At 31.8% G+C, this 72,089-nt stretch overlaps 4 protein-coding genes across 5 annotated transcripts; 3 read left to right on the top strand and 1 right to left on the bottom strand.

The window, feature by feature from the left end:
* The first annotated feature begins 3,060 nt into the window (after nucleotides 1–3,060).
* Nucleotides 3,061–5,996, top strand: LOC11433151 (uncharacterized). The gene is made up of 2 exons (XM_024783807.2): nucleotides 3,061–4,461; nucleotides 5,558–5,996. Exons 1-2 carry the CDS (start codon nucleotides 4,392–4,394, stop codon nucleotides 5,827–5,829), a joined length of 342 nt encoding a protein of 113 aa, XP_024639575.1. The 5' UTR covers nucleotides 3,061–4,391; the 3' UTR covers nucleotides 5,830–5,996.
* Nucleotides 5,997–25,708: 19,712 nt separating this feature from the next.
* LOC11442101 (receptor protein kinase TMK1) lies at nucleotides 25,709–29,514 on the bottom strand. Its single transcript, XM_003616166.4, has 2 exons — nucleotides 26,970–29,514; nucleotides 25,709–26,501 (listed from the first exon to the last, which is right to left on the bottom strand). The coding sequence occupies exons 1-2, from the start codon at nucleotides 29,275–29,277 to the stop codon at nucleotides 25,972–25,974; spliced, it is 2,838 nt and encodes a 945-aa protein (XP_003616214.1). The 5' UTR covers nucleotides 29,278–29,514; the 3' UTR covers nucleotides 25,709–25,971.
* A 19,582-nt stretch (nucleotides 29,515–49,096) lies between these two features.
* LOC11425958 (zinc finger protein 4) lies at nucleotides 49,097–51,726 on the top strand. Of its 2 annotated transcripts, none has more exons than XM_039834062.1 (2): nucleotides 49,097–49,448; nucleotides 50,834–51,726. In XM_039834062.1, the coding sequence occupies exon 2, from the start codon at nucleotides 50,862–50,864 to the stop codon at nucleotides 51,573–51,575; it is 714 nt and encodes a 237-aa protein (XP_039689996.1). In that variant the 5' UTR covers nucleotides 49,097–49,448; nucleotides 50,834–50,861; the 3' UTR covers nucleotides 51,576–51,726. The 2 variants fall into 2 exon arrangements, with proteins under 2 accessions (XP_039689996.1, XP_003616209.1); XM_003616161.4 differs by having other exon boundaries at nucleotides 49,098–49,584.
* Nucleotides 51,727–55,629: 3,903 nt separating this feature from the next.
* On the top strand, nucleotides 55,630–56,827 carry LOC120580604 (cuticle collagen 34). The gene is made up of 2 exons (XM_039834600.1): nucleotides 55,630–55,770; nucleotides 56,228–56,827. Exons 1-2 carry the CDS (start codon nucleotides 55,686–55,688, stop codon nucleotides 56,584–56,586), a joined length of 444 nt encoding a protein of 147 aa, XP_039690534.1. The 5' UTR covers nucleotides 55,630–55,685; the 3' UTR covers nucleotides 56,587–56,827.
* Nucleotides 56,828–72,089: the final 15,262 nt, after the last annotated feature.

Raw genomic sequence — 72,089 nt, 5'->3', positions numbered from 1 at the left:
GATCGAGTTATATGTTAAATCAACTTTTATTTTCATTTATTTTATTACAATTGAGTGGACTTTTATATTGTCCCATTCTTCAAGCAATCTCTAGTATCTTTATGACAACTAGGCTAAGCAATCTCTCGTGTTTGTTACTTTGTTGTTTTGCTGTTTTTTGGGTCCTTAACTCAATTAGGCTAAGTGGTCATGAACATTTTGGATACTGTTTTGGAAAGTGACCATTTAGATGTGTGGAGTCGTAATTGATTAAAGGTTGTTCTTAAATACATGTTTTTGTAAAACATATGGGTTGAGTGTGCACTTTCAAACAATTTATGTGGTTTGAGTGTGCACTTCTAAAAACATATGGGTTTTTCAATAATGAGGGTGGAGATAAACAATGCCCTAACCTTTTATACGTGAGCTCATCTTTTAGACTAAGTTGATACAATAAAAAAAATTGAACATTTTGGCTCTACCAATTAAGCCTACCGAATCAGACTAGGCTCATATTTAATGCAAACAGTTGAAAAAGTCAAAATACTTTATTTGAAAGAAATATAGGCCTAACACACCAAAAAAATACATGTTTTAGCCAGGATTGTGCCATAAAATGTATGGGTAATAGAAGGTGAGTTTCCCTTCTAATTGTCGTCCATTGCGGTGGTGGAATGGTCATTGTAACAAAGAAAGAGACATTTGATTTAGTGCTTGTTTGTTTCAGCTTTTTTATAGTTTAGAATCACTTCTACAACCTCAGAATTAAAAAAAGCAATCTGTCACATGCTTAGTTCAGCTTTACAGAATCAATTCTCTTTTCCAAAATTAATTCTGGTTAAAGCTACCATTCCAAACTTTTGAGTTAACTAGAATCAATTCTCCATCTAATTTTATATTTTAATTATTACAACCAATTATTTTTCTTTATTGTCTTTCATCAATTATTCTTTTTGGTTTGTATTTAATTTAATGAACCAAATTTAATCGAAAAAATTAACGAACTAAACTAGCCTCATAAAATATTTAATTATTCTTTTGAGTTACCAAGTTTTAGATTTTTCTTTACAATTTTCCGTTCAAATTTTTGGCAACCATCTCTATTATTATTTAACTTAAATATATTTTATCAAAAAATATAAAATACATAGAACAAATATTTTGTCAAAAAAATTGGTTTAATGATCATATTTATTATTTTTTAAATTATGATATAAAAAAATTATTTATTTAAATTAAATAATATATCAATATTTAGTATTGATCTACATATACATTCAACTATGTCTATTTATTTGTATTTAACTATGTCCATTTTAGTAATTATACATTCAAAAGCAATTTTGATCAAAACTATCCAAACAACATCCATTCTATTTAATCAATTCTACATTATTGTATTCAAACATAAATCAATTCTCTCAAAATCAATTCTATCAGAATCAATTCTATCTAAAGTTGAACCAATCACACCCTTAAGCTTTACTAATAAAATCATGATGGGTTTAACATGTAAACCAAGCATTGCTTTCATACAACTATGATTCTCTAGCCAGATTGAAGAGAAAAGGGTAAACGAAATTTTCTTTTCTTTTTTCATATAAGAAATAGTTTAAGTATGTTAGGTCTTGGAGACTTGCTTGAATTAGACAAAACATCAATGTTGGCAGAACGCTAGCAAATATATTTATCCACCAATGAGATTGTCAAATCAACAATGGAATTTAAATTTATATCATAGTAAGATCTAACCTGAATATTTTATCAATTGGTTTGATCTACGAATAACGGTAAACGAGATATTTTTAAGCATGGGTAATTAATTTCCCTATACTTTATAAATCTAAAATCACCATTAAGTATATGAGGTGTGAAGAATAATCAAAGTCTTAGATGTAATGATGTCACTGATCTTATTAATTTTTCTTGATATGAAATACTATTGTTTATGAAATACCATTTACTCTGACTTTCTGACTCCGATTCTCTTCCTCTTGCATTATTATCTATTTACATGGTTTTGATGCTGATATATTTTAATTTTATATTCTTGCTTAGTTGTTTGTTGTTCCTACATGTTGGATTTGGACTTCTACTATACTATTATCATAGTCTCGTTATGTCAGCACTTTAGGTGAACAATTAACAACTTCAAAGTCATCATCTTACCCGTTCATTATCGTACGTATCTGCCCAATTGTCCTTATACACCAAATTAATAATATTAGTCTTAAGTCCTCATTTTAGTATACCAAATTTAGAACAAAAATCCTTTAGTCACAAGCTTAAATAAAATAGTTTAGACACACACAATAAAATACATATTATTTGATTATTTGAAAAATACGTATTATTTAATTGACTTATATGTGTCGGTCTAAATTTATTTTATTTAGACTTATGACCAAACAAGTATCTATCACAAATCTATTGTGTTTTGATTCTTGTAAATCAAATATACAAAACATGCATAACGCGTTGGTTGAACTTCAATTGTGATGAGTTTGTTTCTCACAAATCTATTATTAGCATGATCCACTGTTTCTGATAGGAGCTAAATTTTTTCATCACGATTGCAAAACTTTGTGAGCTAAATTAGGCACCAGGTAGTTATTTTCAACTACAATTGCCAAAATAAAATGGATGGAAAAATATTGATGTGGTAAATAGAACCTTTGCACCATGCTTAGAACATTTTTGCATGAAATTTGGTTAGAATTTAAGCCAATAATGGGTGTCAAGGAAAAATTATCATTTTATTTTCTCACACAAAAGATGTTGTTCCCTCTATATCCTCCACTTGTTGTTAATGTTAATTTAGCTTTCAATTAATCAGTTATTTTGTAAAAACAAAATAAATTACCTAAAGTAGTTTGAATTTAGTTTGATTGTATTTTATATTATCAATTCAAATAAATCAACAATGACTTAATTAATCCTTCAAAAAAAAAAACGATGACTTAATTAACGGAAATATATACTGTACAGTAGCTCTTTTCTATTTTTGTTGTTTTTCTCTTTTCTGAAACCATTTATAGTTTATACTTTGAATCTTGCTTCTTACCTAGAATATTATTATTATTTTACACTCCATGTTTCCTAAAATGATTTTCAACCAAGATGCTCTCACTTGGTGAAGTAGCAAAACCAGCAAGGGCATTAGCGAAAAGGGGACCTAATTGTTGTAGCTCTGATGTGAAAATCACTACTGTCATAAGTGTTGTTGAAAAGGAAGTCAGGAAGGTATGGTTCAGATTCTAAAAAACACTCTGCTGAGAAAATATAATAAATAAACAAGAGTGGTAGTCATGGTTAAATGGTTTCTGTGTCAAAGTCAGCGATGAATTCAACCAAAGATGAACATTCAGATGAGACTCCTATTAGAAATTGGAAGAGAAAACAGTCAAACACCTTCAACGAAAAGAAAATGAGTTTAATACAAAGAAATATAGTGAAAATCTTGTTGGATTATGGGTTGAAGTTTAGTAGGCCATGGATAAAATGTGGAAGATGGGAATGAACTTGATATGCTAAGAAAAAAGAATGGTGTATTGGACAATGAAGTTTTGGAGTTGAAAGAAAAAAGTGTGGAAGATGGCAATGCACTTGATGTGCTAAAAACAAAGAACTGTGAGCTAGATTCTAATGTTTTGGAGTTGCAGAAGTTGATTGAAAAGTTGGTGGAAGATAGGAATACACTTGAAATACACTTGACGTGCTAAAAACAAAGAACTGTGAGTTGGAATCTAAAGTTTTGGAGTTGACAAAGTTGAAGGAAAAGTGGCTAGATGATAGTAATGGTTTTGATGACCTTCGAAACAAGGTATTGGAGGATAAAATGGTGGAAGATGGAAAGGTAGTTGAAGAGTTGGAGGAGTTGAAGGAAAAAAGGGTGGAAGATGGAAATGCACTTGATGTGGTAAGGAGAAAGAATGCTAAGTTAGAGCATGAAGTTTTGGAGCTGAAGGGAAAAAGAGTGGATGATGAGAATGCAATTGATGTGGTAAAGAGAAAGAACAGTGAGTTGGAATCTGAAGTTGTGGAGTTGAGGAAGTTGAAAGAAAAGTGGGAGGAAGATAGGAATGAATTAAATGTTATAGTTTTGAAGTTGGAGAAGTTTGAAGCAAGCATGGTTAGATAATAGAAATGCTTTTGACCAGCTTCAAATCTAGGTTGGTAAATTGGAGGAAACAGTGACTGAGAAATTGGAAACTATAAGTGATTTGGAGAACAAAAATAGAAAATTGGCGGATGAAAAGCGCAAAGTTGAGACCTCACTTGAGTTTTTGAACACGAAGTTCAAAGTATTGCATGAAAGTGTTGCACGGTTGGAGGATGATTCCAAACTTTTGGTGAACTTAGCTGCCTCTGGTCGAGGAAACAATGACGGGGAGCCTCCTGCTGCTGAACCTATGGTCACTGATTTTGAAGATGAAGACGAAGAGGCTTCATCAGAGTCTGAAGTTAAAGGTTCATCACCAGGTATTAAAATTATGCATACATATCTTAATTCCTATAAAGATATGCATGTTCTTAATGCTAGTTTACAAACATTGAATTCAATATGTGTGATATGAATATGTTTGGTTAGATAGCAGGGTCTAGTCGAAGTAAGTTATTCAATGGCATCCAAAAGGCACAGTAGAATTAGCATAGTTATTTAGGGGAGGTTAGTCAGAGAAGAGAGGGCGTGGTGTGAACGATTATTCTCTTTTTTTTACCAATGAATGATTATTCTCTTGTTCAGCAGTTATTTATGGAGCTTTTATATTCATGTTCTTTTTTGTTCTTCTGAAACCATTTATAGCTCTATGCTTTGAACCTTACCTATAATTTAATAGAATGCTATTGTTTTATACTCCATGTTTTTTTTCCTTAAACAATTTTCATCTTGGATGCTCTCACTTGGTGAAGAAGCAAAACCAAACAAGTTTATTAGCAAAATTGGGACTTAGTTGCAGCTCTAATGTCAAAATCACTACCTGTCATGGTGCAAAAATGCACGGGGCTGATTCATCTTTGTATTCAGCGTTGAACAGGACACTCTTCTTACTGTTTTCCTTAGATGTTCAGCTGAGCTCATATTTTGATTTGCAGAGTCTTGGTTGTGTTGTGGATATTTTATTCAGATTTGTCGAGCCTATTTTTTACTTGTAACTTTTGAGATTTTCTTTTGATTTCTCTTCTATATTTTGTTCTTTTTGAAAAATATGAAAAATCTTTTGTTATTTCCTCCTCATCTCTTGACAAAGTTTTCTTTCCAGAAAACAAAAATGAAAAACTGAACTAAAGCAGGTAAGAAAACTCATTTTGTTTTGACTAGGTAAACATGATTGCAGAATACAGAATGCCTGCTGTATGTATGTATTATCTGAAATTCTGATTTCCATGAAATCATATATAGCCAATTACTTGAAGAGCCAGTAGCTGGATTTTCCTTAAAATCTTGAGGAAACTAGCAATATTTACATTGGAATAAAGAATCTACTATTCCTAATTTTCCAGGTTTTTGCTTGAGTATTATTATGTTCGCAAATGTTATGTTATGTGAGCTTAAACATATCTCTTTTTGTACCAGTTGGTGGAAGATTGAAATTGAAAAAGGATATGGAGGTCATAAACCTTGACAACGATCAGTGCATATCTCGAGGAGTACATGAAAAGAAGTCTTTTTCTGGAATTGCCGTGAAGAATGAGCTTCCAAATTCAAGTTCATCAATTGCAGTTCAACAAAAACCAAGTTTGCAAATGTTGTTGACACAGTCAAAAGAAAATATTCTTTCACCGACAGTGAAACCTCCACTTCTACGTCCTCCGATGATTTATTGTATCTCGATATTCTTACTATAAAGTCTGTTGTATCACAAGAAAAAAATAAAAAAATGTAGTCCGGCATTCCAAGATTGAATTATTAGCCAATGTAAAACATGCTGCGACATTATATATAGTATATCCCAGTTAGCCATGACCTTTTGTTAGGTTTTATTGAGAAATTAACTCACCCTTATGTCAGTTCTTAGTTTTTAAAATATACAAATGTTAGCTTATATATTACTGATATGGGAGCCATGGTACTAGGCGTACTTTATTTAGCTAAAAAAGTTCACTGTTATGTGTTATGTTTGTCGATTGTACATATATCTATGTTTGTTGATTATGCGTATAGTGTAAATATCACTAATGCCTGAGTTATTATTATATGCATATATAGAAACTTGTATACTGTTGTATGTAATTATAGTATAATTCTACAGGGATTCAATAAATACGAGTGATTAGGGTTAAAACTTGAAACTGGTTAATCAAAGGTGTGAAACTTAGCAAAATACCGGAACAGCAGAGCCGCAAAAACAGTCGGGTATGAACAGAACACGCAAATGCTTCCTAACCATAAGAAAACCGGTCTAGAAACAGTTTCTACTTATGAGCATTAGAGTCGTTTTTGCTGCAGTTATTTGGATTGACTTTTTGCTGGTTTTTTGGGCTGGTTCTGTTTTATGTTTCATTTGGTCCCGGGTTTGAGCTTTTGTGGAGGTCTAGGGAGTTAGAGTTTTCTGTTTTGAAGGTGGTGTATTTGCTTTTGTGGTTGTAATTTTAGTGGAATTTTACACCCTACTAGTGCAGTGGCTCTGCACCTTTTTGGTTAAGTTTGGCTAACCTGTAACCACCATGATATCCTTATTTACAGTAATTCAAAATTTATGGTCTTATTAAAATGGTATAAGATTGTAAGAATTGGGAACTAAATCAATATCTGTGTTGATTTCTACTGTGATTCCAAAAGGTTCAATCATCCAGGACAGATTCTCCTTCCTGTTATTATAGTCTTTTAATGAATTACAGTTTGTACAAGATCCCTTTAATCTCACAAGATTAAAGATTAAAGGGAATTTTGAAGAAAACATTATCATTTCAAAGATTTGAGAATGAAGTTGAAAGTGATTTTTCATTGTATAACACCTTCACATCGTAATTGTGCCTATACGGACTTTTTTTTTTTAAAGTTAGTGACTCAAAGATCATTAACAGAGATGTGTGACATCTTATTAATCAAATGTATTTAACAATTGAGTTGTAACAGTTTGATGATGTTCAACCTTAAAATAATTTGCAATATGATATGATTGACTGATATGTCATAGTTTATCAATCCTAATTGAAAACACATAGTTGTGACAAAGTTGTGATCTTGAACTCTCCCATCCAACTTCAAACAAGTTAGCAAACTAATGCATCATAATCAGCTTCTCACACTCAATATGTTTATTCTTCATCAAATTCATACCATCTTTTAATCAAATTAATTAATCCTTTATCAACATTGATTTAAAATAGTGACAAAGTGATCACCCTAAATAAAACTACTATATCAACACATATTGTGTGAACTTGTTAAAAAAAACACATATTTTGTGAACAAACGGGGTAGCTACTTTGAGAGAAAGAAAAAAGTGTGAAGAAACAAACCCTTACTTAATAATGTGGCAGCATTGGATTCATGTGGACTATTAATAAGAAGCAAGAAGCAAAATATTTCATTCAGCACTTACACATCAAAATCAAAACTTGTCCACAATGTTTTTACGATTTTTTCTCCTCACTCTCATGTTCACTGTCACACAAGCTTACATATATGACTATATGACCTTGGCACTACAGTAGGGACCCGCAAAATGCAGGACGGCCCACTGTACCAAAATCCCACAGAACCGTTTTACAGTACACGGCCTCTGGCCGTCGAACACTAGTGGGTATACTCCATACAATTGCAACACTAAAAATTTTCAAAAAAATGTGGTAAGTTTAGCTTGTTATGTACGATGATTAGTTTCTTTTAAACTCTCATATATATATATATATATATATATATATATATATATATATATATATATATATATATATATATATATATATATATATATATATATATAAACACACTAATTTTCATCCACTTAGAATCATAAAATGTGTAAGGTAGCCGTGCACACCTTTTCTATTTGGACTAAAAAAAACCTCATGTCTCTTTTAAAAACACACTTCAATCCTAATTTACGTTTCTTTTTATTAATGGCATTAAGATTTTCTGGGAATTCATTTCTTCAAATTATCTATATATAGTATACTAGTTTGGACACCCGTGCCAAGCACGGGCTAGATTGTCGACTATTTACTTTTATTATATAAACATTAATTAAATGAAAAATTCATTGTTTTTATACATAATATATTAATAAAACATATTGTTATTGTGTTATTAATTAAACATTGTACATTAATACTAACACATGTAACACTGAAATAATAATCTTTAACGCGGGAAGATCTCACGCAGATAACTAAAATCAAGCCGATATTTTTAATATGGATATCGATAATAAATGGATTTATCCAAAAACAAAGCAAAATTGATTATGGAGATGAGTTTTTTTGTGTGTTCTTCCTGTAATTGAGGGGTTGGGGTCTCAAATTCAACCACGCATATACAATGAATTATCTCTACCAATTAAGTAAAGCTCACAGAAACTTAATAAACTTGTCCGTTAAAAAAAAAAATGAAAGCAACATTCTATATTTTTTGTCAATTGGTCTCCATACCTGATACCGTTATATATATATATATACACCATCTGGTCACTATTATAAGCAAAAATTAATATTTTAGGTTCATTCATTAAATGATGTATGTGGTCTATAGTAAAGATCATATACGTTATTAATTGAATGAATCTAAAATATAAAGTTTTGCTTATATTAGTGACTGGAGGGTGTAGTTTCTTTCAAATTCCATGATCTCTTTCACGCATATACTGGATTCACTTAACATCTAACGTGAATTTGTAATTATTTAATTGTGTAAAAAATAAGTATAACAAATAATAATAAAGACACCAACTATTTGAGACCAACAAAATATCGTCAAAAAGGGGTTAAAATAATACTCCATAAAACATAATATTCAAGTTCGACATATAAAAAACCTATATCATCTAGAAAGACCAGTTAAACGTTCTGAAATACACCACGGTACACAACATTAGTGGTTTTAGTGGACACACAGTCTTCTTCATCCAGTATAAGTATTTTAAATCTCTTTTTGGAAGTGACTTGAGTGAAAAACAGGTTGGAAAGATAGTTTCCAACATTAGATGACGACTGACCTTGACTTTTATTTATCGTGATTGCGAAACATAAAGTCGGCGGGAACTGTCTCCTCGTTCCACATAAGGAGACTTACTTGATGGACCATCTCTTTCATATGAAATCCCTCACTTGTTGAAGCACATAGGTAGTGGGAACTGTCTTAACCAAAGACTCATTAAGTGATTGACTAGCATTACTCGCACTGTGATATATATATATATAAACACATTAAAAATATTCGTTTACTATATATAACTAAAATATGAAAATAAATTTAAACAATATCGTATCGGAAATGCTTATATTGATTCTTCGACTCGTTTTGTGTGTCGTATATATAAATTTGTGCAAATTTCGGCGTAGAATCCGACTCTGGCATCATACTACCCATGTTATGATAGTTTTGACCTCTAAGAACAAAATATATAGCTCCATCTCCGTCATTTGTTGTACGATCAATCTTACCACGCATTTATGTGAATGGAAATATACTATTGTAAGGTCTAATATTATCCAAATAGTGCTTACTCTTTGGATGATCGCCGCGTAACAAATTAAATAAAAGTTTATGAGGTTTCTGAATGTGGGGAAGGTTCACCTTTCCCTTCGTGCAACATAGCAAAAATTCAACATTACCTTCACTTCCGCTTCATTCAAGGTTCACCCAACAACATCTTGCACCACACCACCGACAACACATAATAAGGTCTCCAGCATCAAACAATATCGTACAATTGTGAAAATTCGATGTCACTAATCGCTTCTGTCTTTTTTAAACAAAAGTAAAATCATATGAAAATAATAACTATATCTAAAACAATAGCATTTGAAAATCATACATTCACACTAAGCCATTTCGTACATAAGTGATTTTGTGTTGATGGTAGATCCACCTTATGTAATAAAAATACATATGATAAGAAATTAGTTTGTAAGTAGGGAAAATCTCTAACATTTAGAGTTCAAATTTCCAACCAAGCAACATATAACCTTAATTAGTCCTTGTGTTGATACGTTAATTTTACTATGATATACCTTGAGTGGTTGGAAAAATATCTAATAATTCATCATAAGATATATTGTTGATATCAAGAACTATCGATCTTAGTAAACCCCCTTGACTGAACATGCGAGTAAAATGTCTGTTATATGTAGCAGTGTCACTGCTTCCAACAATGACCTCATAAATCATATTTGTATATGTTTTTTTAAATCCCCTTGATTGGACATGCAAGTAAAATGTCTGTTATATGTAGCGCTGTCACTGCTTCCGACAATGACCTCATAATTCATATTTGTATATGTTATTTTATGCACAAACAAATTGTATATTTATAAGAATCGATACAAAATATTTTTCAATATATTTGATATAGTTATGTCGGATGGTAAACATGCTATATATTTTTTTTCCTTGAATAAGGTATACATTTTATAATTGTCAATAAGTATTTATTATAATATGTAAACGTAGTTATTCAAAACAAATAATAAAAATGAGCCAATGATAATAAAAAAAAAATGCATCAAACGTATATATCGTTCCGTAGCAGAGTTATTGCACGACATTGTAGGATGAGTTTTGGTTTTATTTATTTTACGACGAAAAGACAAAGGGTCCTCAAAATCGATGTCTCTATCACGTTTAGGTGTGCAGATTAAGATACTTTTAGGATCCTTTGAAGTATGTCTCTCAAAACGTGCTTACGTCGTGGCCAAATCTAAACATAAAGAATATAAAATGTTAATTATTAATAACAAATAACAATGTAAATTAGAACCACCAAGATTAAAAGAACCACCAAGATTATGTTGAAATAATTATAAAGGGTTTTTTCTATTATCTACAAATTTGCACATGTTAAAAAATTTAAAATGTTGATTTTGTCTTAGAACTTCTGTATTTTATGTTAAATATATAGCTTTTCAATAAATAATTGATGTCTTTCAATAAAAAAAAGTACTACTTTTAGTTGATTTAACATGTGCAATATTGCACATGTTAAACAAACTCAATTACAAATTATTGTTTAAATACAAAGACTCAACCATCACATAAATTGAATTAGCTGCAAAATTGATTTTGATTTTCGCCTTGATAGATAGAAAAGTGTATAATTCATGCCCATCAATTATACAATCATATAGTTCCAACTAATAATTTTTACAGTAATTCAAAATTTATAGTCTTATTAAAATGGTATAAGATTGTAAGGATTGGGAACTAAATCAATATTTGTGTTGATTTTCTACTGTGATTCCAAAAGGTTCAATCATCCAGAACAGATTCTCCTTCCTATTATTATAGTCTTTTAATGAATTACAGTTTGTACAAGATCCCTTTAATCTCACAAGATTAAAGATTAAAGGGAATTTTGAAGAAAAAACATTATCATTTCAAAGATTTGAGAATGAAGTTGGAAGTGATTTTTCATTGTATAACACCTGCACATCGTAATTGTGCCTATATGGACTTTTTTTTTTTTAAAAAAAGTTAGTGACTCAAAGATCATTAACTGAGATGTGTGACATCTTATTAATCAAATGTATTTAACAATTGAGTTGTAACAGTTTGATGATGTTCAACCTTAAAATAATTTGCAATATGATATGATTGACTGATAGCCATAGTTTATCAATCCTAATTGAAAACACATAGTTGTGACAAAGTTGTGATCTTGAACTCTCCCATCCAACTTCAAACAAGTTAGCAAACTAATGCATCATAATCAGCTTCTCACACTCAATATGTTTATTCTTCATCAAATTCATACTATCTTTTAATCAAATTAATGAATCCTTTATCAACATTGATTTAAAATAGTGACAAAGTGATCACCCTAAATAAAACTACTATATCAACACATATTGTGTGAACTTGTTAAAAAAAAACACATATTATGTGAACAAACGTGGTAGCTACTTTGAGAGTAAGAAAAAAGTGTGAAGAAACAAACTCTTACCTAATAATGTGGTAGCATTGGATTCATGTGGACTATTAATAAGAAGCAAGAAGCAAGAAGCAAAGTATTTCATTCAGCACTTACACATCAAAATCAAAACTTGTCCACAATGTTTTTACGATTTTTTCTCCTCACTCTCATGTTCACTGTCACACAAGCTTACATATATGACCTTGGCACTACAGTGGGGACCCGCAAAATGCAGGACGGCCAACTGTACCAAAATCCTACGGAACCGTTTTACAGTACACGGCCTCTGGCCGTCGAACACTAGTGGGTATACTCCATACAATTGCAACACTAAAAATTTTCAAAAAAATGTGGTAAATTTAGCTTGTTATGTACGATAATTAGTTTCTTTTAAACTCTCATATATATATATATATATATATATATATATATATATATAAACACACTAATTTTCATCCACTTAGAATCATAAAATGTGTAAGGTAGCCGTGCACACCTTTTCTATTTGGACTAAAAAAAACCTCATGTCTCTTTTAAAAACACACTTCAATCCTAATTTACGTTTCTTTTTATTAATGGCATTAAGATTTTCTGGGAATTCATTTCTTCAAATTATCTATATATAATGTACTAGTTTGGACACCCGTGCCAAGCACGGGCTAGATTGTCGACTATTTACTTTTATTATATAAACATTAATTAAATGGAAAATTCATTGTTTTTATACATAATATATTAATAAAACATATTGTTATTGTGTTATTAATTAAACATTGTACATTAATACTAACACATGTAACACTGAAAAAATAATCTTTAACGCGGGAAGATCTCACGCAGATAACTAAAATCAAGCCGATATTTTTAATATGGATATCGATAATAAATGGATTTATCCAAAAACAAAGCAAAATTGATTATGGAGATGAGTTTTTTTGTGTGTTCTTCCTGTAATTGAGGGGTTGGGGTCTCAAATTCAACCACGCATATACAATGAATTATCTCTACCAATTAAGTAAAACTCACAGAAACTTAATAAACTTGTCCGTTAAAAAAAAAAATGAAAGCAACATTCTATATTGTAAGGATTGGGAACTAAATCAATATTTGTGTTGATTTTCTACTGTGATTCCAAAATGTTCAATCATCCAGGACAGATTCTCCTTCCGGTTATTATAGTATTTTAATGAATTACAGTATGTACAAGATCCCTTTAATCTCAAAAGATTAAAGATTAAAGGGAATTTTGAAGAAAACATTATCATTTGATAGATTTGAGAATGAAGTTGGAAGTGATTTTTCATTGTATAACACCTTCACATCGTAATTGTGCCTATACGGACTTTTTTTTTTTAAAAAAAGTTAGTGACTCAAAGATCATTAACAGAGATGTGTGACATCTTATTAATCAAATGTATTTAACAATTGAGTTGTAACAGTTTGATGATGTTCAACCTTAAAATAATTTGCAATATGATATGATTGACTGATACGCCATAGTTTATCAATCCTAATTGAAAACACATAGTTGTGACAAAGTTGTGATCTTGAACTCTCCTATCCAACTTCAAACAAGTTAGCAAACTAATGCATCATAATCAGCTTCTCACACTCAATATGTTTATTCTTCATCAAATTCATACTATCTTTTAATCAAATTAATTAATCTTTTATAAACATTGATTTAAAATAGTGACAAAGTGATCACCCTAAATAAAACTACTATATCAACACATATTGTGTCAACTTGTTATGGTAGATATGATGCCAAGGTGAAAGCCAGCTATGGAGGTATACTTTACAATACTCCTTACAAGTTATGGCTCATGAATGAAAATAGAAGTTTATCTTTCTTATCTGAATTTGTGATTGAAATTGTTGTTCCAACTTCCAGTAATAAGCCTACTGATCTAGGAAACGGGTTTGCGTTCTTTTTGTCACCTGAGCACGAGTTAGTTAGAACACCTTTTGGCTTCCCTTCTGAATCATTCTCCATTGCATTTGATAATCGGATTGATCCATCGAACCCCATCCCCACAGACACGTATGTTAGCGTATTCAGAGATTCATTATTCCCAAATATTACTACAACTATGGATTTCAACCTTCACATTGCTAAGAAAATCAAAGTTCAAATAGTGTATAAAGGAGATGAACAAAATCTGTTAGTGTTTATCAAGGATGTTGACAACTACAAGTTCCCATCATTAGTGCTTAATCATTCTGTTGATTTAGGAGCTTATATGCTGGACCATGGTGGCCCAATGTTTATTGGAATTTCAGCAGTATCTAAAACATGCGCTGAAACTTATAAGTTTGATAGTTGGAAGTTCCGTGTTAAAGGTTGTTCTTAGATACATGTTTTTGAAAAACATATGGGTTGAGTGTGCACTTTCAGACAATTTGTGTGGAAATTTTTAACTGGGACTAAAAATGTTGATGGAAAAATTTTATAGGGACTAAAAATGTTGATGAAAATTTTATAGGAATTAAAAAGTGTGATTTTATTTTGTAAAGAATAAAAACAAAATTCTGAATATTAATTAACCCTTATATATATATATATATATATATATATATATATATATATATATATCCATTAAACATCAATCAATGTTCACATTCTCTTCTCTTGTGTGTGAGTGTGTGAGTGAGTGTTTGGTTTGAGGGAATAATGGGGTTTTTGGTGGTTTTTTTGTTTTGGTTGAACTTGATTTCAGTTACGGAAGGAAATTTTGACATTGATTTTCCTCAATTGGAGTTTGGCGAGAGAAAGGTTGATTTGAAAGGAGATGCGATGTTTGTGCATAACAACCCAGTTGAGTTGGTTTGTCATGGTAGACATGATGCCAAGGTGAAAGCCAGCTATGGAGGTATACTTTACAATACTCCTTACAAGTTATGGCTCATGAATGAAAATAGAAGTTTATCTTTCTTATCTGAATTTGTGATTGAAATTGTTGTTCCAACTCCGGTAATAAGCCTACTGATCTAGGAAATGGGTTTGCGTTCTTTTTGTCACCTGAGCACGAGTTAGTTAGAACACCTTTTGGCTTCCCTTCTGAATCATTCTCCATTGCATTTGATAATCGGATTGATCCATCGAACCCCATCCCCACAGACACGTATGTTAGCGTATTCAGAGATTCATTATTCCCAAATATTACTACAACTATGGATTTCAACCTTCACATTGCTCAGAAAATCAAAGTTCAAATAGTGTATAAAGGAGATGAACAAAATCTGTTAGTGTTTGTCAAGGATGTTGACAACTACAAGTTCCCATCATTAGTGCTTAATCATTCTGTTGATTTAGGAGCTTATATGCTGGACCATGGTGGCCCAATGTTTATTGGAATTTCAGCAGTATCTAAAACATGCGCTGAAACTTATAAGTTTGATAGTTGGAAGTTCCGTGTTAAAGGTTGTTCTTAGATACATGTTTTTGAAAAACATATGGGTTGAGTGTGCACTTTCAAACAATTTGTGTGGAAATCTTGATGGAAAAATTTTATAGGGACTAAAAATGTTGATGAAAATTTTTATAGGAATTAAAAAGTGTGATTTTATTTTGTAAGGAATAAAAACAAAATTCTGAATATTAATTAACCCTTATATATATATATATATATATATATATATATATCCATTAAACATCAATCAATGTTCACATTCTCTTCTCTTGTGTGTGAGTGTGTGAGTGAGTGTTTGGTTTGAGGGAATAATGGGGTTTTTGGTGGTTTTTTTGTTTTGGTTGAACTTGATTTCAGTTACGGAAGGAAATTTTGACATTGATTTTCCTCAATTGGAGTTTGGCGAGAGAAAGGTTGATTTGAAAGGAGATGCGATGTTTGTGCATAACAACCCAGTTGAGCTGGTTTGTCATGGTAGACATGATGCCAAGGTGAAAGCCAGCTATGGAGGTATACTTTACAATACTCCTTACAAGTTATGGCTCATGAATGAAAATAGAAGTTTATCTTTCTTATCTGAATTTGTGATTGAAATTGTTGTTCCAACTCCGGTAATAAGCCTACTGATCTAGGAAATGGGTTTGCGTTCTTTTTGTCACCTGAGCACGAGTTAGTTAGAACACCTTTTGGCTTCCCTTCTGAATCATTCTCCATTGCATTTGATAATCGGATTGATCCATCGAACCCCATCCCCACAGACACGTATGTTAGCGTATTCAGAGATTCATTATTCCCAAATATTACTACAACTATGGATTTCAACCTTCACATTGCTCAGAAAATCAAAGTTCAAATAGTGTATAAAGGAGATGAACAAAATCTGTTAGTGTTTGTCAAGGATGTTGACAACTACAAGTTTCCATCATTAGTGCTTAATCATTCTGTTGATTTAGGAGCTTATATGCTGAACCATGGTGGCCCAATGTTTATTGGAATTTCAGCAGTATCTAAAACATGCGCTGAAACTTATAAGTTTGATAGTTGGAAGTTCCGTGTTAAAGGTTGTTCTTAGATACATGTTTTTGAAAAACATATGGGTTGAGTGTGCACTTTCAGACAATTTGTGTGGAAATTTTTAACTGGGACTAAAAATGTTGATGGAAAAATTTTATAGGGACTAAAAATGTTGATGAAAATTTTTATAGGAATTAAAAAGTGTGATTTTATTTTGTAAAGAATAAAAACAAAATTCTGAATATTAATTAACCCTTATATATATATATATATATATATATATATATATATATATATATATATCCATTAAACATCAATCAATGTTCACATTCTCTTCTCTTGTGTGTGAGTGTGTGAGTGAGTGTTTGGTTTGAGGGAATAATGGGGTTTTTGGTGGTTTTTTTGTTTTGGTTGAACTTGATTTCAGTTACGGAAGGAAATTTTGACATTGATTTTCCTCAATTGGAGTTTGGCGAGAGAAAGGTTGATTTGAAAGGAGATGCGATGTTTGTGCATAACAACCCAGTTGAGCTGGTTTGTCATGGTAGACATGATGCCAAGGTGAAAGCCAGCTATGGAGGTATACTTTACAATACTCCTTACAAGTTATGGCTCATGAATGAAAATAGAAGTTTATCTTTCTTATCTGAATTTGTGATTGAAATTGTTGTTCCAACTCCGGTAATAAGCCTACTGATCTAGGAAATGGGTTTGCGTTCTTTTTGTCACCTGAGCACGAGTTAGTTAGAACACCTTTTGGCTTCCCTTCTGAATCATTCTCCATTGCATTTGATAATCGGATTGATCCATCGAACCCCATCCCCACAGACACGTATGTTAGCGTATTCAGAGATTCATTATTCCCAAATATTACTACAACTATGGATTTCAACCTTCACATTGCTCAGAAAATCAAAGTTCAAATAGTGTATAAAGGAGATGAACAAAATCTGTTAGTGTTTGTCAAGGATGTTGACAACTACAAGTTCCCATCATTAGTGCTTAATCATTCTGTTGATTTAGGAGCTTATATGCTGGACCATGGTGGCCCAATGTTTATTGGAATTTCAGCAGTATCTAAAACATGCGCTGAAACTTATAAGTTTGATAGTTGGAAGTTCCGTGTTAAAGGTTGTTCTTAGATACATGTTTTTGAAAAACATATGGGTTGAGTGTGCACTTTCAAACAATTTGTGTGGAAATGTTGATGGAAAAATTTTATAGGGAATAAAAATGTTGATGAAAATTTTTATAGGAATTAAAAAGTGTGATTTTATTTTGTAAGGAATAAAAACAAAATTCTGAATATTAATTAACCCTTATATATATATATATATATATATATATATATATATATATATATCCATTAAACATCAATCAATGTTCACATTCTCTTCTCTTGTGTGTGAGTGTGTGAGTGAGTGTTTGGTTTGAGGGAATAATGGGGTTTTTGGTGGTTTTTTGTTTTGATTGAACTTGATTTCAGTTACGGAAGGAAATTTTGACATTGATTTTCCTCAATTGGAGTTTGGCGAGAGAAAGGTTGATTTGAATGGAGATGCGATGTTTGTGCATAACAACCCAGTTGAGCTGGTTTGTCATGGTAGACATGATGCCAAGGTGAAAGCCAGCTATGGAGGTATACTTTACAATACTCCTTACAAGTTATGGCTCATGAATGAAAATAGAAGTTTATCTTTCTTATCTGAATTTGTGATTGAAATTGTTGTTCCAACTTCCGGTAATAAGCCTACTGATCTAGGAAATGGGTTTGCGTTCTTTTTGTCACCTGAGCACGAGTTAGTTAGAACACCTTTTGGCTTCCCTTCTGAATCATTCTCCATTGCATTTGATAATTGGATTGATCCATCGAACCCCATCCCCACAGACACGTATGTTAGCGTATTCAGAGATTCATTATTCCCAAATATTACTACAACTATGGATTTCAACCTTCACATTGCTCAGAAAATCAAAGTTCAAATAGTGTATAAAGGAGATGAACAAAATCTGTTAGTGTTTGTCAAGGATGTTGACAACTACAAGTTCCCATCATTAGTGCTTAATCATTCTGTTGATTTAGGAGCTTATATGCTGGACCATGGTGGCCCAATGTTTATTGGAATTTCAGCAGTATCTAAAACATGCGCTGAAACTTATAAGTTTGATAGTTGGAAGTTCCGTGTTAAAGGTTGTTCTTAGATACATGTTTTTGAAAAACATATGGGTTGAGTGTGCACTTTCAGACAATTTGTGTGGAAATTTTTAACTGGGACTAAAAATGTTGATGGAAAAATTTTATAGGGACTAAAAATGTTGATGAAAATTTTTATAGGAATTAAAAAGTGTGATTTTATTTTGTAAAGAATAAAAACAAAATTCTGAATATTAATTAACCCTTATATATATATATATATATATATATATATATATATATATCCATTAAACATCAATCAATGTTCACATTCTCTTCTCTTGTGTGTGAGTGTGTGAGTGAGTGTTTGGTTTGAGGGAATAATGGGGTTTTTGGTGGTTTTTTTGTTTTGGTTGAACTTGATTTCAGTTACGGAAGGAAATTTTGACATTGATTTTCCTCAATTGGAGTTTGGCGAGAGAAAGGTTGATTTGAAAGGAGATGCGATGTTTGTGCATAACAACCCAGTTGAGCTGGTTTGTCATGGTAGACATGATGCCAAGGTGAAAGCCAGCTATGGAGGTATACTTTACAATACTCCTTACAAGTTATGGCTCATGAATGAAAATAGAAGTTTATCTTTCTTATCTGAATTTGTGATTGAAATTGTTGTTCCAACTCCGGTAATAAGCCTACTGATCTAGGAAATGGGTTTGCGTTCTTTTTGTCACCTGAGCACGAGTTAGTTAGAACACCTTTTGGCTTCCCTTCTGAATCATTCTCCATTGCATTTGATAATCGGATTGATCCATCGAACCCCATCCCCACAGACACGTATGTTAGCGTATTCAGAGATTCATTATTCCCAAATATTACTACAACTATGGATTTCAACCTTCACATTGCTCAGAAAATCAAAGTTCAAATAGTGTATAAAGGAGATGAACAAAATCTGTTAGTGTTTGTCAAGGATGTTGACAACTACAAGTTCCCATCATTAGTGCTTAATCATTCTGTTGATTTAGGAGCTTATATGCTGGACCATGGTGGCCCAATGTTTATTGGAATTTCAGCGGTATCTAAAACATGCGCTGAAACTTATAAGTTTAATAGTTGGAAGTTCCGTGTTAAAGGTTGTTCTTAGATACATGTTTTTGAAAAACATATGGGTTGAGTGTGCACTTTCAGACAATTTGTGTGGAAATTTTTAACTGGGACTAAAAATGTTGATGGAAAAATTTTATAGGGACTAAAAATATTGATGAAAATTTTTATAGGAATTAAAAAGTGTGATTTTATTTTGTAAGGAATAAAAACAAAATTCTGAATATTAATTAACCCTTATATATATATATATATATATATATATATATATATATATATATATATATATATATCCATTAAACATCAATCAATGTTCACATTCTCTTCTCTTGTGTGTGAGTGTGTGAGTGAGTGTTTGGTTTGAGGGAATAATGGGGTTTTTGGTGGTTTTTTTGTTTTGATTGAACTTGATTTCAGTTACGGAAGGAAATTTTGACATTGATTTTCCTCAATTGGAGTTTGGCGAGAGAAAGGTTGATTTGAATGGAGATGCGATGTTTGTGCATAACAACCCAGTTGAGCTGGTTTGTCATGGTAGACATGATGCCAAGGTGAAAGCCAGCTATGGAGGTATACTTTACAATACTCCTTACAAGTTATGGCTCATGAATGAAAATAGAAGTTTATCTTTCTTATCTGAATTTGTGATTGAAATTGTTGTTCCAACTTCCGGTAATAAGCCTACTGATCTAGGAAATGGGTTTGCGTTCTTTTTGTCACCTGAGCACGAGTTAGTTAGAACACCTTTTGGCTTCCCTTCTGAATCATTCTCCATTGCATTTGATAATTGGATTGATCCATCGAACCCCATCCCCACAGACACGTATGTTAGCGTATTCAGAGATTCATTATTCCCAAATATTACTACAACTATGGATTTCAACCTTCACATTGCTCAGAAAATCAAAGTTCAAATAGTGTATAAAGGAGATGAACAAAATCTGTTAGTGTTTGTCAAGGATGTTGACAACTACAAGTTCCCATCATTAGTGCTTAATCATTCTGTTGATTTAGGAGCTTATATGCTGGACCATGGTGGCCCAATGTTTATTGGAATTTCAGCAGTATCTAAAACATGCGCTGAAACTTATAAGTTTGATAGTTGGAAGTTCCGTGTTAAAGATTGTTCTTAGATACATGTTTTTGAAAAACATATGGGTTGAGTGTGCACTTTCAGACAATTTGTGTGTGCACTTCCAAAAACATATGTGTTTTTCAATAATGAGGGTGGAGATAAAACAATGCCCTAACCTTTTATACGTATGTGTCAATGATGTCAATTTTTGTCTAGCTCAATGAGCTCATCTTTTAGACTAACTTGAGTTCCTAAATTATACAATCAAAAAAATTTGAACATTTTGGCTCTCCCAATTAAGCCTACCGAACCAGACTAGGCTCATATTTAATGCAAATATTTGAAAAAATCAAATACTACATGTTTTAGCCAAGATTGAGCCATATAATGTATTAGATGCAAAATGATGTCACCGAGCTTATTAATTTTTCTTGATATGAAATATTGTTTATGAAATACCCATTCACTCTGGGTTTCTCTGACTCCAATTTTCTTCCTCTTGCATCATTATCTATATAAACATATTTTTAGAACATTATTCATATTATACACAAAAAGATATATACACTAGATACAAATTTAACTCAACTTGACATGTGGATGTTGTCATCCATGGTTTGATGGTGAAATATTGTATATTCTTGCTTAGTTGTTTGTTGTTCCTACATGTTGGATTTGGACTTCTACATACTAGTATTATCATAGTCCCGTTATGTCAGCACTTTAGGTGAACAATTAACAACTTCGAAGTCATCATCTTACCCCGTTCAATTGCATTCTCGTAGTGGACATGGTTCGGTTAACCATATTAACCGAACTGAACCGAACCAAAGTATTGAAATGTTTCGGAATAACCGAACTGAACCGTTTAAGATTTGAAACTAACCGAACTGAACCAAAATTATGGTTCGGTTAACTGTTTGCTTGCCTATTAACCGAACTGAATCAAGCCAAAACTAAAATTTCGAACCAAACTGTAATTTTTTTTATCCTTTTGCGAATGAGGTATATGGGATTGATTGTTACGATTACGAAATATCGATCATGACTCGATACAGTTAATTGCCTCTTACAACTCCTTGTTATATTCTTATTCCAAAACTGGGGGGTGCAGTGGCACCTAGGGGTCTCCACAGAGATCCGTCCCTGGGACCATGGGTAAAATTTAAAAAAAAATAGGACGCGCGAGGAAAGGCACAGGGTGGAAAAAGTAAATCTCTTTACAAATTTATAGTCCAAAGATAAATGGACCGGTCCGATCTAACTCATTTATCTAGTCAAGTCCATCAAACTTCTTGGATTTGATCATATTAGAGATTAGAGATTAGTATATCTTGGATGTTGATTTTGCTTCTTTGTCATGATTGTGATTTGTGAACTAATGGCACATGATACATATTGTAGACATAATGGTTATTTGTTCAACAGCAGTATATATGCATTCTTAAGTGTTCATGGAGGGAATTGCTTTGTAGAGAGGTGCATGAGGGTGTTTAATGGATCATTTTGTAGCATAAGACTCATGTTGCATGAACATTTCTACTGGCATAGTATGAAACATGAGATGTGTATTTATTTTATTCTAGGTGCATTTTTAGTATGTAAGAAAGTTAAATTAAATTTAAAAGCATGCCTCTTCTCACTGGCTTGATTTGTACATGAATCGTATTTTAGGGCTACCCAAGACCAAACATGGCCATGATATATATCATTTTTGTTGTTTTTTTATCGCTTTTCTAAGATGACATGTTTTATTAATTGACATAAACATGACGATGCATTCCTGATTTCTAACTTCTTTTTCAAAGTTATATGGTATACCAAAATCCACCGTTTCTGATAGGATGCTAAAAAATTTAATCTCCATTGTAAAACCCTGTGAGCTAAATTAGGCAACGTAGTTATTTTCAACAACTTGCCACAATAAAAGGGATGGAAAAGTTGAACTCATAACCTCTTTATCACTTCAATATCTATGATCCTCGCTCGAACCACTTTTTTTTAGGAAATTGTACGAACCACCTTATGACTCCCTCCCATTTTAAATTTTGATAATTTTAGGCCTCAAATTTATAAATATTAGATCTCTGCTTGACACATTTTAAATTGTGATTAAAATTGAGTGACACACATTAAGTGATATATGAATGTGACAAGTAAGTTGTTGATGTAGCAATACCCATTTCGGTGTAGTGGATAGACGAAGGTGAATGAGTAATTTATAGTTGATGGTAGATAAGACAATTGATGATAAACTAACAAATTATATTTGCAATGTTTTATAAAATTAGCGAATTAACCAGATGATGAGGCTTGTTCAAAAAAAAAAAACCAGATTATGAACATGAAATGATATGAAGATGTATATTTAATAAATAAAAAGTTCAATTAAGACACCAAGAGCAAAATTGGGGAAAAGAAGAAGAAGAAGATAAATTATAACTTCAAACACTACTGGAAGTAGTTTGTCAAAGAAGTTACAGGTTAGTAAAAAAACTATAAACTCGTGAAAAAGAAACGTTATCAAACATGTCTATTATAATCATATGTACTTATTGAAAGAAGAAAGCTGTACATGAAGGTACGGTATCCACAGTTGGTGTTATAGAAGTGGCGGTCTTGAATAAGCAAGCGGTGCCAGTCTTTTCTGTTACAGTAAGAGCTATAACTATCCGCTATAAACTCAAAAACAATTTTCTAAAACTCATTCATATATTATTCATTCCATCAAGTTAGTTCATGGATTAAAGTTCGTACCAATCCAGAAATTGTTGTTTGGCAAATGTTAGGTAAAAGTTTCAGCTTTGAACAATATTATAAGTGAAATGGTTACTCTTGCCCAAATGTGCATGATCATATAGGCTCCCATCATGATCCAACCGTAGTATTAGAACGGATTGTTCAACAAAAGATATCGTCTCTTTGTATATTTGGTAATTTTTACAATGCAAGTGTATGTGGATAAAAGAAAGCTTCATAGATAGATGACTCATACTTGAGACATAAAGAGGATAATTATTGTCTACTAAGTGTGAGATAGAAATCTCACACTAGATAATTAGATAATAATATAAGTACCAAACAATATACAAGTGAGAAGACTTATAATATACAAACTTAAGTTATTGCTCTTATAAAGTTGTTTGGGTGGATACATAAAAATCTAGTCTCCAATATCAATTTCAAAGCTTGATTTCAGCGCTTCCACCGCAATATTTTTCAGAGCTTGAATTTTATTGCTCGACAAGAATATTTTTTTCATCGTAAAGCAATTTTAATGTACCTATCCAAATGGCGTGAGTTTTTTTTTTTTATGACATGAGATAAAAAGAATTATTTTTACATATCCATATATAAATTAATTTGCATTCAACTTACTTCTAATCAAATTCAATTGACTCAAAATCAATTTTTATTGTCCAAAATCAAACACTTAAGGCGTAATATCCAAGTCACTGTATTATCTCTTTTGAATGATGTGAATGATGATTAACTTCCTCATGACCCAACAAAAAGTATAATTCGATGGCCTTATTTTTAGCTAATAATAATTTGACGAGATGAGTAATATGGATGGGTTTTGATCCGGTTGACGTTACTCAATTAACAAATCACTTATTACTTCAACACCTTGCTTGCCACATCATTGAATTTAATCCTAAATTTACTAGTGGAGAAAATTCATGACATTTATGAACTTGTGGACTAAAATTAATATTCAAATTTAGGCACTAAATTCGTGTATAAAATTAAGAGGATATACACGTTATTAAATCATGAAGATCTACTTGTTAGATGTTTTTACCCATATGTATTTTTTTTTTTTTATTAAAGCGCATATGTATTATTGTTAGTTGTGATTAATTTTCACCCTTGAAGACACATAAGGTAAATAAATCTGTCTATCAGTATACTACATTCAAAAATTAAATTTTCTAATCAAGAGACTTTAACCCTTAAGTTAATCACTTATTTGTAAACTTAGATCAGTTGCTAGAAATAATGCATAATATATATAAGATTGGAGTTCGAACCTCAACCAAAAAAAAAAACTTACTTAAAAGACTTAGAACCATTTTAAAAAAATGCATGAAAATATAAAATCCCAAAAGTCAGATTCTTACGTGGCCAGGTGTTAACTTTTGAATATGTCCAAAAGCTAGAAATTAGAAAGGATGTTCAATTTATATTTTTATTTTGGTACAAAAAGGATGTTCAATTTTATTGATTTCATCTTTTTATAATGTTTGAACTTAAAAGATAAGAATAAAGTGATTAATGGGAGCCAGTTGGAAAGGGTAGCACATGCACATCTTTTGGCTTAACTTGCACATGCATTTTGCCATATTGTCCCCTTTTTCCACAAGAAGGTAGGAACCAACAAATAATATTTGATTCCTTCTTTAACTACTTCCTTATCTGTCCATTTCATAAATTCATGCTAATCCAAAAATGGATGATACACACCAGATTCCTTACAACATGGATGTGATAGCAACCTTGTGGCTTGTAGTAGTAACAACCCCTTCACATAACTTTTTAGTAGATGTCCTTCACTTTCAATGAAGCAATTATTAGTACCTGATTTTCAAATTAGTTGATTATAGTTTGGATTAACCTTTTTGACTTATGAAACTTATTAAAATTAAGTCTATGTGCCCCCTAAGATTCACAACAAAAAAAGAGGTCCACTGTTATTTTCAAAGGAAAAACATCTTCACTTGTTATAGCAGGAAAAATTTAAGAGGTCCATTGTTGAACCTCTCTTTTTGGTGCATATTAGGTGCACTCTTAAGTTTATAAACCTTCTCTTTTTTTTTTTTTAAGAAAAATATATTAACTTCGAGAAAATAAATCAACCATGAATTAAGAATACAATAATTGATTCAACAAAATGTAATATAATTGATATGAATTAATCAAACTAGTGGAACATATCAAAATTAACTAAAAGGGGAAAAATATGAAACAAATCTCAAGCTGAGAATCTCTTCTCAGTTAGTCAGCAAAACTCCTTAACAAGTGTTACATAAAGAGTATAAGATTAATCATGGAAGAAAACTACACCATTAAAAAAGATAAACAAGTTCACAAATGTAAAGACAGCACAACAAGCCATTAGAATCAACATACACACAAACGAAACCACCTTACAATTATGTACAAAACCAAGCATGATCATCTACCATCCGCTGATGTAAAAGAATCGGCAAATCCATACGGGCGATTAGGTATACTTGTTTGTGTGTTATCCAAACTTGGAAGAAGCGAAGATGAAGATGAGTCAAGTTGACTTGCACCTTCATAAGCCTGCCATTTCTTGAGTGCTTGTGGTAAAGATAAGTCAAGGTCAATACCATATATGTCTTCAGCATTCGTATCAGATGGCTTCCATTGTTCGACAAGAGAAGAAAGCACATTGACCGCATGACCCATGTCAGGCCTTTGATATGGCTCCCTCGCACTGCAATGACCAGCTAATTCAGCTACAGTGTGAATACTAGCAAGTGTTTCTTCATTGATATCAATTGTAGGGTCAATGGCCTTGCGGAATGTGTCCTTATCTAAGTACATTCTTCGGAACCATGCTACAAGGTGCATGCTGTCCTCTGGTTGGCTGTCGTCAAGTGCTTTTCTTCCGGTTATAAGCTCCATCAATATTACACCAAAGCTAAACACATCAACTTTAGTTGTCACACGGCCGGTAACTGCAAGCAGATAGTCGTTTGCATGTCAGGGTTAAGAGGTATTTGACGACAAATCAACGACAACCAAGAATAATCAAACACAAACATTCAAAATATTTGTACTATCAAACAAACAAATCAAAACAAAGATCTTCACACAACCATTCAAGCAAAATACACCACAGTCACATTCCAAGGGGAAAGCATGTTAGTTCCTCCGAAGACACGCGAAACCATTTTTACAAATTGAACATGAAAAACATTTTAGGACACAAGTTACATTATTGATTTTCACTTTCTATTAACAGCATGAAAATGTAAAGAAAGATTTTGCTTAACTTTCTTAGTTACGTAGCTACGTTCAAACCAAGTCAATACATTGACCAGGGTCTTGACTATCTCTACATTTATTTGGGAATACTAACTAAAAATTGGCATAGCAAACAGAAAACAGGTGAAGCAGATGAAGGATGAACAACAAAAAAATACCTGCATATTCTGGTGCCAAATATCCGAAAGTTCCTGCAATTCTTGTTTCAATTGAAGCTTTCCCTTCTGGAGCAAGACGCACGAGACCAAAATCTGCGACCTTTGCCCTCATATCATCTCCAAGGAGAATATTTGAAGGTTTCAAGTCTCTGTGTATGAAGCTTTGATGAGCCAAGCTATGTAGGTACTCAACACCCCTTGCAACATCTAAGGCGATGACCAATCTCTTATTCCACCCGAGTGGTTCGAGTCCTTCCTCTGGCCAATTAAAAATATACCTACTTAGGGTCCCCTGAGGCATGTACTCATAAACAAGAAGCTTTTCATTCCCATCCAAGCAGTAACCAAGAAGAGCAACAAGATGCCGGTGACGAACCTTTGTCAAAACAGCAATTTCAGACTGAAATTCTGCTGCACCCTTCCCAACTATTGCCCCACACATCATTCTTTTCACTGCGATTCTCGTACCATCATGGAGTTCGCCTTTATAAACTGTTCCAAAACCTCCTTGCCCCAATATATTTTTCTCGCTGAAGTTGTTCGTGACGCTCCTTAGAACCTGTATTGAAATTACCATGTTTCCCGCTTCAACCATTTGAATATCTCCCATCTCACTGTTGGGTACGGTGTGAGCTTCACTCACACCTCCAACACTTACACTCGAACCTGCAACCGTTATCTTCACACTTTCATTATCTGATCCAGAATGCCGAGGGTGAATAACTAATGCATTTGGACTCTGCACCCTGCTTAACTTCTTTTGCCTCATCCTAAACAAACAGAAAACCAAGAGACCAATCAAAGATGCCACAAAAACAGTACCAATCACAGCTAACACAATCAAGCCCACATGTGAAGAAGACTTTCTGTCGCCATTTTCCGAACTCCCACCATTTCCACCACTTGCATTGGTACCATTAGGAGACACCGAAGGTGACAAGCTGCTTTTATCCTTCCCTATATCAATGTTCCCACTAGTAATCACAATCACATTGCTCCTAAAACTCGGTACTTTCCCAAAGAGATGATTGTTAGAAACATTCAATTGAGTTAGCATAGGCAAAGTAGTAAGCTCGTTCGGAATCAAACCAGTGAGATTATTATCAGAAAGAATAAGTCTTTGCAGCGATTTAAGCTTAGCAAAATCTGGAGATATCACACCAGTAAGACCCAACTTTTGAAAATTAACAACACTAATGTTCCCATTACTACAAGTAATCCCAATCCAATCAGCACAAGGATCATTCCCCTTCCAACTCTCAGCAAACCTTAAAGGATAACCCATACCCCCAACAACCGAAAGAAGAACATTCACCCTAGGATCACAATCACCAGGACTAGGCAAACAAAAGCTATTAGAATCCTTAATATTATCAACCTTAACACCAGCACCAAAAACCGGTACCGGACCTTGAAACTTGTTATTAGTCAAGTTCACAACTTTAAGTGATTTAAATCCAACCAACGAACTAGGAACAACACCAGTAAAAGAATTATCCCTTAAACTCAAAACTTCCAAATTTTTCAATCCTCCTAAATCAGGCAAAGGACCATTAAACCCATTAGACTGCAACCAAACCTCAGTTAAAGAAGTCATATTCTGCAAAACCTGAACTGACCCACTAAGCTTAACATCACTCTTCTGACCATTCAACCACAAAGACTCAACCTTTAATCCATTAAACCCCTTTGGCAACACACCTTCAAGTTTATTAAAAGCTAAATGCAAAAGGGTCAAACCAGGAAAAACCTCATCACTAAAAAAATCAGGTAACTTACCCTTCACATTAGCATTATTAGCAGAAAAATTCTGAAGAGAAGAAGCATCTTTCAAAGACACAGGAATCTCCCATGGCTCAAAAGGGTTATCATCAATCTCAACAGAAACAAGCTGAGACATACCAGCAAAAAAATCACTAGGAAACGATGAAAAACTGTTACCACTCGCCATGAAAACTTGAAGAGAGTTTAAACCGTTTAAGCTTGGAAGTGGACCTGTGAAGTTGTTGAATTGAAGCTCTAGGTGTTGTAAGTTGGTAAGGTTTTGAAGGGTTTGAGGAAGTGTGCCATGGAGATTCTGGCGACCGATTTGGATTCTCGTTACACGGTTGTCGTCGGAACAAGAAACGTGGGTCCATTTACATGGATCCGGGTCGGACCAACCAAGCGAAAGAGGCGGTTTAAGGTTGTTTTTTAGGGTTTGCATGATGGAAGCATCGTTGGTTTGGGAGTGAGTGAAAGTGATAATGGAAAAGAATAAGGTAAAGAAAGTTAAAGGGTGTACGATGATGTTTTTGTTCATGTTCATGTTTTGTTGTTGAAGAGAGAAAAAAGAGGAGAAGAAGGTGGTGATGGAAAATGGTGAAGAAAGAGTTTTGGTTAGTTACGAATAAGAGTGAGAAGAATGGGGAGAACTCGGAGAGTAATGCACATGCAAGTGGGGCCCATGTATCTGAAAGACAGGGTAGTGATGACCATTGCTGAAGAAGAAAGTATGAGAGGCTGTTGTGTTGTGTTGTGTACTGTCATGTTTGTGATTCTGGTGTATGGGCCACCTCTTCCTCATCTTTATTTTATCTATTTATTATATGAAAAATATTAATCGGTGTCCCGAAGCACTGATTAAGAAATTATTAAAAGAAATATTTTCTTTAAAATTGTGTATTCTATATTTGAAAAATTAAAAAGTTATTCTTTTCAATTTAAATTATATTTTTTTCTTTCTACTTTTAACTTCTTAACTAGTGATTTGGACCAACGGATAACAAGACCTTATTATATTTATATGTATATATACATGCATATTAAAAGGTGGAGAACTTCTACATTTACAACTCATTAGTATCTGGAAATTTGGTAATATTCGACTTTAATATTTGGACATAGTATATTCGACTTTAATATTGAAGTGTAAATACGTGAACATTATGCTTTTTAATACTATATTCGTCTGAGTTGTATGCCTAGTTGACTGTTTGACATGTGACAATATACAATTTTCATAATTATCTATTGATAAAAATTGTAAAAAAAATATATTATATTCATTGAAACAATTCACTTAATTTATATGTTATCGGTTGTCGTTTTTTAGAGAGATGTTTTTTTTTATATAATAATAAAAAAATAAAATCAAAATATGTTACGTGAATAATACATATAGTCAAATAAAATCAGGTATTTTAAGAGAGTGGTTGATCCAAATAATTTAAGTCTCTTTCAATTTAACCAGAAATTATAAATCAGAATGCCCTTATTAAAATGTATCAATGTTAAAACTTAGAGATAGTTTTATGGCTCTTTATCTATGTGACTCTAACCATAAAGATGAAGAAGAGGTACTTCTTTGTTTGGGAAGTTGATATGGTAGGCGACTTTTTATATCAATTAGTGTATTTATTCAGCGTTGTTTGGGTTAGACATATTTAAGAAGATAAAAAAAATTATATGCATGATATCCGCAAATAAAATTTATCACAGATTGGTATAGGATGAATATCTTAATAAATACACACAAATATAATAAAATACACCATATCATAAATACTCGTAAATTTATAGATGCACATACAAATAAAATTAATTAGATTTAGTAAAAATATTAACACATATAGAATAAAATCAATTTTTATGAATTTGTGTTATTTCTGCAACATAAAATATTAGGAATTCAATGAAAAAGTTAAGTAAAATATTGGGTTAATAGGTCTTTACCCCCCTGTAATATAGGTCATTTCTGGTTTTCCCCTTAAATTTTTTATTAAGATTTACCCCCTGTTAAATATTTTTGTTTTGATTTCCCTCCGTAATAGGCCAAACAAAAACGAAAATTTCTTGAAAAAAAAATAAAATTGGTTTTAGTTTGGCCTATTAGGGGGTAAATCAAAACAAAAATATTTTACAGGGGGTTGAATCAAAATAAAATTTTTACAGGGGGAAAATAAAAAATGACCTATATTACAAGGGGTAAAGACCTATTAACCCTAAAATATTTAATAGATAAAATCAAAAGTTTATTGAGATATTTATGCCAATTCAAATATTGGTTTTAAAAAATAGAAAAATAATAAAAATATTGTGAATAAACGTGAAAGTGACATGTGACATAAAAACCCTTACTTTATATATATATATTATTGATTGATTGATTGATGATTTATAGTTGAAGGATATCATATGTAATTTGTTGAGATATTTCTGTTACATAAATATTAGGAATTCAATAAAAAAGTTAAGTAAAATATTGAATAGATAAGATCAAAAGTTTGTTGAGATATTTATGTCAATTTAAATATTGATTTTAAAAAATAAAAAAATAATAAAAATATTACGAATAAACGTGAAAGTGACACGTGACATAAAAATCTTTACTTTATATATATATATATATATATATATATATATATATATATATATATATATATATATATATATATAGACACAATTGATTGGCGGCTAGCTACAAATTTATCCTTATAATAGATCAATAGTATTGATGGAGGGATTTGGATTCTGTCATGTGTCATTTACACATGATTGGACCATTCAAAATGGAAGAGAAATATATAAATAAATAAATAAAATATCTTTCTCGTTTTAAATGGTGTCGGATCATATATTAATCTTTCATGTGTAAATCACACTTGAAAGAATCCACTTACTTGGAGTAGGGAGATCAAGATAGAGTTATGTTTTCTTCCTGACGAGGTCACTTGGGTATTACATGAAGAATGGAAGTTTTGGCTCCTCCAGTGTAATAGTTTTTGCTTGGTTGATTTTAGGTAAACTTTTAACTAGGTCGTTAGGGATATGAATGCTACTACTTGTGTTTGTGCTCTTGGAATCAAGAATTGGAACAACATTTATTCTTTGTGCGAAGTTTGGATTAATATTTTGTATAAAGTGTGCAAATAACTTGGAGTTTTTATGGTTACCCCCAAGAGATTTAGAAACTTTGTTTCTGGTAAATTAACTAGACTAGCCAGGACGAAACAAAAAGGGGTGAAGGTTCTAGACTTAATTTGACAATCAATGATTTAGGAAATTTGAGCCACAAAAAAATTGAAGAGTTCTTTCAGACTCGGTCATGAAGGTTCCTAGCATGATTGAACTTATTAAAACAGTCTTAAAATGATTTCTGACAAAGACAATGGGACACTGTCTTTTCTATAAGTGGTGTGTTAATCTGGACTCGAGGGTTCTTTTATGTATTTTTTATTCTTTTTTTTTTTTAAGGATGTATTTTTTATTCTCTATTTTCTTGTTTCTTTATCTTGTATGTAGGTCTAGTACCCTTTATATTCTCTTCTAATTGGAATTTTGCTTTGTTGTTTCAAAAAATATATATGTGCAAATATATTCGACTTGCGGTAAAAAAAAATACTTATTAGTACATATTTTCCAACTTGTTTAAAAAAAATACATATTTTATAATATAATCTCTCCTATTTATATGAAATCAACATAACTTAGAAGAGATTAATTTCAATTTTAATTAATAAAGAATATGGTGATATATAGTTACATTGTTAACACTTCAGATATTATTTATAGATTTCTTTAAAAAAAAAAGAAAAAAGATATTATTTATAGATGCGTTTTTTTTTTTTACATCTTCAAATATGGTCCCCTACTTGAGTTCTTTAATCTAAGTGTTAACTAACAGTTTAGTTCTTCCTTTTTAATTACTTTGAGCTCATCCACATGGCGTTGGATTCCTTAAAATTAAGTAATGTACTTAACATAAGAACAACAATTTTATATAAATAAGTTGTTTTGCCTTATACACAATCAACCCATACAGAAAAAGTATAAAAGTAGTGATTGCTTAAAAGATAGATCGTTATAAGAAAAAGTCTATGAACTTTAGTTTTTTTAATAATAAAGTGTATAAATTATTTAAATATATTTAAAAAAAATTGAAGGATAAATATATTTAAATTTATGTAATATATCACTTATAATAATATATGTGCAATCTAATGTTTTCTTCTTAAAAATTGTCCACTAAAATTTTGAAAAACATTAAATAAAAATTGTCCACTAAAATACTCTTATTTTTTATAAGCACTAAAGACACACTTAATATATTATCATAAATTAATGTTGCTCATGTCAATCGTTTTCTCGAGCAAATATCAAACTTTTTGGTGTTAGAACAAAAAGGAAATTGGGAAAATTTGAAAAGAATATGGTTTGGGAGAAATCGAAGAGAATCAAAAACTTTTATTGAGTTGTTAATGTTACAAGTAAACTACTATGAATCAACACATTACCATTTCCTTCAACATAATCGATACTATTATCTGCGAATCTTATCTTTCTATTAATTGAATAATCTAATTTAGAGTACCAAGACTTTTAACATGTTATGTAATTTGAGCATCATGTATCCAGATACCATCTTCATCATTTTGTTCCTCACCAATTTTGATTGTAGCCATCAAGAGGACTTCATCTGAATCATAACCCTCATTATGAGCAACCTGTGATTCATCGCCTTTTTTTTCCTTGGAACTTTCTTGGACTTGAATTCAGATACATAATGCCCCCATTTTTTAAGATTATATCATTGAATCTCCTTCTTTCTCGAAGCTTTCTTTATTTAACCTTAATCATTCTTGGAAGCTTTATCATTCCAATAATTCTTTCCTTTCTTGCATTTCCTTTTATTTGTATATTGAGCTTGCAAAGCTTGATCTAATGCAGAACCTTTGGATTTTTCTTTGTTCCTATCGGTTAACCTCAATTCATGTGCTTCAAGGCTTGCTTGAAGTTCTTCAATCTTCATCACATCCAAATCTTTGGATTCTTCTAAGACCACATATTCACCATCCTCCATATTCACATCTCGTATTGTTTTCTTAATGCTTGAAGCCTCACTTTCTTCAATTTTTTATATCCATAATACAATCTCTCAAGTGTATCTCAAGTTTCTTTCGCATTTTCACAACGCATAATCTTCTCAAAAATATCACTATTCACACACTAGTGAATGAGAAACATTGCATTTCCATGTTTCTTCTTCGTATCTTTGTTTGCAGTTTGTTGAACCTCAGTTGCGTTTCTTGCAAGTGTTGGTATAATATCGTTCACAACATCAAGAACATATTGGTATATGAAGATTACCTTCATCTTCACGATCCATTCATCATAGCTCTTGCCATTGAACACTGATAAATGCGCAAGAAAACTTTCATTGTCGTGGATTGACATCTTTCAGAGATTCTCTAACAATGGTGATCAAATCAGGCTCTTGATGAGAATTTGATAGAACACAAGGAAAATTGAAAATATTTTAAAAGAATATGGTTTGAGAGAATTGAAGAGAATAAAACACTTTTATTGATTTGCTTATGTTATAAGTAAACTACTCCACACTATATATGTATTTATACTATAAAGCATAACAAACTTAGTAAACAAATTTCTAACTACCTAGAGTTAACTAACTTGAGTTAACTTATAACACAAGTTAACTCCTTAACTCCTGACTACTAATTGAATTCTATACTTCTAATATTTATAAACAAAAATGTGAAAATCACAACCCACTTTTGAAAATTTCGAGAGAGAAAAACAATAAAAGTTTATACAATGATGCTTTTTTTTTTTTTTTTTTTTTTTTTTAAGGATATACAATGATGCTTTTAAAAGCATTAAATTTTATAAATTTATAAATATCTCATTAGTTGGAAAAGAATATATCACTCTTTTATTTGTTGTGTAAGTGTTGTTTGAGCTTTTGTAAAACTAAAAAACGCATTCTATTAGCTTTAATTTTTCTCTATCTTAGAGTGAGAAATTATTCTATTTGATAAAAAAAAATATCGAAACTCTTTCATAAGTCAGCATACTTATAATCTCGTTTTAGTTGTGGCCTATAGAAGAAACAAATTGATAAAAAAAAATTAAATATTTCAAAATAATAACCCTATTTGATAAAAAATTTGGTTTGTGTTTTTTTAAACATTTTTTTTGTGTATGTATTTTTTAGTTACTATCTTTGCGTTGAGCTCTCAATGTATTTTTTTTTTGTAACGCGACTATCACTATAAGAAATTTTACTTTTAACAAAAAAAAATATTCTGTCACTAATCATTATAACTCTTCCCCACAATTTTGCCGATATATAGCTAAAAAGTAGAAAACTTACACCCCAAATGAGACCTTTGGTAAACATAGGTAAACATGCATATAACTTTTTCTAATTTCCAATTTTGTTTTCATTAATTTAACTTTAGCTTGATTAGTCTAACAAATCAATTTTAAATAGTTTAAGTTACTATTTTAACTAACAGCCTAAATGAGTCCTTTAAATATATATGCATATAACTTTTTCTAATTTGAGTCTAAATGAGGGTGCCATTTACTATGCACAAGCAAAAGACTTGTGTATGATACACAAGTTGTGTAAAGTTTTCTTAAAAATTGATTTGGACCGTTGATATAATATTATTATATGTCAACGGTCTAGATCTGTTACCTGCAACCTTTTTGTGACTTGCTCTTGAGATATAATGAACAGTAAATGTGACCCCACTTAATGATTAAATATCAATATTTTATTCAGTTTTTTTTAACCATGGTATTGGGTCTGGGCTTTTGTTTTAGCAGCAAATAACATCGGGTTTAACTGTAAATCGATTTACTGACCTTTTATAGCTCTTGCTTCAATTTCCCTTATTTTCCAATTCAATTTCTGAACACTGTGCTGTTTGTTAATGATTTTGGTTTTCTAACCTCTCCATTCAACCGCTTCCCAGATCCAACCTTGTTCAATTTCCCGTTGGTTTCAATTTTATACTTGTTTTGAAAGTGGTTTTCTACCTTCTTCTTCAATTTTGTTTTGGTTTCACTTTTGAATTAACTTTGTGAATTAGTTTCAATATTAATTTTCCCAGAACCATAATCAAAATCAAAATAAAAGGAAAAAAATTGAAAATTGAAAAGGGCAACCGATTTGTTATTTTGTTCCATCTCTTGTTTCAATTTATAATGTTGTTTGGTGACCTGTTGCATGCTGGAAATTTTGATTAAAATTCTTTTTTTACAAAGTTAAATACATATGTCTTATTAAATGAATACGAAGGTGAAGACTTGGAAGTGTTGATGAATAACTATTCGACTTGCCAAGTTAAAGTTACGCTTGTTTTTGTTGGCACTGGTTTCTTTAATTATAGTGAACATTATGCCGGTGTTTGTAATGTACACATGATTTAAATTTATAGTCTTGGCTTCTTGATAATTAATTATTGGATGTGGTAGTTAGTCATGTGAATCTAAAGCTGTATAGTCATGTTTATGGTTTAAATTAAAATGAGATGCAATGTGGATTTATACAAATCTAGGCTTTCTTCAAGTTCATCCATAAGAAGTGCAGATTCCTTGCCTGAATTATAGGTGTTTTACGAATTATTTTTAATTGATTTTGAAATAACATGAATGGGGAAAGGGGAAATCGATTTACTGACTTTTTCTAGTTCCTGGTTCAATTTCGATTCAATGTCTGAACACTGTGTTGTTTGTCAAGGCTAATTGGTTTTTTAATTGGTTTCAATTTTAATTATCCATTAACCATAATCAAAATTGAAGGGTGGTGGTGTCAACACCAGATCGGATTCCAATTGCAAATTTGGAGCTATAAGATTCAAACACGGCGGTGCTCGGAGACAACACGGTGGTTCAGTGGCGGTGGACAAAAAAGTTTGGATGGGGTTTGCTTGGTTCTGTTCATGTGCAAACAAGAAAGAATGAAAGTCATGAAAACTTGTTGTTTCTAATGACAGCATGTTGCTAATTTCTAAAACAATTGTTGTTTCAGATATGGGGGTGCATCCAGCAAAAACAAAAAAACTATTATTTGAGATTAAAATATGTTGCTTTTTTTTTAATGGGATTTATTTACAAACAAGTTGAAACCGGCACTTGCCCTTCATTACTTAGTTTGTGCATGCTACACAAGTTTTACACTTGTGTAGGCTAAATGCAGGTCCTTTGGTAAATATGCATATAACTTTTTCTAATTTGAATCTTTGTTTTCATTAATTTAACTTTAGCTTGTTTTGTCTAACAAATTAATTTATAATATTCCAACTGTTTTTTTTTTCCTTGTGAAGTGTTCAACTAGCTACCTGTTAGATATAGTAAAAATTTGAGGAAAGCACAAAAAACTTACGTCAAGTTGCTTAGGTTTTGTTGGTCATGTTCCTAACTAGACACGAGTTTAACAACCATCAACTGCTTCCACCTAAGGTTGTATCATTTAAATGTTATTTAACTAATTTTGCATCTTTTAAGTGAGAGGACATGATCAACAAGACCTTAACAAAAGTTCTAACATTAAGTGTACTAGCCATTCTTGGGGAGGTGCAAACAGCTCAACCGAGCTGGGCCTCCCAAGTTCATGGGCCTAAAAAAGATTGTAGTCCAAAACCCATCAAACTTAAAGCAAAAAAAAAAACACTTTCCCTAACCTCACTCCTTACAGTCGTGTTTCTTTCTTTCAACCATCTTATTCTCAGTTCTCCCCAACTAATCAAACCTCCATATATCCTCTAGTTCTTCTTTCTTTGATTTTTTATTGAACACCAAAAGGGGAGAAAGAGAAACAAAATTGAAGGTTGGTTTGAAAATTGCACTGTGCTAATTACTTATTCTTCTTTCCTAATTTCATTACTATTCCGTTGATATGAGCAAAATTATGAAATTTCACAAAAACAAAACATGATAGAGCCACTTCAATTTATTGTTACTTTTCTTATTCTTATTATTATTATTTTTTTTTTTTTACAATTCAATCTATTGTTACTGAAAAATGATGATGCAATTTAATTTAATTTAAGAATAATAAAAAGGAATGGTTTTAACGAATGAATTGGGGAAATTGAGTCAACGAGATGGTTATAGCCTTATAGGGTGGATGAGAATACACATGATATGTTTTTAATCCTTGCCATTCAATTGAATAAGTGGTTATATGCTAATTTAACTTGGTTGAATATGTTAGTTTGAAATATCACATGCTAATTTAACTTGGTTGAATCCTGTTAGATGATAATGAAAATGTTGATAATGTTAATGATCTCACATTGGTGTAGATGTATTTGATCCAAGAAACTAGGATTCTGGCAAGTCTAAAATGATCAAGTTATTAGCTACAAAAGGCCTAAAAGAAATTTTACTATTGTGAAGGTTTCTAGAGATAAATCTTCTAGACATTTTACTACTAATTTATATCATAGACCTATTTTTATTTGAGAGTCGAGCCTCCAAATTTATAAGGACGGCCCCTGCTAACTGACTATATTTAATGATCGAAATTAAGTATGAAAGAATGAAACATGACATATTTATATGTCACAAACCTAATTTTTTTATCTATCTATCTATCTCTTCCTACAACATTATCGATCTTTTGCATTAGTCTTTTATTTCTTTCTCCCACGAGATGTCTATAAGTGTTTGGGTGTCCCCTTAAACATTTTCCTTTTCGATTCTCAATTACACCAAAGCCCGGACCCAGAAAGACAGAAAAGAAAATCAATTGGTTTGATAATTACTACCCATAGCAACCTACACACTATATACCAAACAACAAAGAAAAAATCAAACCTAAGGAACAAATTGAGTTCTGATTTTGAGAATCCAAACACAAGATACATTGAAGTGTCGCTAATATTTCTATATATAGAGAGAAGAATAGAGTGAATGACGATTTATTATTCACACTGATTGAAATGGTGGTACAAATGTACAATAGTTAATTATATAGCCCGTGATTTTGAGAACCCAAACACAAGACACAATCATTCATATGCTCAAGGTTTCCCTTTGTTTAGAAGCAGCATCTAGGATACACGAGTAGGTAATGTCGTGCATAGTATATGCAAGTGGTAATTTCTTCACTTCTTCCACTGTTGCCATCTTTAAAATATCCTCATTAAAGTGAAATATGATATAATTTTTAAGTGTATGGTATATTAAATGTAAGGTTTATGTAAGCAATTGTTAAACAACAATTACAATTGTTTCTTTTTTAGACAAAGCCAATTCGACAAAGAACCAAATTTGTTGAGGTTGCAGGCTGGCCAACAAAAGAAACATAATAGCTGGAAATGACTCTTCTCCCATCTGTATTTACCAATTGTTAGTGATATTTTTGAAAATTTGAAATATGTATTACCAATTGTTAGGTGCCTAAACAAGAAATCTCTTAGGTTATTAGTTAAATGGAATTTGGACCTCGCTAACAGCTTTTTTATTTTTATTTTTTTTTATTTTTTTTTTAGGGAAGCTTCTTATGATCGAGATTATGGGTTTCGTTAGGAATAAGGAAGGAGTACTTATGATCTTCCCGTAGGAAAGGAAAAAAAGTAGTCAAAATTGAAAGAAATCTTCAGCCAAACAAAGTACTCAAAATTGGAAGAAATTAAATTGAATTTGGAATTTACTCACAATTGTATAATTTTGGGTTGAAATGACATGCTTGAGTCCTTGACCATGACTTTTACTTTGGACGAAACATTTTGGTGAACAAAATTATGATCTAACATTTGTAAAAGCATATCCAATGCAAGAAAATTAATAACACTAAGTAGATTAATCATATTTTGATATATTGAACAAGAAAATTAATCATATCGTTGGGCTTCGGCCCTCTTTATTCAACAAAAAAAAAAAAAAGATTAATCATATTTCCATATATTGAATAAGAACACGACATTATTGGCTCACGCTTACAAATCATGCATAATAATAAGGTTAACACTCCTTCTAGTCCTACTCTATTGATTTCTCCCGCATTCTATACAGTTCGGATTATAAATTTCGAACGCATAAACACTCCATAAAATCTTTTAAAACACGTTAAAATATTTCAGATTTTAGAATTTAAATAGGGTGTGCAAGAAACTCATAGGATGGAAAAAGTAACAGCCTAAGGTTAATCATTAATTGAATCTGGACTCAACTCACATGTTATGGGGTTTATTAGGAGTACTACTTATAACGTGAAAGAGAAAAGGAAATTGCTCTTTGAACACCTAGCAATTGCTCACAGATAACTAAAACACGTCGAACAATAGTTAATTGTTGTTCGGATATTTTTTATATCGTTTGGTGCCGACTGTAATCAACGACCGTTCGGTTTTTTTTAGGGTGCCTAATGAGCAATTGCCAAGAGAAAAAGGAGTGCTACTTATGATCTTATGTAAAAGAAATATCTTTTTTTACTAAAAATAATTATTATGATGTCATGAAACTATAAAAGAAAGTCTTATTCATTTGGGTTATTTGAATTATTTAGTTGTCCATGATATGCTAAAAATCAAACTAAAAAATTACCTTGGTTGAAATAAATTATTTATTTTAAAAGAAAAATTGTGATTCTCACGAAAAACATGCTCATGAAGATATCACGACGGTAGAATTTTATAAACATGACATTTTTTTTGGTTTGGCTCTTTTTATTGCTATTTTGGATTTTATACATGTTTCCTCTATTGGAGGTAATTTTTTATTTAAGTCATTGTTTGTTAGACACTAAATATAGATGATTTATTATGAGTAATTGTTAGTTAGCAAGTTATAGATGGTTGTTAGTTGCTAACTAATTGTAAATGTTTTCTTTCATTGTTCAGTTAGTAGTTAGAGCTTCATCACTAGCTTATGGATGGTGAGCTAGCTCGTTTACTTTAAAGTTCATTTGATCAATAATGAAATGCATATTGCAATCACAACTAGTTTTTTCTCTCGAGTGTCATGCTCTAATACGGTATTAGAAGATATTTCTTAATATTCTCTTCGGCTTTCTCGATTTTTCTCAGTCTTTCTTCTTCTCGGCGATTTCTACCATAGGTAATCATGATGGTTCATACTTTTTGCATTCATTCAATCATCCCAAAATAATTCGCAACTCCTCATCGGTGACAATTTCAAGTCTTGGCATCGAGCAATGTTGATGGTTCTCTCCCAAATTACACTGAAAACAATTCTCAATTTCATTCTTGGATGCGAAACAACATCACCGTGTCATCTTGGTTGTTAAATTATATCTCCAAAGAAATTTCGGTGAGGGTGATCAAGAAAGAGCTTCATGATCGTTTTCAACAGAAAATGGTACTCGTGCTTTTCAATTGAAGAAAAATATCCTGACTTTTCTTACGGGACACTATGAGTCTCTTAATCAGGTCTATGGCTAAAACCCTCTAATGGATCCATTACCATCCATCAATGATGTTCTATCAAGGGTTTCTTAAGACGAAAAGCAACAAGAGGTCTTGGTCGCCTCAACTTCTGCTGAATCTCGGTTAGCTTTGCAGTTCAAAACATTGTAAAAATCACCAAGAAAGATTAGCATATGTGCTCACATTGTGTTCTTATTGGACTAAAGAAAAAGATTTCAAAATTCACATGTATCCCCCAACTCAAGAAAGGTCAGAGTTCAAAACCTACTTCTTAAGCAAATCAAGTCTCAGACGGTGTTCTTGATGCTCAACATTGTTAGCAACTGATTCAATTCTTGCAAACTTAATTGACCAAAGCAACCATATCAAGAGTAGGAGCTTTAGTCAACATAGTCATTGGTATGAGTTTCTCAACTATTGACTCCTATAAATGACAATTTTCCAGAACCTGGATCATTTACTTAGGTTCCACTTCATTCATTACTTGCAATTTTTCCCTCTATGATAGTTATAAATCTACTTACGATGGAAAATCTTATTTATTTTCTAACAATTGTGAATGATTTTAGTTGGTTCACTTTAATTTACTTGATTACTCGCAAATGAGAAACACCTACTAAAATACAATAACATTTTGCACTGGTTAAAATTCAATTTGGTAAAGTGATCAAAATCTTAGAACTAACAATGCCAAAGAATTTATAATGATTGAGCATTTGTAGACAAAGATATTCATCATCAATTTTCTTATTTCTATAGACCTGAACATAATTCAATTTTGGAAAGAAAACATCAACACGTGTTGAATGTAGCAATGTCCTTTATGTTTTAAGATAACTTGCCTCTCAAGTTTTCAAAGGAAAGTCTCGTTTTGAGTTTGTGTTTGATAAATTGCCTCTATACGCTGATTTCGACGTTTTTGGTTGTATGTGCTACATATCTATTATACCTCAACGACATTGCAACAAATTCACACAAAGAGCTAACTCATGCGTCTTTGTTGGCAGCCCGTGGCTATAAAGTTTACAAAGTTTATGAATTGTTCTCTAGATCATTTCACATATTCCATGAAGACACTTTTTCCTTCCAATCCTTATCCCAATTTAACTGCACCTCGTGTTCCTTTTCCGAATGTTGTTTTGCCTAATTCAATTCCTTATCATAGTTCTAGACCTGCTACTGTCCCAAACATTGAACCTGATCATGAACCCCATGTTATTGATCCTAGTCCTGATACAATTGCAAAACTATGTAGGCCATACATTACACAATTACAAACTAAATAACCTGATCTAGACTGGCCAAGCTCATCATTGTCAGTGTACTTCTAAGTTTTTCTGCTTCCAAACATTGAAAACTGGCGCAATTAGACGTAAACAATGATTGTTGAATGAAGACCTGATTTGAAGAAATATGTATAGATCTACCTCTTGGATATCCAAGTGAGGGGGGATGTGGTATGAAAACTCAACAAGTCCTTGTGGTTTAAGTCAAGCATCAAAGCAATGATATCATAAGTTTTCCATTATTAGAATACAACATGGTTGCCATCAATCATCATTTGATCACTCTTCGTTCATTGTAAAGTTCAGATGATCAATAGTGAAATGCATCTTGCAATCACAATTAATTTTCTCTCTTGAGTGTCAACTCTAATATGTTTATTTCAGCTATTTTAAATTTTACTCTGCCACATTATAGAAGACTAGTCCCTTCCACTAAACCTAATCTTCATTGGTTACTTCTACTCTAAACACTCTTTAAAACAGTCTACCTAGAAATCTGTTACTAAGAAGCAAGAACCCTTTGCAAATAAACGGTTAATTTTCTCTTTAGAGAGAACATGTTGTGTTTTGAGCCACATGTAATGCATTTCACAAGTTGCTTGCCAACTATCCAAGTCTTAAGGTATACGTTAACGATTCCATAAATAGTAAATATTTACTAAGAAAAAATGATTTTTACAATTTTAAAAAATAAATTGACACAATTTTCAATATATAGTTTTTATATTTGATATACTTGTAACGAATATCGAGGCCTACCTTATCCTTACAAAACCGGCTTGTAAGGTGAGGAGTGCCTCCCATACATAAACTCTTCTCAAGAATCCTATCTATCTGATGTGGGACTAAATCCCACGCGAGTGTTGGCCGCTAACACACCTCCTCACGCTTCAGCCCGGCCGAATGGGCCTGAAGCGTGGACGATGCAAGCCCAACGATGGATCCGATAGGCTCGGATACCATACACAAATATTGGCTTGATTCATCCTTACAAAACTCTTCTCAAGAATCCTATCTATCCGATGTGGGACTAAATCCCACGCGAGTGTTGGCCGCTAACACACCCCCTCACGCTTCAGCCCGGACGAATGGGCTTGAAGCGTGGACGATGCAAGCCCAACGATGGATCTGATAGGCTATGATACCATACACAAATATTGGTTTGATTCATCCTTACAAAACCGGCTTGTAAGGTGAGGAGTGCCTCCTCTATATAAACTCTTTTCAAGAATCCTATATATTCGATGTGAGACTAAATCCCACCCAAGTGTTAGCCGCTAACAATACTAACATATATCCTAAGAGCACGCTCTAACATTTTCCTAAGTTTAATATCCTCCCAATAACACATGCCATTGATATCTGACCAATAATAATTGTTATCTAAAATTCAAAATCAATGGATAATTAAGTGGTTAATTTCAATATGGAAAAATCAGTTCTGCGTATTACAAAGTTTAATTACTTAAAAAGGGGAAGCTCTCCAATAAATTGGAATCATGAACACGTGTTAGACACTAATTAGAAAATAGAAAAAGACATTATCATCATGAATACTTATCAAAACTGAGAGTATCTTTAGTGGACTCTAACTAAACAACACTAACTAAAATGTTTATTGGAAATAATTATAAAGCAAGAATATATTTAATTGATTAAAAACCAACCATGTCACAGAATTTAAAATTTCTAATACTATCTCAGTTGAGAGTGTAATCATACATCACCAAGGTTATCATGTATTTATTTTTCTGCGTTGTATATATATATACTAGTAATAGTTTATTACCGGTGCTGATGATTAAGCTATGCATTGAGACAATATAATAACAAAAGTGTGTGGTGTGGGGGACCAATTTGTGCTTGTTTTGGAGATTTAAGGTGGTGGAGGAGCGGCTTCTTGGGAACTACTGCCTTAAACAAAGGAAAGATGGACTTGTCTCTAACTGTCATGACCAAAAGTTATAGCTAGAGTTACTTGGTCACGTGCCATTTATAATGTGATAGAGCAAAAGCTAGCAAAACAAAATAGTATATATAGGTAGACATGATTTCATGTATGTGTCTCATTTTTGGAGTTGTCAAAACGATTTTAGTAGTAAAATGAATTTTTGTCAACGCAGAATCAAACTTATATATTTAATTTGTTTTTACATGAATGTATCTCAACATAAATCATTATATATTTTATTCATTTTCCGACAAAATTAATTTTATATGATTAATTCATTTGAAATCAATTTAATTACTGCAGAGCCAAATTAAAACTATATTGTATGTTGTCTTTGGCAGTTTCTTATACTTATGTTAGTTTCCATAGAAAAAGTATTGTCCCAATGTATTGAACTATTGTTTATTTCTTATGCATTTTAATATTTATTTCATAGTACTCTATGATCTAGTTAAGAAAATCACTAATCTACTTTGTACATGTGCTTAGGTCTCAATGGCCAAATTAGTAGGTATAGCCCTTAGCCTTTGAAATTATTTTTAACTGGACAAAGAGCTATAGAAAATTTGCTAAGATTTGAGAAGCATATAATATATAGGTGATGTGTCCTTTCTTTCTCCACCTTGCTACTTTTTTTTTTTTTAATCTTTTTGAGTGTTTTAAGACCAATCCTCTTTGAACTTGTGCTTAAGCTATTTAATTATGTTTAACATTGGTTGGTTCAACCCAAAAGCATCATGCAATGCAAGATCCAATTTTGCTAAAGATATTATATTCTTCATAAAGTACTTTTTGTAAGATATGCATAGTATTTACTTTATAAACTTTGCCTTGTCATCCCTTTATACAAGTGCTTCTCTAATATTCTTTCTCCAAGTTTCCCCTTAACTTTAACTATTATTTTGGCCAATGCATGGTTGGTGCTTTGAAGATAAACACTTAATTAATCAAGCATAATACACCAAATTTAGTGATGCAAAGACACACTAGATTTTATTAAGATATTTTTGCTTTGATATGAACAACATGAAGTTGGGAGCTGGCCACTATATGACATTCATAATAGTACATAAATAAATTAAGAAAATATCTCGGATTTTTTCTTTCTTTTCAAGTTGTGGAATCTTACAGTGGCAACCTTAAAATAAACTGGTAACTGATTTATTAAAAATCAATTATTTCACAGAAGGATTTATTCAACACGCATAACTACATTTATGCATGAAAGGATTGAGAGGAACAAGCATGGTTGGTTGTTAAGATAAGTCTTACATTGAATACTGATATGAAAGTGTGTTGTAGACATATAATATAAGTTCCCCAAAACTCTCAAGGAAGGTTTGGATAAACAATTTAATTAAGTGGCATATCATATATAAGTGTAGTTATGTATAAGTTATGGCCAGGGCCGGCCATTCCTACGAATTCAGAGGCTCGGCTCTGTAACCGAAAAGAGGCTCGTAATAAAATAAAAATGTATATATTTTTTAAAAGAACAATGTTTTATTTAAATTTTTTAAAAGATAAATACAAGATATCGTATATATGTTGTACACCCAAAGGTGAAAACCATTACCGTATACATGAGGAACCTCAAACCACCATCCAAAAAAAAACACCTACCTAACACCAAAAGCAAGAGGACCCAATTCTTCTAGGCTTAAAACAAGGAGTTGTGTTATTTGAACATCCATATATGTGACAACTTTTGTGACAACCAAAATTTTACAAAGGAAATGAGGTAGTGACACAAAAATCAAAGCAATAGAGAGAAAAAGTAAAAAGATAATGTGAGTATGAGAGAGAAAGTTGTCATAAAAGTTGTAAAAAATGGTTGTTCAAATATCATTTCTCTAAAACAAGACAACAAAAAAGAGAAGTGGAAATCTTGGAGTAGTGGGGTAGTACTTGGTAGAATTATGCTCTTTATTAGAATGGATTCACTCATTCCCAAAGTAAATGACCAAAATGCCCCTACACATGTTAACTTATGCTAGTGCTTATATATACTTTAGCCAAAGTAAATAGAACGTTTGTTTGTCATGAGTTTAGCTCAGTTGATAGAGATATTGTTATAAGCAAGTCTCCATACTATATATATATATATATACATAATAATTTGATGTTTTGATGTTACCACTTTTATGTATATATGATTTGAAAAAAAAAATGTTAATTTGAATTTATGTATAATCATCAAGCCACAAATTTTTTATGGCCCTCACAAAAAAATTGTTTTGTGGGCTTACATATAAAAATGACTTATTATTGAGTGTACTGAAGCTATCACTTCCCAACATATATGCTTTCGTGTAAATTCAAATTATTGATTAGTAACACAGTTGAAGTTGAGTTTGTTTATCATTTGAATCACTTTAATGGGTAGCCACATAATAATTGTGCACAAGTCCTGTTCTGACAACCATGTGTGAGTAAAACTTGTAATTAGATTTTTATTTCAATACCTAAAGCTTCAATTAGTGACAAATTTTACGTGACAATTTGAGTTTAAATCCTGATTAAAATATCTTTGTTTTGAATGTTTTAGGATTTGAATATGATTGAAATATTTTTGTATCAAATTTTATTTATCTTTCGGTCAAACTCTGAGCTACCAACATTTTCCCCTAAATCTAGACGATTAAGAAAAAAATGAATTATGACATTGTTGGATAGTTTCCTATCATGATGGATTTGTGAGAGCCATTTTCCTTCTCATGCTCACAAGCAATTGGATGACAAGTCGCGTGGTTGAAATTTTAAGATCAAAGGAAGAAAAAGGACTCTTACAAGTTGAAAAGAGAAAACGTTGGATCTATTGCCATGATGCTTCTATAATTTCAAGCGTGGAATAATGGACCATATATCCCATTATCTTAAAATTTTATCCGGTTAATGATTTAGATTGAAGGCCATGGAAAGAAACTTTTCATTATATTTCCTCAAATTCATAGGTTGTTTATGTTCACTCAATTGGTTTTCTTATCCTATCCTATGGCTTTTTATAGACAACTATCAGTGGCTAATCTGTCAGGGGAGGGAGAAATTTGTTAGTAGTGAGATTGGGTTGGAAATTAAGTGTGAGGGATTATGTTTCACATCGATTAGAAATGGAGGAAATGGAGGAAATATAAGAGAGGGGATCCATATATCAATTGTCTTTAAAGATTTTTTTGATGGAAATGTGATATCTAAGTCTCTTAGGGATCGTGGACGGTTAGCTCATCGTATAACATTTTGTTAACACCAATTTAATTTGCACAAAAAAAACAATTTAATTATGAACTAACTTGATTTTGGGTGAAGTTTTTAATGCTTGGTTCTAACATTTTACTTACAAGCAGTATTTTACTTGAGGAAAAACTAATACTTGCATGCTTTAATTATTGTCTCTTATAGTTAGTTTTATATGAAATTTGCAACAAACTGTAGTGACTATCTAGAAAATTTGCAAGTATTACGAGTTATGAAGCATAAAACGAACATCTGACGTAACATGGACACTGATACACCGATACCATTAATAATTTGAATAAATCATATAATTCAGTGTAATTATATGTGCCTCTGTGTCAGTGTCCTCCGACATCGAGACACGCCTAAAATTTAAATAAATATAAAACGGTTGTTGGGAAGAGGACATTTGGTGTATTATTATTTGAGGTGAGTGGAGTAGTTATTAGAAAAAGAAATGATGTTATATCATAGTACATACTTTTTTTGACAGAATATCATAGGACATACTATGAATATAATATATGCTGGAAGACGTGACAGATGGAACCAAATATGAAACTTTGAAAGCTGACCCCATACATTGTGGAGCTATCTAAAGTACTTTTGAAGTGGGGGAGAGGGACAAAGAAAGAGAAGGCTAGAGAATCATTGGTGGGAATAATGACCACACAGTGCACACACTCTTGTTTGTTTAATTTTGGTTCTTCCATATACTATCTACAATAAATCCAATTGTAGATTGAACTTAGGAAGTGTTAAAAAGTAGTTGTTACTTGTTACTACTAGTTAACTTTCTTAAAAAATCTCAAAAGTGAAAGAAAAATGAATAAAAACATATTATATCTTGTATTTACAACAAATTAATCTCATTAGTAGAGTGGAGATCTTACTGCTTGGAACCACGTCACATTTGCTCTAATCGTGCATCTGCTAAGAAGCTACATATTGTAACTTCTCTATTTTCACATTTACAGTGCCTCAAAACGCGATGTTCAAGGTGCAAACGTGCATCCAAACACTCTTTTAGTCACAACAACTACAATTGCAACCATTTGTTCAAACTTCCCCAAAATTGGAAAAACAAAAATGTATATAATATCAACTTAGATCTTATACTATTTTTGCAATCTTTTTGGTTACACTTTAGTTAATAGATTGTTTGGTCAAAAGTATTATATCTCCGCCTTAGATAATCTAATAGCGGAAATATAGGTGGAGTGACTTTACCGTACAACTGCCACTGAGGAACCAAATCCCTTTTCATGTGTATCGATCTTCCTCAATTGTTGTGCAATGCAGCCCTCTACATAGTCGATCATTAAATTAAGCGAGAGAATGTCATGTGTAAGAGTCTTCTCCAACGGTTGTACAATGCAGCTCGTTGCAGAGTTATTCTATTAAATCAGAGAACATCTAATTTACTTTCTCTCTTTTAATATAATAGCTCTACATCGAACTAAACAGTTCAGCCGCTAGAGAGGATCTAACTTCTTTTTATACTTCTCAAAACCTCTTTTTTTTCTCTCCTCTTACTCCTCTGTTCCCTAACCCTCCACTCTTGATCCTTTCAAGTTTCAATGCTCAAACATCAATACTCAACAATCTCACTCTCTCTCCATTTACTATTAATATATTTTTATTCCTTTCCAGTCCAACTTACTAATTAAAAATTATTTAAATTCACACCTCCTCACTCTTTATTAGTCTTTGAGAAACATTGAAAATACAAGAACCAGTTCTGTCTTCTCACAATCAGTCATAGTTAAGAAAAAAGCAACAATGAAAACAGATGTCTCCAATTCCAAAGCACAGTGTTTAGGTGATTTTCAGAAGCAAACCACTTTCACTTGATCTTGAAATTTGAGAAACTCTTTTACTATCATCTCCTTATCTTAAAGCTTTTCTTGCCATGTTTTTGTCACCACTAAAGTAGTTTCATCTCTAAACTATTCCAAGTAAGTTTTTCTTTGCGTTTGTTTTCTTAGAATGAAAATCTTTGTAGATTTTAATGAAACAAGTATCTGCATGCACTTCTTTGTTTTTGGATACTTTGATGTTGTTAGTTCTCTATATTAATGTTTATTGTTTCTATTTTGTGTGCTGAAACTGATTGTGTTCATGTTTATTTTTGCTTATGCTCTCTCTCTTTCCGAGTAAGGGACTGAGGTGCACTTAATCATGGTGTTCAATCGTATGAATTAAGAAAGTCGGTGGTTATAGTATAAAATTTGTCGAAAAATAATATTATTTTACAAGAAAGAATTAATTTATATTTCCATCATAGTATTTACTATTTGTTATAAAAAAAGATGCATGCTTAGAGGTATATTTGTAAAAAAGTAATTAATGCAGTTGAAATTTTGAATCCGGACTTATAAAAAGGGATTAGTAAATCGTAAGAGAATCTTATATTTAGGGACAAAACTCAAAAGTTTGTTGGTTTTTAAAAAAAATATAATAAGAAACAATCTCCAAAAAAGATTCAATACTGATTTTAGATTAGATGGTAGTAGGTTAAAGATTAGAGTAAACAATGAAAGTAGTTTGATTTCTTGGATCATTTATGATGCTTAGGCCCATGGTTTTAAATAAAGGTCCGTGACCGTGAAATGAGATGCGGCATAAACAGTTTTTTATGCTGCTGAAACCACAATGCGTCCGCGGATGAAGTTGTATCGGTCGCATTTGATCGTGATTCTTGCAATATGAAAGATTGCGATGCAACCACAACCATTGTGGTAAATGCTACTTAAGACCCTGCTTAGGCCATGATGAATGAGAAAACATCATATATTGGTTACCTAATAATTCATGAAGTTCATGGCATGTATCCTTGCTACTTTATTCCACTTTTTAATTCACTTGCTAAAGATAAAGCCAACATAACAAGCATGTGAAGATTCAATCAGAAACAGTTTCTTGGTAAAGGTGTTCAACTGTTTTCTCCAATATGAATAGGCACCCATGTCTGGCTCCACCTTAAATCCAATCACATATTTACAAATGGGATGTTTCATATTCAACAATTAGCATAGGATGATTATGTAATTAAATCAAAAAACATGGTAAATAAATGTGTATCTATGCCAAGACTAATTGTCTTTCACAAAGGAGACAAATCATAGGATGATTATGTTCACTAACACAATAATTTCTTGTTTTCATGATATCTTCATATGAGCTCATAGGTTATCCTAATTGCAGGACAAAATAAAATTTTCACTGCTAAAGCATGAAACAAAACATTGATCTTGAAGTAGAAGCTTGTGCAGAATATGAATCTGAAGTTACAAGCCAAGTTGATTCTAATGTATCAACTCAAGAAACCTTTTACAACATCACAAATCCTAATTCATATGATATATCTCTTGACCTAAGTCTAAATTTCAAGAACAGTGAGATACCAACAACAAGAGATTCAAATTCAATAGGATTCTCACTTTCAAGCACTTCTGAGAGCAGTAATGAACCTGCAACAGCAACAATTCCAAGAGTTTTCTCATGCAATTACTGTCAGAGAAAGTTTTTCAGTTCTCAAGCTCTTGGTGGACACCAAAATGCACATAAAAGAGAAAGAACATTAGCAAAAAGAGCTATGAGAATGGGAATGTTTTCTGATAGGTATAATGCTAGTTTAGCATCTTTACCTTTGCATGGTTCTTTTAGGTCATTAGGGATAAAAGCACACTCTTCAATGCACTATGGTTTCTCACCAACAACAATTAGGCCTCATCATCATGAGGTGAGAAATAATATGAGATTCGAGCAACAAGGTTGCGTCGGATTTCCAATATTCTTGGAAGACGAGGAGTCAAAGTTGATGTGGCCAGGTAGTTTTCGACAAGAATCCGGGGCGGGTGGTGCTCAACAGAATTTCATACTCACTGAGGTGAATCCTTGTGTAGACATAGAAAAATCTACCCCAGATTTGACATTGAAACTTTGAAGGAGGTTATATTTGGTAAAAATTTGGCTTTGAATTGAGTTTTCTGCATTAATATTGTTGTATTTTTGTATAGTAAAACATGTATGAAAAATTATTATGATTGCTAGAATGTATGAAAAATGATTATGATTGCTAGATTGGTTACTACCAACACTTGTTTGGCTTTCCTTTTATTTTCATTTTTTAGTTTTCTATTAGGAGTACATGATTTGGTATTTTGTTTTGTATGTTTCTCATTGTATAATAATTCTTTGAGGACAATTTAGAACCATCTTTTCTGTTGACCATAATATATTTAGCTTCGATTAATTTCTCAAGTTGAATAGAATCACATAACGTTAAAACTCTCCTTGAAGAGCGAGAGTTTGAATACGACTGCATTTCCATTGCACAAACTTGAACTCGAAATCATTTATTAAGCTGAAAGAAATTGAGTATCATCTTATCAAGCATTTTTTGGTGATTGCGAAGTTTAATTCATGGCTAGGTAGAGACCACTTAACGTTGTCCCCGAGTTTAACTCATTTGGTTAGAATATTGTATAATAATGCAAGGGCTGGGTTCGAACCTCAGAGTCCCCAAGTCCCCTAATTAGGATACTTGACAAAAAAAAGACCACCAAACATTGTCCAAAGTTTAATGCCTACATATAAAAATTATTTTGGGTTTTGAACAATTTTTTTTATTAATGGTTGCATAATAAATTAGTTAAAGCATTCAGGAATAAAAAAAAGGTTAACATTTTTTCTTAAAGGATGTTGAAGGTTAATTATCTTAAAAGATATTGACAATAAAAATAATTGGTACAACCGCCATTGAATGTGATACGAGGTTTACATTTATTCAAATTGTTAAATGTGTTACTTGAAACTGATTTTGGTCTATAGATTTATCAATTTTATCGGTCCTTCATATGATTTTAATATAATCAAATTGTTATAAGGAAGTTGAGGGTTATGTGTTGTGAATTTGGACAAAAACACACCAATAAAATAAAGATGTGTGGAGCAAAGGAAATAGTAATTAATGGATAAAGTGATCCTCAAGCACCAACAACAACAACAAATAAATATAAATCTAAGTGTAGAGCAATACCACGAGAATAATCAAAGCAATAAAGATAACCAATGAAAATAAAGGAACAAACACATCAAAGATTGTTAATTCAGTTCGGTCAAATATGACATACTCTGGGGGAGAGAGCAGCTCTCCAATTCACTAAGATGAAAGTGATGCAATGGGGTTACAAGAAATTAGCTTAAAAGCTCACAAAGAACAAAACATAATTTCTACCCATTTTTCAAGTCACTCACACTCTCAATGAATCCTAAGAGAAATTAAAACACTAAAGGAAGCTTTTTGTTCTCAATGGTGAAATCTCACTACCCAAGATGATTACAATATTTCTCAACCCAAGAGAACCTCGTTACAAAATACTCAACCCTAAAGTTACCTCTTTTGTATTTCTAGGTTTCTCTTTCTAAAGCCACACACAAAACATGAATAATGAAGTCTTAGATAGTGTTCAGAATTCGAGAAAATCGGCCCCATAAATGAAAATCGGCCCCCGATTTCACCTTCATGCAAAGTACCAACCCAGCCTTATCCTCAAAATTGGGCCCCGAAATTTGTCGAGACATCAGCTGCTAAACACGCTCAAAATCGGGCCACGATTTAGACAAATTGGACCCCGATTTTACACTCCTTTAGAACTTCAATTTTTGAGTCAATTTTCAACATTAGGAAGTAGTAATTAATGGATAAAGTAGCCTTAAGCAACAACATTATCTATGATAAATAGACTATGCTTGGAGATAAACATTTGAGAGATAGATAGTTAAGTTTAATCTAAGAGATATATTTGGGGATGATATGTTTGAATGATTACTTGTGTTTGACATCCCCATTGTTATACTTGTACGTAAATATTAGCCTTATATCTTGTAATGTGTTTCTATCTATATATTTAGATTCCATTGAAGAGGAGTTTAAAGGTAAAGATGGTGCGTGCGTTTCTTTGCACTCCTTATGAAGCTGGCGATGTAAACGCTAGTGTCGCTGACAAGAATTCATGTCTTATTTTTTTATGTATTGAAGTCTTATATGTTGAATACCTAAGTTATGATCGATGTATTCAAGATACTTGGTTTCATGTGTACCACCTAGATCTAATGGATCCACACACTTCTGTCTTTATGAATAATATAAGTTTTGATGTACTTTTGAATATGTGCACCACCGGAAATATCAAATGATAAGCATTTTTATGAGAATGAGAGAATTAATCTTAGCCATTTAATTTTAATAAACAGTTGAGATGAAAAGAATAAACTCTATTGTATTAAAATAATTCTTTGCTCTAAATTAATCTTAGCCATTAAACTTCAATAATGAAAGAGAGAACTTATAGAGATGAAAAAGATGAAGACGGGTGATTTCGAGTCAAAAATTGACCCAAAACCACCACCTCAATGAAAAAATGAAAGAGAGAACAGATAGAGAAAAAAAAATAGGGCTAGCATAAAGGAATATTATTGTTTTTAGAGGAATGATAGCAACATACATTTTTTCAACACACTCTCTTTGATCGGTTAAAACTCACATGAGTCCCACCAAATTAGATGTGACTCATATAAATTTGGTGGGACTTATATGAATTTTAACTAATTAAAGAGAATGTGTTGAAAAGTATATGTTAAAATATGTGTTGCTAGCATTTCTCTTATTTTTATTAATAAACAGTCTCACCTTAAAAAGTCATTTTAATATTTTTACTATACAATAAAAATGTTAAGCAGATATGGAAAGAAAGTATTTGAATATCTTTTATTTGGTTTTACATAAGTCACCTCTACGGGAGGTAATGCTATTTGAGAAATGCCGGACACTAAATGTGAGTGTATGTATTAGGGTTCAAATATAACATTGAGTATTTAATTTACTTATTAACAATGTTGAGGGCCAAAATATCAACAAAAGACGTAGTTAAGGATGTTTTTGAAATTTCAATTCATTTAAAGTTAGGAAATATAATGACATTGATTCATAGATTCAAAGACCAAACTATAAAAAAATAAAAAAAATAAAAATCTAAAATGTTAGTTTCAATATAAATTATATAATGTTAAGTATCACACCTTTTTTCTTTTGACTCAATTCAAAGACCAAAATATAAAAATAAAATAAAAAATAAAAAAAATCTAAAATGTTAGTTTCAATATAAATTATATAATATTAAGTATCACACCTTTTTTCTTTTGACTCATTGAGTATTACACCTAAAATTGTATATCCATGTATTAATATTTAATGTAAAAAATTCAAAATATTATTGAAATATTGCTTTAAATAAATCTAATTATTTGATGTATTAATATTATTGAAGGCATGTTTGCAATTTCACTACCTTCAAGGAATTCAATGAATGTACGGGGACCAAAATCAAGGTATATCCAATAGAAAAAATTTCAAAACTATTTTTCAACGATTCATTTTAAAAATTAAGTACCACGCCCTTTTATTTTTTGACTCATTAAGTACCAAGCCTAAAAGTATCTTTTAAGGGAAATCAAACGTAAAAGGATATATTTATTTATTTGTATTCAATGTATAAAACATAAATATTAATAAAATATTGATTTAATTAAACATATATTATTTTTAATAATAAATAGTATCACCTTGAAAAGACATTTGAATATATAATATTACACGTATATGGAAGAAACAAATTATGCTTTAGGCACAAATTAAATTCATACTTTGAATGATGTTTAATGACTAAAAAACAAATTAGAATTATAAGATAAGACAAATTTATTTATTTTTTTTGATAAATAGACGAAATGGTAAAGCCATTATAAACTCACACACATAAGTGGAAGTACCGGGGTTCGAACCCCGGTCATGACATCCGGCCTAACAATTTTGGCATTTTGTCAGTTGAACTAGGACTTCTTGATAAGATAAGACCAAATTTATTTATGCTAATAAATTGTTTTTGACTCGTCCACTCTCCATCTAGCTCTCTTATATATAGAGTACATTTTGACACTAATTTTCACACCTTTCATTAGAAAAATTTAGTTGATTCTAATTTACTTGATAAAAATGGCTTCTAAACTAGCCTTGTTCATCCAAGGCCTCTTGGTCATTGTTGTTTTAATCTCTTCCATGGGGGAAGCTAGAAATTTGGGTAAGATTTCCTCAATCTCTAGAAATAATGATGTTTCACTTTGCTTTTGATTTTTTTTTTTTTTTTTTAAGCTTCAAGCTCTACTCATTTGTTGGTCGCCATTTTATCTATACATTTCCATCAAAAGATTACTTTCCCTTCACAAACATATCTCCAAATTTTTCAAATGGTTACCCCCAATGAAAGTAATACGAATAGTAAGGCTTCTTCACCTCTTTCACTCTGATTTATTGTTTTTAATTGATACGTACTCATGTTATTTTGTATTATGCATGGTGAAATTTATGTGATCATCTCATGAACCTGCAAATTTGCCGATGGATATATGTCATCAACTATGACTAACCAAATTTCTGAACTTTTGTGTTCATTGTTCATGAATTATTACTATTTTCAAAGAAATTTTTTAATGGAAAATATGTGTAATTTGGTTTGATCATGGCTCATGTTATTGCAGTTGAGGTTGCAATGAAGCAAAATGATGTGGATAATGTCAAGTATTATGCGAAAAAAAGTCTTACAAACAAAGGCGATTCAAGTTCAGATTGCTTCATACCTGGTTTTCCTGGCATCCCAGGAATTCCAGAAATACCAGGAATCCCAGGCATACCAGGATTTCCAGGCATACCAGGATGGCCCGGTACACCAAATACACCTAACACTCCTGCATCACCAAGTCCATCTACAACTCCAGAAACACCTGATTCACCTACACCTAGCCCAGATGATTCACCTGCACCTAACACTCCTGCATCACCAAATCCATCTACAACTCCTGAAACACCTGATTCACCTGCACCTAGCCTAGATGATTAAACTTTCCGATGTAGCTAAATTAATAAAATAAGAAAAATGCTATATAATGTGAATGCATTCTCCCGAATTCATCCCGACCTTTATTCGACCAAGCCTTTTTTTTTTACTCCGCCTTTTACTGAGACTTCTCATGTATTCCTGCCATGTGCAACTTTTTATTGGTTAGTTTTAAATTTATGATGCGATCGGGATAATATTGATCTTATAGTTATGTGATATTTATGTAAGCATATTATAAATATATTTGGTTTTACTCCATGCTTGAAAATATATTTTTTTGGTTAGAGCCAAAATTATACCTTAAACTCTAGAATCAATCATGTTAATAATTATAAAGAGTTCGATTTTTGATTGGAATAATTTTTTGTCAGATTTTACTAAGGTTTATTTTACTTAAAAATTGGAAGGTTAACACAAAAAAAAAAATTGTTAATAAGCGGAAATGTACAAGAAGCCATGATGATCAAACAATGATGTGGTTGAGCTTTCTATATCAACACACACTCGTATGATAATGGAATATCAATATATACCGCTCTAGTGTTTGTGATCTTGGGGACCATGTCCTCTTTATGTGTAGAATCAAAGTTAGGGTTAACTATTTGTATTTTATTTCAACCCATCACAAAAATAGAGTTACTCTTTATATTCTACGTATGAAAAGACTGCAACCTATTAGATAGTCATAAGCCAATATTAACCAAATTTTATTGGGATTTGCTAGAACACACCTACTAGTTTTCATGTGGGAGTGTTTTAACAAGTTACAACTAAAAAAGTTAATAAATACATCTTAATGTGTATGTTGCTATAACACACCTTCTAAAAAAACAAGTGGGTGTGTTCAAGCAAATCCTATAGGCATTTGCTAGAATACACCGACTTATTTTTTAGAAGGAGTATTTTAGCAAATTAATAACTAAAAAGTGGTTAAATACACCCTAAGATGTAGTTTTGCTAAAACACTCCCACATAAAAATTAGTGGGTGTGTTCTAACAAACCCCAATTTTATTAGATCACTTTTAATTATTCACATATAAGATCAATGTTGGATTAATGATCTAACAAGTAACAATCTCCCTCTTTAACTATATGTGTAACCTTATAACTTTGCATTGCAAGAACTATCCATATGAGCTCAAATTGATATATGTCATTGTTAATGTATTTATAACCAATATGGTATATCAATAATGCCAACATAGGATCTAAGCGGTCATTGTTACAACCATCATAATTGAACCCACATCAATGGTCACATATGATGACACAAAAGAGCTACAGAGGAGCTACATGGATCATGATGTGAATGTGTAGCATGCATTTTTATGTCATGTGATCTTAATATGTCTAATTCCAGTTTATCCTCCTAAATAATTAGTCAGATCATACCATAACAAAAATCAGAGTGTAATAATGTCAAAACTTTATTTCTGCTAAAAAAAAATAAAAAAAATCTTAAGCCTTACATGAACTTAGATATATCTTTTTTTTTAAAACAAAACTTGGTATCCATACTAAGAGCCGACTAATCCGAGGCGTCCCATCCCGTCGTCCACTTGTGGGGGCCTATTTAAAGCCAGAGCATAGCTTTGTATGGACTTAATCCATCGAAATCGGCATCAAGGGGAATCAAAGTTGAGATCTTGAGAGGAGCACACTCCAAGATCCCAAGCCAACCGCGAGGCCAACCCCAAATGGGTTACTTAAATATATCTACACCCATAATAGTGTTACATTCATGAAACACTTTGGGTGGCAACAGTTTAGTTAATGAATATGCATGCAATCATGAAAAAAATTCTTTAATAACAAGGAAGTTGATGTCGTTGTGATTTGACTCATCCAGCTCCTGTTTTTATTTTATTAGAGAAGAGAACTACTCATTAATTGTTAAATAATAAATTTAGCATATGTCATTTACATCCACTATACACAAGCTTGTGACAAAGTTTTGCAACCAAGTTCCATGACCGGTTGCCTCATAACACGCTATAAAATCTACTACGACAATAGAAGAGGTTGTACAAATTTATTTACTTTATTTTCCATGAGTTGATTAAAAAATAAAGAAATACAGAGATTGAAGCATAAGACCTGATCTAGTAAGTCCATACAAAAGTGTAGGTAAACTCAAACAGGTAATACAGAGTAATAAAGAAACATAAATGGAGCCTTCTCTAATAAATCCTAACAAACAAGCATTCAATACGAAAACAACTAAGAAAAATCGAGTACGAGTGCAAAACCATGTTGGAAAAAAAAAAGATGAAGAATGATTGTCTGCGGGCACCAACCAGAGTTCAAAAGTTGTCGAATGGACAAACCACCAACAGAGAATCTGATCCACATACCATCAACTTCCTACTACGATCAACGAAAAGCAATAAATACCCTTCTGAGTGTAAAATTCGAAGTTAAATTTGATGAATCAACCAGATATGACGACGATGATGATGAAACACTATAATCTTTTAATTAGAACATGTAACAAATAACGTGAGAAACTGCGTCTAAGACAGACTCGAATGGGATTAGAGAACCAAAATTAGTTTTACGATCAAGGTAGGGTGGCGGCTCCACCTCCTCCCTAAACTACCCCACCTTCCAGAACATAGGAGGTAGATCTGGGATCCAAAATCGAAGAACGCAAACCAAACTTGAAAGTAGATTCGGCGACAACAAACTCAAAACCCAAAAACACCACCAACCATCCAAAACACTAGATGCAACTTAACAAAATGACTCTTTTCATACCTTGATTACGACAACGGCCATGAGGACAACGATGAGAGGATGTCAAGATAGCAAGTAGAAGCTTGGGACACTAGAAGGAAGAAAGGAAAAGTGACCCTGAATGAGTGAACTTCCAAAGCTAGTGGCGCCAAACACGAAGAGATCTAGAAAGGGGTGGTGTAGAGAGAAAATTCTTGTCGTTGCACCGCAACATGTGACCGTTACATCTTGAAGGTTGATGGTTTGGATAATTAGTTCTAGGGTGGCGTTTAAAATTTTATCCATTGAAGTTTTTATTGTAGATAGACAAAATAACAATAAACATTGAAAACTCACACATAATTGGAGGATTGAGACTCAAAACTCAGTTAATGCATCTAACCGATCAATTTCAACATTTTTGCCGACAATATATTGACATGGATATCATATTATCTTTGTATCTAGTAAAATTAGAGTCGGTATATCCAATTATCTCAACACGATGTGACCTTTGATAGATATGTGAGCATGATGCGACTTAGGTCCATTTTCACAATGGAATATAACCTTTTTTTTTTACCGAACAATGGAATATAACTTAAACTTACATAGGTTGGTATTCTTACATAAATGTATACTTAGAATTAGATTGATTGCGTTGGGTACATGTTCAGTCTTTTTTTTAACAATAAAAAATGAGATATATTACCATAAAGGAAAATAGAACTACTCTCTAGCACAAGGTGTGCAAAGGAGAGCATAACAAGAGTCTACAAAGTATCCTTAATAATTACAGACAAAAAAATAGTCAACCAATGCCCAAACAGACAAGAGGTTGATGCCGCCACATATGATAACCAAAAGGAAAACACACATTTTTAGCTTTCAGCCAATGTAAAGTAGTAACTTGTACTTTTTCCAGTAGCTGCATAACAGATTTAGCTTTATTAGAGAACAACATGTGATTCCTTTCATTCCAAAGCACATAAACACTGCATAACCAGACAAGCTGTAAAAATGACCGACGGGGTTTAAAGCTTCTTGTGGCATAAGCAAACTGAGTAAAACGATCCAAAACATGTTGGGGTTCCACTGAAGTCAAACCAATCCAATTTTTGACATGTTGCCAAAGCATACCGAAAATGGGACAATGAATTAAAAGATGATATGTCGTTTCGTTATTACAACAACCGGATACACAGTTGAGCCTCGACCAGAATGATACCTCGATGAACCAAATTATCCTTTATAGGCCACTAGTTTCGAAGAAGATGCCACAGGAAAATTGAAACCTTTAGAGGTACATGTTTATGTTGGAACAAAATGTGTTTAACATTACCCTTTGAAGGTTTTGATGATAACAAGGTATTAAAAAATTGTCAATTGGATATGCTAATATTTGTTCAAGTGTACAGGACCATAGACAAAACTTGACATCTTAAAAAGGTCTTGGAAGAACAATCGAGAGCAAAGGAATCAACAAAAAGGAAGCTTAAAACGTCTGAAAAAAACTGCTCCTGAAGACAAAGTGCTTTTGAAGTGGTGACGTCATCAGAAGCAAGTTCATCAGAAGCTGAAAATCACCAGAATTTGCAGTTCATCAGGAGATGCAACATAAAGCTTCAAAGGCTGTTCAATGGATTTAATCTCATCTAAGCATTGCAGAAGACTGGAAAAGTGAAGCAACGACTAGTTTGAAAGGATTTGAAGGCATTGGATGTTTGTTCTTCAAAGAGCGTTGACAAAGTACAATTGTACGAAGTGTACAACCACTACCTCCACTACTATGTTTTTGTCTCTGCTACAAGACAAGAAAGCTCTGCCTGCAAAGATGTTCCTTCACAATAGGAATGCATTTGAAATTGATCCTTCATAGGACAATAACCATATCAGGCAAAAGATCATTGGTGATTGATCAAAGCTTCAGACGACTCTATTTTGAATGTGCTGGCAATTCACAACGTCTCTTTCACACCTCTATTTAAAGGAGTGAAGACTTAGAGTTTTATATAAAACAATAAAAAGAATTACAAGTGCCAAAACTCTGCTGAAATTGTTCTGCACTCAAAAGTTCACTTAGAATTTCTTATCAACTTTCATATCTTAGAAATTCTAGAGTCTTAAGAGTTTGTATCTGATTTGTATTGTGAATACCACCAATTGTATATCAAGTGTTCAACCTCAAACATTTTTCTTTGTAATTCTGTTTGAATTAAAAAGTCTCTCGCGGTTGTGCTTGATCATTAGAAGTCTCTTGATTGTGTTCAGGAGCATAGGAAGTCTCTTGCAGATGTGCTTGAGAAACTTGAAGTCTCTTGCTAGTTTTAGCAGTGAGCGCAATTGTAATTAGATATTACATAGTGAACTCTCCTTGGAAATGCAAGGGGGACAGGACTGACTTCCGGTTTGTGGAAGGAACTTGTATAAATTGCTTTGTGTCTTTCTTCTCTCTCTCTCTCTCTCTATTTTATCCATTGCATCTAGTTCTGAACATCACTTCGGAAGTAGAACTCTATCTGCTTCTGATCAGTGTTTTCAGCTTAGGAGAAAAAGGAGAAAAATGAGAAAAAGCCAACACAATTCAACCCCCCTTCTTGTGTTTTTCTCACCTTCAGTTTATGCCATACGGCATCAACTAATTTGTCGTGGTTATACATCTCCTGCCTCATAAGCATTTGATACACACCACGGTCCATATAACCATCACCCACGTTAGGACGTCACTGTCAAACATCTGTAACAATATCCTGCAAAGTAACATTAGAAAACAAAGATGTACATTTCCCCCCTAGGTCTTCCTCCCACGCCAGCAACTGACGCCGCCACCCCCAAGCTTCTCCTCCTACCTCCCAACCTAAAGAAAACATTTATGCTACCGTCTTATCCTTATTAACTGATATGTTAAGTCTAATATGCAACTTTTTAATATAGTCACTCGTAAAGATGTTTAGTTGGATGTACCGTTGATTGTTGAACGTCTGCTTCATGCGTGATTTAATTTATTTTAAGGGATGTTGAAATATATTATTATTTATTTATATTTTAGTGACATTATGTTGAAATATCTTTATACCGTAATAATTATATTAATTATTTATCAACTATGAGATTTGATTGATTAGTGATCAAATAAAGTAAAAAACTAATTAGATTTACATTTGGATAATTAATTATCTTAATTAATTGATATAAATTCAATAAGAGTGAATGTTTGGATGACCCATTAACAGAATAATAGAAAACTTAATTGACTGTCATCTAATATAAAACTATGATCTCCAATATACCGTCTACAAACATATTCTCTCTTCTCCTCATCTGAAGAGTATTTCAGAAATAAGGGTATCAGTTGAATAAGAACCAAACTAGCTGCGGTTAACATTTGTTATATTTCAGATTAGATCAGTGCCTCTTTTCGCTTCATATCATTGCTGTTGAGATGTTAGTTCATCCAAGTATTCCTAATACATAATAGTATACAACATGTCATACCTAATTTATATGCATACTCATATGTTTATTTCGTACTAAATTATGATTATATATGATCTTAATCGTTATAAAACATGTCTTGTTTTGATGAATTATTAAATTAATTCCAACATGGATATATGGTTGGATAATAAACTTAGAGCCAATTCGGACAAACTTTTCAACAAGCACCAATAAGAAGAAAAAAAATGACGTTACAAGGAATATGAGTGTTCTAAATAATAGTGCCTTGTACATGTTTTTTTTAAGAGGATAAAATGATATATATTACCAAAATAAAATATTTTACCTAGCACAAGGTGTGCCAAGGAAAACAAGAAAAGTATGATCAATATTTACAAACAGGGAAAAGAAAAAACAACAAAAAACAAACAAAAGAAATTACAGCTAGCAGTAGCTCAGCATTGCGAGGGGATTAAGCCACTAATCATGATAATTGAGAGATAAATGAACAAGTTTCATCTTCAACCACGAGAAGGAAAGTAACTTAATTTTATCCACCAAACGCAAAATCGACTTATACATGTTAAAATCAACTTTTGCATCTACACTTATTGCATTTACATGTTTTGCTCCGATAGTCATAATCTATTGACAATTGAAGTAGTAATAGGAAGTATATAATATCTAATATACTGGGGAATTTCTTTTTGTTTTTTTTTTGTAGTGGAAAAAGGGAGTGTTATGGAGATTATATTTTATCAAATTTGCATCATCTGGTATTGCATCTTTCTTGATGTATCATTCATTGTTCACATATGTTATTACCTTATAGCATACTGCAATGAACATTAAAAATGTTTAGTTCTATTTTTGCTTTTTGCCCTCTCCGCAGCTCCATTGCATGGCATGGAGAAAATCTGTAATGTTGAAATTTCAGCACGAATTTCACGCTTGTCATCGTCAAAACATGGTAAGTATATTAGTTCTTTGAGCATAAAGAAGGATACTCCTTGTTATTACACATATTTTATGCAGAGGGTCGTATATCAGTCATAGCGAGGAGGGCGGTAGTCCTAGACTCTAAAAAATAAGTACGGAATTTGGGTCCCAACAAAAAAAAAATAGGGGTTCATTAGGTCCTAAAAAATTACTTAAATTCCAAATTGAAGTGTGATTGTAAGTAATAAATTTAGTTCTTTGTTGACTCATTTATAATTTATCGTGATGTTATAAAGGAAATTCGAATTCCTAACATTCTACCATCCCAAACCTTTCCATCAAAATCAAAAGAAATCATTCAACATGGCAACACCCCTTATTTAAAAAAGTTGAGGGTTATATATGTAATTAGACATGTTTTATGAGAGGAGATTTTGTTGCTTATTGGACCCATTTGATTGACCTCGTCTCTAAGGCAAATGCTTTTTTTGTGTTAAATTGATTTATCTTTTACCCATCCATTTGCTATCCCTAGTTAGAGTGTCTCTTCTCCAACTATTTGAAAAATTAATGTTTTTACAATCCCATCACAACTTATTGACACAACTATTAGTGACTTTGTATCTAGAAACGTCCGAAGAAAATGTTTTATATGATCATTTGAATATTAAATAAAAAAAATCTCAATGTTTTTTGTATGAATTTTGATGTTTTTGTTAGATAATTTTGTAATGTAGTAAACACTATCATGTTCAAGCAAATTATTTTAACACTTTGAAAATTTAAAGTTTTTTACATACTTATTATTTTGGACCTAAATTGTAGGTTTACCCTAAAGCACTAAAATGTTAAAAACGGCTCTGATTATATGTAGTTAGATAGTTTATTATTTTAATGTGCCTATGGTTGAATGATATATGCCGGAGTTACAAGATTGTGTTGAGGTGATATTTGTTACAATAAGGCTATTTTTGTTTTTTTTTTTTTTTAACAAGTAAAAATGGATTATATTAACATTGTCATAACAATCTTCACAGCATAAGATGTACCGAAAAGACTACTATAAAAGAAATAAGTTGGTCTAAATAATTACAAGAAGTGGTTAACCAATGCCTAAACACGACATGGAGCTCGACCACCACAAATGATCACCAAACGTAAAAACAACCTTATGTACTTTCAACCACCATAAGGCTATTTTTGTTAATCTTATTTTTGTTTTATTTTCTTCGGTCTTTATTATAACAAACAATTTAATTTTTAGTTTTATTGAATAACTCATGTATTTGGTCTATTTTTAACCGTCCTTAGCGTGTTGAAGGGATATCTCTTTTATATGACCATGATTATTCATTTAAGATACTTTAACTTTTAATTGAAATACAAAAAATGATCATTTATAAACGATTTCGTGTTTATTTGTAAAATAGATTTTCTTTTTTTTACCAAAACAAATATATTTCTCTTCTTTCAAAAATGTAAATATGTTTCCGAGAGCTTAACTCAACTGGTAGGGATATTGCATAATTTATGCAGGGTCGGGGTTCGAACTTCGGACACCCCACTTCTCCACATTTATATGTGTGAGCTCCAGCCACTAGACTAATAGATAAAAAAAAAGTAAATATGTTCGTTCAAAAAACAGTAAATACATATTATTATGCTTTGGTTTTTTTTTTAAGACGCCAAGTCTTGAACTAAAGACTATAAGATTGAGGAGAGAATTCTGACACCAAGAGATCTAAGGAAAATTGACTTGTTATGCTTTGGTATATATTTTAGTTTTTTTTTACAAAAGTATATTGCAATTTAATCAAGTTTTTTCTGAACATATTTTTCACTAAATGCATTATGAGTATCATTATATATATATATATAATTTAAAATCCATACTTATGTTTACCTTAAAAAATCATTAAATTAAAAGTGAAAGTATCTTAAATTCATAAGTATGGTCATATAAAGTCTTAGCCTGTGGTAATCACAATTTTGAACAAAAAAATGCTCTACGGGAGAGATTAGATGGAAAATGAAATGGAAATTTCTAAAATAAAATGAGAGGTGAAAAGAGTAAAGAAGAGAAAATAGAAATTTCTAAAATAATATGTTGGATTACCTTCACGAGTTTTCAAGAATTATAATTTTGTGACATATTCTTTGAAAGGTTCACATAAGATTTAACTTTAAAAAAAAGGGGCACTTAAGTTATGTTTATATTACATTAAATTAAATTATATATTATTATCTGTATAAAAATACATCTGCATTCTTGACCAAAAAAAAAAATACATCTGCATTTGTACCGAAAAGAAATACATCTGTATATCTAAATGATATGTATTCAAACAAATTTATTAATTATTTAACTTTTTTTTTAAAGTATTAATTATTTAACTTTACAATTGAGATATATTTCATTAAATGTATAGTCAAAAAAATAATTTTTGAAATATATTTAGATGGTAAGTATTTAATTTACGAACTAATAATGCTTTTTTTAAAGAACTAATAATGCATTTCTTAAAATGTTATTTGTTTTTATAATCTTTAATTCTTATATATGAGTGGCCTATCCCCAACACGTAAATCCTGAGTCCAATGTTTGAACTTAGACATATGCATAAATCGCTAATGCAGTTAAACCACTGGACTATATCAACGGAAATAAAAATCTTCAAGTTTCAATGATCCATATATTAAAAATATATTATTACTATTTAAATTAAAACCCAAAGTCGGTTATCATAGAATCTTTTGGTTGAAAATCTGTTCTTCAATTTTGATAAAAAAAATCCAAAAATGTTAAAAGCTTGAAATATTTCTTATGAAATATATTCAAACTTTGTTTTGACTGAGTAAAATAGATTCAGATGTTGAGTCTTTAATTTATTTATTGAAAATGTGTACTATTAAATTTTATCATAGTCTTAACAAAACAAAACAAAAGTTATCATAGAAAATAAAAATATAAACGCTATTTGTCAGTATAGAATATTTATAAATTTTTTATTCAATCAATATAGATTATTTTTCTTGACCAAATTCAATCAATATAGATTATTTCGTAAAGAATGTCTATAAATGTTTTATTCAATCAATATAGATTAATTATTCGTAACAGTTTACATGTAAAATTTAAATTTTCCTTGTATTAGAATTTTGACCCATTTTTCAACGATGAAAAAGTTCAGCTAAGGAAAAAAAGTAAGGATTATTTAGTATTAGTATAAAATTTAAATATTGATTTGAATGATATTATTACTGTTTTAATAATTAAAATTATTACCTTTTATATTAAATAAATATTATGCTCGTATGAAGAAATATATTTTTTTAGGAAAAAAATATAATGCTTGTTGACTAAAAAACCAATTCCAAATTTAAGACAAGACCAAAAAATTTGTGTTAATCCTAATGGCCTAGTCCACTCACCATCAAGCTCTCTTATATATATATTGCATTTTGACCCTAATTTTCACATCTTGAATTTACAACACTTTTAGTTAGTTCTAAATTACTTCAGAAAAATGGTTTCAAAACTAACATTGCTTATCCAAAGCCTCTTGGTCATGGCTGTTTTAATCTCTTTCATGGGGGAAGCTAGGCACTTGGGTAAGATTTCCTCAATCTCTAGAAAGAATGAGTTTTCAATTTTCTTTTGTATTTTGCAGTCATAATAATTGAATAAAATGCAATAATAGGTTCAAGAGTTATTCATGTGATGATTGGCAATTTTACCTCCTTACAATGCTCCTATAGAATTGACCATAGAGGAATAAGTTTCCATTCCATGTTCAATTTCCCTCCATAAACATATCTTCATACTTTTCTTAATGGTCAACCCCATTACATTAAGGATCCACCCTTTTCTTAACCATAAAAAATAATTCAAGTAGTAAGCCATTTTCACCACTTTCACTCTAATTGTTTATTTTTAATTGGGCACTCTTATTGACTTGTTTTGTCTATAGTAAAATTCATGTGATCATCTCATGCACCTACACATTTTTTGATGGATATATGGATGTCATTTATTATGTCGAACCAAATTTGTGAAGTTTATGTTCACTATTCTTAAATTACTAATTTCAAGAAAATTTTGATGGAAAATATGTGTAATTTGATATGATTATGGCTCTTATTTTTGCAGTTGAGACAAAGCAAAATGATGCAAGTTCGGATTGTTTCAATATACCTGGACTTCCCGGTGTTCCAGGCCTACCAACATGGCCCGGTATTCCAGGCCTACCGACATGGCCCGGTATTCCAGGCATTCCAGGATGGCCCGGTGTAACACCTGTAACTCCTCCATTAAAAACAAGTTCACGTGCAGTTGAGGTTGCTACAAAGCAGAATGGCGATGCAAGTACAGATTGCTTCAATATACCTGGATTTCCCGGTGTTCCAGGCCTACCAACATGGCCTGGTATTTCGGGCATTCCTGGATGGCCCGGTGTAACACCTATAACTCCTCCATTAAAAACAAGTTCACATGCAGTTGAGGTTGCTACAAAGAAGAATGACGATGCAAGTACAGATTGCTTCAATATACCTGGATTTCCCGGTGTTCCAGGCCTACCAACATGGCCCGGTATTCCAGGCATTCCAGGATGGCCCGGTGTAACACCTGTAACTCCTCCATTGAAAACAAGTTCACGCGTAGTTGAGGTTGCAACAAAGAAGAATGGTGATGCAAGAACAGATTGCTTCAATATACCTGGATTTCCCGGTGTTCCAGGCCTACCAACATGGCCCGGTATTCCCGGCATTCCAGGATGGCCCGGCACAACAAATCCACCTCTAACTCCATTAATACCAAGTCCACCATTAATACCAAGTCCACTTCTAACTCCTCCAGCTCCATTAGTTCCAAGTCCACCTCCACCTGTAACTCCTGCAGCTCCATTAGTACCAAGTCCACCTCCACCTGCAACACCGACAACACCAAGTTCACCTCCACCTCCTACAACATCTACTCCACCTCCACCTAGTCCACTATTTTAAATTATCAAATGTAGCTAAAGTTAAGTTAAAATAATGTTGATTGTAATCTTAATGTTATTTATGTTAAAAGGTTGGAAGTATATTTGGTTTAATTATGAGAATATATTTCCATAATTTTTATTCAGTGCTTGTAAGTGACATATCTTCTTTTATCGTAAACCTCGTAATAATTCACAAACTTTTTGAAATAGTCAACGATGTAAACTTTTTGAAACTTAGAGGACATATATTGAAAATAAAACTTCAAGGAAATATTTGGCATAGACATATAATTTATGAGCAATGCTATAGATAGCGACATATTATATCCAGGTCAAGAATAGAAATGGACCAATGAAAAATCAGGAACCAGCGGAAATCAAGGGAAGTTTGAAAAATAAATAGAAGTGAACAAACAAAGGGCAGAGTAGAATACAAGTTCGGGATTATTTCTCGCATTAAATAGTATTTCCCATAACTTAAATGAACACTTATGCCACTTTGCTCGCAAGAAAACTTATGAATATTACTAAAAGAAAGAAATATATGATTTACTTATTTATTTATGTGTGAACCCAATCGAGCTAAATTCTAATAAAAATCAACCTTCAATTTGATACTGGATTTTGAACATAGACCTCCCTTCTCCTTTATTAGAAAAAATTATAAAAAATAAAGATGCGTCTTGCAATATGTACCGCTACTAGTTTGGACACCCGTGCTAAGCACGGGCTAGAATTTCGTCATATTTAATGGAGAGGATATTGTGATGTATCAAGTGTTGGTTAAAGTTCTCTTGAACTTAGCTCAGTTGGTGTGGACAATGCATAATATATGAAAGGTCTGGGGTTCAAACCTCGGACTCCACAAAAAAAAGTGTCACTTAAATCTCATCATTGGATAAAATATTGGAGGTCGAAGAACAAATAAATGAAAAAAAACTCATATACTAAAGTCTTAAAATTTTAGATGAAAATGCGACATCATTCTCACTTGTGTGGTTGTTTTTTCTGCAATGTGTCGAATCACACAAGTGTTGTCTCCCATGTAAGTCCCAATGGTGATATCATATACGCTTCAACATTTTTGGGGAGCGGAAGTGTTGTCTCGTATTTAATTGAGAGATGCTAATGTGTCAAGTGTGGGTTAAAATAACACATTGAATTTCATATAATATATATTGAACAACATATTAGTGAGATGACTCATAATGTCTTAAGAACTTGGATGTAATTGTGATGTCAATCTCACTTATGTGCTTGCTTTTAGTCTAATGTTATGATACAATCCAATACAGGTTCCCACAAAAGTCCCAACATTATTATGATTTGTTTTGTTAGTTTTTTGGTGTCATTTGTTAAATTTTGTATTTTAAATTTTAGTTTTGGGATGTCATTCGCTTCCATGCAATTTTTTTATTCAACCTCTATTATTTTAAATTTCTTCAATTTTAGTCTTTGGTCTGATTTGACAATGGTAAAATGTAGACGTGTTCTACTAAGTTGACAAAATACACTTATTAGATATTTTAAATTGATGTGACATTTTTTTGAATGAATCTATTATTTTGCTAGCATGATTACCCAGTAATTTTCTACACCTTCAACAAATTCATAAAATTACCAGCAACTCATTATATTCCCTATACTATCACGAATAAAGCATACACTCCTTAATTTTTCCCTTATTATTTCTCTCTTGTACACATTCCTTTTTATCTTCTTTCTTTTTCTAATTTACTTTCTTTTTTCTCTTGAAAGAAAAGAACAAAGACATCTCTCTATGAAACTATCACCAATCACATTTTTTTTTACCATGTTGTGCCTTTGAGCTTATTTGATTATCGCATCATATCACAAATACATATAGTCTCACACCTGAGGGATAGACGTTAATGTGTCATATATGATTTAAACTTCAACATTATTCATATAAGTGAGATGACTAATATATCCAATGTCATAAGCTTTTAGGTTTAAATGTGATGTGAATTTCACGTGTGGGGTTTCTCTTAGTCAAATGTGATGATCAAACTCATTGTAGGCACTCTAAGAACTCCGAACATCACGATGAATTGTTTTGATAGTTTTTGGATTTCATTTGCATAAGTTTTTTGATATTAAATATACATTTTTAGATGTCATTCACTTTCATTCAAATGTTTTTATCCAACCTCTATTATTTAAAATACCTTCACTTTTGCTCTTTGCGGGGATCTAACAATGAAAAAATGCATGTGTTTTGCCGAATTGACAAAACGATATTTTAAAATTATGTGACATTTTTCAATTGAGTCTTTTTTTTGTTGGTGAAATAACTACTCGTAAATTTTTAACTCCTTCAACTAAACCATAAAACTACTAATAACTCACTTTATTTTCAATACTTTCACGGACGAAACACACACTACGTTTTTTTTTCCAATCATTTATCTCATTTTCAAATTACTTATTCGTATTCTTTCTTTTTACAATTTCCTTTCTCTCTTTTCATGAAATTTAGAATCATAAACCTCTCTCCATGAAATCAACATCAATCCACCATTTTAATCATGTTATACTCCCTCCGTCCCGGATTAACTGAGTCATTTGCTCATTTCATACATATTAATAAGGACGTATAAATGAAGAAGAGATAAAAATGGTTTTAAGTGCTCTTGTTAAGTATTTGTGCATTCACCACTCTTAGAAATTCAAAGTGGAATATATAGAATTGGGAGTGATGAAAGTAGTATTAACTAGCGTTATAAAGAGAAAAAAGTAATTAATATTGCATTGAAAAGTGAAATGGCTCAGATATTTTGGGATACTTTGTTTTTGCAAATGACTCGGTTATTATGGGACGGAGTGAGTACCTCCGCCTGACCTTATTTGGTTATGTCACCGAATCATAGACGCGTAGTCTCACAATTAAGAGAGATATGTTATTGTGTCAATTGTAATTTAAAGTTCCACATTAGATGCAAGAGTAGATGTTGAGATTATAAATGAGATGACCAATATTTTTTTGGTTACAAAATGAGAGACCAATATAAGAGTATATGTTTAATTTTTATATTGAATTTAAATTTTTTGTTGTTGTTCACTTCCATGTAATTTTTTTTATCAATCCCTATTATTTTAAATTTCTTCGCCTTTTGTCTTTTGGTGAGATTTAACTATAGAAAAACTCTAATGTGTTATGTTGAATTAACAAAATGCGTGCTTATTAGAAATTTTTAAAGTTATTCTGTTTTTTTAATTAAGTCTAATTTTTGGGTAAATTAATTACTCAAAAATCTTGAACTTCTTTGACTCACTTTATTCTTTATAACCTCGTGGACAAAACACATTTTTTTTACCGGTATCATTTATCTCAATCACAAAAAAACATCTAATTTTCTTTCTCACTTCTCATGAAAGAAAGGAACCTCTGTTTGACCTTATTT

Source organism: Medicago truncatula, chromosome 5, assembly GCF_003473485.1.
Source record: "Medicago truncatula cultivar Jemalong A17 chromosome 5, MtrunA17r5.0-ANR, whole genome shotgun sequence".
Lineage (NCBI taxonomy): Eukaryota > Viridiplantae > Streptophyta > Magnoliopsida > Fabales > Fabaceae > Medicago > Medicago truncatula.
The sequence above is the reverse complement of the archived record's forward strand: the minus strand, read 5'-3'. Positions and strand labels throughout refer to the sequence as shown.

Excerpts from the sequence above, each read along its gene's own strand:
- LOC11433151 (XM_024783807.2), top strand. The coding sequence starts at position 4,392 with ATGGTCACTGATTTTGAAGATGAAGACGAAGAGGCTTCATCAGAGTCT. Across the intron at positions 4,462-5,557 it reads AGTTAAAGGTTCATCACCAG|TTGGTGGAAGATTGAAATTG; the intron begins GTATTAAAATTA and ends TTTTTGTACCAG.
- LOC11442101 (XM_003616166.4), bottom strand. The coding sequence starts at position 29,277 with ATGAACATGAACAAAAACATCATCGTACACCCTTTAACTTTCTTTACC. Across the intron at positions 26,502-26,969 it reads TTTGGCACCAGAATATGCAG|TTACCGGCCGTGTGACAACT; the intron begins GTATTTTTTTGT and ends ATCTGCTTGCAG.
- LOC11425958 (XM_039834062.1), top strand. The coding sequence starts at position 50,862 with ATGAAACAAAACATTGATCTTGAAGTAGAAGCTTGTGCAGAATATGAA.
- LOC120580604 (XM_039834600.1), top strand. The coding sequence starts at position 55,686 with ATGGCTTCTAAACTAGCCTTGTTCATCCAAGGCCTCTTGGTCATTGTT. Across the intron at positions 55,771-56,227 it reads GGGGGAAGCTAGAAATTTGG|TTGAGGTTGCAATGAAGCAA; the intron begins GTAAGATTTCCT and ends ATGTTATTGCAG.